The 72,089-nt window shown below is 46.0% G+C and overlaps 1 protein-coding gene and 2 pseudogenes across 10 annotated transcripts; 1 reads left to right on the top strand and 2 right to left on the bottom strand.

Moving 5' to 3' along the window:
• Nucleotides 1-1,321: 1,321 nt before the first annotated feature.
• LOC123399541 lies at nucleotides 1,322-9,172 on the bottom strand (annotated as a pseudogene). Its single transcript, XR_006610391.1, has 5 exons — nucleotides 8,924-9,172; nucleotides 8,671-8,851; nucleotides 8,388-8,549; nucleotides 7,707-7,770; nucleotides 1,322-1,750 (listed from the first exon to the last, which is right to left on the bottom strand). The product of XR_006610391.1 is annotated as an uncharacterized LOC123399541 (transcript).
• An 8,514-nt stretch (nucleotides 9,173-17,686) lies between these two features.
• Nucleotides 17,687-25,725, bottom strand: LOC123399540 (annotated as a pseudogene). Its single transcript, XR_006610390.1, has 5 exons — nucleotides 25,477-25,725; nucleotides 25,224-25,404; nucleotides 24,941-25,102; nucleotides 24,260-24,323; nucleotides 17,687-18,285 (listed from the first exon to the last, which is right to left on the bottom strand). The product of XR_006610390.1 is annotated as an uncharacterized LOC123399540 (transcript).
• A 30,255-nt stretch (nucleotides 25,726-55,980) lies between these two features.
• Nucleotides 55,981-61,330, top strand: LOC123399538 (amidase 1-like). Of its 8 annotated transcripts, none has more exons than XM_045093938.1 (6): nucleotides 55,981-56,419; nucleotides 56,522-57,103; nucleotides 57,225-57,368; nucleotides 58,365-58,539; nucleotides 59,008-59,342; nucleotides 59,414-61,330. In XM_045093938.1, the coding sequence occupies exons 2-4, from the start codon at nucleotides 56,788-56,790 to the stop codon at nucleotides 58,388-58,390; spliced, it is 486 nt and encodes a 161-aa protein (XP_044949873.1). In that variant the 5' UTR covers nucleotides 55,981-56,419; nucleotides 56,522-56,787; the 3' UTR covers nucleotides 58,391-58,539; nucleotides 59,008-59,342; nucleotides 59,414-61,330. The 8 variants fall into 8 exon arrangements, with proteins under 8 accessions (XP_044949873.1, XP_044949877.1, XP_044949875.1 ...); XM_045093942.1 differs by having other exon boundaries at nucleotides 58,365-59,082; nucleotides 59,256-59,342; XM_045093940.1 differs by having other exon boundaries at nucleotides 58,365-59,082; nucleotides 59,208-59,342.
• The last annotated feature ends 10,759 nt before the right edge of the window (nucleotides 61,331-72,089 follow it).

Genomic DNA, 72,089 nt, shown 5'->3' with positions numbered 1-72,089 from the left:
CTAGCGCAAGTGCCTCGTATGAACGATGAGGTGATTGGTTTAAGGATGGAGGGTGCACCTGATGTCCAATGGGTGGAGGTGGATCAAACACTAGCTCGGGTGCCTCAAGTGAATGATGAGGTGATTGACTCGAAGATGTAGGGCAAACCTGATGCTCAACACCTAAGAGATGAGTCAAACACTAGCTCGGGGTGCCTCGTGTGAGTGATGAGGTCATTGGTTCAAAGATGGACCGCGTACCAAATGTCCAACCGATGGAGTTGAGCGAAACTCTAATTTTTTTAAGAATGATATTTAAATAAAAATCCTGGTCGTGCATACATGACGTGACCATGTGCATGGATGCAAGTTACGTCTCGGAATGAACGTTAACGGCATGTTTACACATGAAGGCAAACAGGAAGTGGATGAGTAACACATAAGAACTCACACTTGAAAGAGGGACAACAACTGAAAACAGTTGCTAATACCTCGTGGGCTAAGAAGCAGAGGGAGAAATCCGCCAAAAGATTTGCAGAATATCCTTTGAGTTTGCTTTCATGGTTTTTCATTCATAACTAACACAAATCCTTCTCTACTTCAGGGTTTGTCAGTGGATGATTGGGGCTTCTGCCCCATTTATATAAAAAAAAAAGATCAACCATACTATTTCTCTTTCTTCTTCGTAGGAGGTCACATATGTATTGATCTCAGATAGTGTAGCTTGGGGTGTTGCGATCCGTCGCATTTGTCAGTGGATGATTGGGGCTTCTGCCCCATTTATATAAAAAAAAAGATCAACCATACTATTTCTCTTTCTTCTTCGTAGGAGGTCACATATGTATTGATCTCAGATAGTGTAGCTTGGGGTGTTGCGATCCGTCGCATGTACTTGTGTCCAGGTAGTGTTAATGCACGGTCACACACAATCTTGGATTGTACTCCCTCCGTCTAAAAATACTTGTTATAGGAATGAATGTATCTAGATGTATTTTAGTTTCAGACACATTCATTTTTATTCATTTATGTGACAAGTAATTCCGAACGGATGGAGTACTCCATGCAAGCACACCTCGTACTTGCAAACATCAGACACCAGCTGGTAGATATATGTATAATAACCACTACAGAATTTCAGAAAGATTTATAGGAAAAGGGGGCAAATTTGTATCTAAGGTAAGTTTGATACTAGATTTATTAGTAAGAAAAGGAGAAACTATGTACTCCCTCCGTCCCAAAACAAATGACTCAATTTTATACTAGCTTTAATACAAAGTTAGTGCAAAGTTGAGTCGCTTATTTTGAGATGAGGGGAGTAGATATTCATCTAAGATAAGTTAGATACTACATATGGTGGCTTGTACAGACGAGAACTTGTAGCAAATATATATATTACAGACTGGGGCTCCCATATTCTACGCCCGAACAAAGGCTTGTTTGGATGAGGCGCTACTACACTGAATCCCTCAAACTGAACAAAATCCTTTGCAAATCTCTAGAAGTCTGATTCGATACATGCCCATCCAGGAAGTACCCAAGGGGATGCGGTCTCATTCTCATGCATGCGCAAGGACCTGAGCCTCATGACCAGTTCAATCCATCATCATAGGGAGAGATATAGCCAGGCAACCACATAATCCTGCATATCTCTTGAATCCCACCTCTGGTTTTCATCAGATTCACAAAATACACCAAGCCACGCCTTCCATAATTCTTCACGCCAGCAACATCGAACAGGAATGCACAGATGTAGAGGAGGAAAACCGGCATCCTATGTCATGAAACTATATTTGGTTAGTGATTGAATGAGCCATCTCGAAAAGAAATGCATGAGAAAGATAATTGTATTGTTTCATTTAACTGGCAAAGGTCAAAGCCAACTCCAGTCTATATCATATTGATACAACAGATACAAAATTTAGATGCTTACATGAAGTATGACTCAGGAATGCATGTTCTACACAGAGTTTAACCAAGACTTGCCATACTACTGAAATCTGATTACAAACATGTACTTCCTCCGTTCCTAAATATAAGTATTTTTAGAGGAGGTTCCACTACGAACTACATACGGAGCAAAATGAGTGAATTTATACTCTAAAGTATGTCTACATACATCCGTATTTAGTCCGTAGTGAAATCTCTACAAAGACTTATATTTAGGAACGGAGCGAGTATATATCTAGTAGATAAGCTAACAAATACTCCCTCTGTCCCAAAATAAGTGTCTTAAGCTTAGTACAATTTTATACTAGAGCTAGTATAAAGTTGAGACACTTATTTTGGGACGGAGGGAGCATTAAGTATAGGCACATACGATTGTACTTATCATATGTTCGTGTTAAAGCTCCAATATTAGGCAACAAAGCTAAAGATAAGTTTGGCAAAAATTCTAGCAGAGGCACATACGATTTAGACCAACCATGGTGAACGGCAACTCAGTGAATTAATTAGATGGCATGACACATTGAAAGGAAGCATTAGACAGTTTGTGGTTTGCACATTTGTACTCTTTGCATGCTGTGCAATGAGACGAATGCAGTTTAACAATGCTTCATGCCTTCTTGGACAAACAGAATTATGAACTGCATTCTCAAGGGGGAAGAGAATGTGTCGACTATAGATTTCCTGGCCTACTGGACGTGAAGCAAAGTTATCAGGGTTCATGTGGCTGTGAAAACATTGGCCATTTATGCTAGGCTATGTGTGTGACTTATATGCAGTCTGAATACCTTTGCCCCCCCCCCCCCCCCCCCCTCGACATTTGCAGTCCCTGAACGCATGGAGTGGGGAGATCCCAATAAATGTAATATCATGTGGGGAAGTAGGTCACTAGAAGAGGGAATGTCCAACTCGTGGCAGAGGTAGGGATACAACAGAGGGAGAACTAGCAGAGGCAAGGGTTCTAGAGGCAGAGGTGGATACTCAGAGACCTCAGGGGTCGGGCTTCTAGGGGCAGAGGTGACTACTCAGGACACTCAGGGGTCAGAGGGCTCACATGGCCGTTGCAGGAGACACTGGGACGTCAAAAGGCAAAGATGTAGATGATGATGCCTATGGAGACTTTGCTCAATGGGCCTCCACTGATGAAGGTAATCCAGAAGGAGCATCTCTTGCTACTAATGAGAGTGCTCCAGAGTGGGTTCTTGACTCTGGAGCAGCTAAGCATGTTGCTAGTAAATCCTGCGTGCTCGAGTTATACAATAAGCATCCTATTTCTCACATGGGCACAATACAAACGGCCGATGGCACAAAACAGCCTGTCATGGGGGTTGGTACAGTAAAGTGCACTCCGACCATCTCCCTGCACGTGTCGGCTTATCATGTCAATTTGGTCTCTTTCAGTGCTCTCATTGATCAATTAGACTGTTATGTGATCCTTGACAAGTTCGGTTGCTTGAGCCCAATGGTGAGTAAGGGGCTTAGGAGCATATCTCCTTTTACGATCATTCATTCTGATGTATGGACTAGCCCAATGGTGTCAATGAATGGAAAGAAGTATTTTGCTACCTTTATTGACTACTATTCTCGTATGACTTGGATTTACTTGTTGGGTCACAAGGATGAGGTGCTTTCAAAACTTCCATACTTTTGTCAAGAACCAGTTTCAGGTGTAGGTCAAGGTGCTCAGGACTGACAATGGCACAGAGTATGTGAACAACATTTTCGAGGCTTTCATAGCTGACCAAGGGATTCTTCATCAAACTGCATGTACGGACACCCATCCTGAGAATGGAGTGGCGGAAAGGAAGAATCACCATATTCTTGAGGTTGCTTAGTCGTTGATGTTTACCATGAATGTGCCTAAGTCGTGGGTAGAGTCGTTGAAGAACAACCAACAACATGTAGAGAAGCGGCTAGAGGAGGCGGTGCAGCTGTCGATGGAGTCGATGTAGAGCGGCTAGCAGCACCGGTGGGTGTCGCATAAGGTGTCGAAGTAGAGTGACAACCACCACCTCCATGCGGACGAGCACCAAGCACCGAGCGACGACGTATATGCAAGATAGGATCAATACAGGGAACACCATCGACACTCAGTGGACAACGAGGCAAAGGCACACCAAACATTGCACATGTCCTTCCCTCTCTCTTTTTTTGGAAAATGCCACGAAGGAACCAATCCGGCCAAGCCGAACAGCACGGCGACCAACCAGAAGCCCGATCAATAGGCTTGCGGTCCTGGCAGACGAACGAGCAGACTAGGTCGAGCAGAAGCCCCGATCCAGATGCTTGCGGTCCTGGCGACGAAACCTTCCTGGCAAATGGAACAGATCGAGCAGGACGGGAGCCTGGTGGCGACTTGGACGGGATCCAGCAGCTGGGGCGTTGACCTGGACGGCTGCATCCAACCAGGAGAGGACGAGCCGCTTGATGAGGAGGGGACGAGCACCAAGCACCGAGCGATGACGTATATGGGAGATAGGATCAATATAGGGAACACCGTCGACACTCAATGGACGAGGCAGAGGCACGCCACACATTGCACCTGTCCTTCCCTCTTTTTTTTTGGAAAATGCCACGAAGGAACCAATTTGGCCAAGCCGAACAGCACGGTGGCCCACCAGAAGCCCGATCGGTAGGCTTGAGGTCCTGGCAGACGGACGAGCCGGCTGGATCGAGCAGAAGCCTCGATCCAGATGCTTGCGGTCCTGGCGACGAAACCTTCCTAGTGAATGGACATCGAGCAGGACGGGAGCCTAGTGGCGTTAACCCGAACAGTTGCATCCAGCAGCTGGGGCGTTAACCCGAACAGTTGCATCCAGCCAGGAGAAGACGAGTCGCTCGATGAGGAGGGGCGGGCAACACAACATGCGGGCGGACTGGCGAGAGGAAGCAGTCGGCATGGGCGCTCGACAAGGAGCAACGGGCAGGTGACCTGCAGCCGGCGCGTGAGGGCCAGGCGAGTCACACCTGACAACGGCAGCGACTGATCAATCTTAGGAGGCCCAGCGATCCAGCAACGGTCAACACTGAAGGCCAGCAGCAGCAGCGATCTAAGTGAGCAGATCGGGAGTCTGGCGAGTAGATCAAAAGACCAGACATGAGGAAAACATCACTTGGGGGAGGCATCAACGACGCCTAGCTGGAGCACCGGACGGAGTGAAGCAACACAGACGGCAAGAGAAGAAACGGGCAGCGCGAGTTGATCGTAGCATGAGTTGCGCGTGCGAAAAAAACCTAGAGCTCTAATACCATGTTAGGAAATCAACTTGTATTACTAGGAGGCAAAAGCCACCATATATATGATGTACATGAAAATGCCAAAAGGTGAGAATACAAAAGGCCAAAGGCCAACATCAATATAAGTCTAACAGTGTAATCTCGACGACAACCCCAAGTGCAAGAGGAGCAGCAAGGCAGTGATGCAAGAGTGCAAGGGGAGTAGCAAGGCACTGAGGCAAGCTGATCTGACACGGTGGAGCTGCCCATTGCGTTGCGAAAGGCTAAACGTGAAGCGGCAAGGAAGGGTGAAGTAGCAAGGAAGGCCCTACCAAAGGATGATGCTTGTGATGACCTTGACATTGGCAATTTTGTGTGTTATAAGGCGTTTGTTGCCTCCCTGCAAATGGTGTCTATCCCTAAGGATTGGAAGGCTGCAAAGCATGATCCGAAGTGGCGTGAATCAATGATAGAGGTGTTAGAAGCACTGAAAAAGAACAAGAGGTGGGTGCTAACCACATTGCCGGCAGAAAAGAGAGCAGTGAGTTGTAAGTGGGTTTTTACATTGCCAACAGAAGAGAGAGCAGTGAATTGTAAGTGGACTTTTACCGTGAAGCAAAATCCAGAGGGGAAGGTGGAACGGTATAATGCTAGATCGGTCGCAAGAGGATATAGTCAAACTTATGGGATTGACTATGATGAGACGTTTGCTCCAGTTGCAAAGATGAACAAAATAAGGAAATTGGTCTCGTATGGTGCAAACTTTGGGTGGAAATTGCACCAGTTAGATGTCAAGAATGCCTTCTTACATGGTGACTTGAAAGAAGAGGTATACATGGAGATACCACCAGGTTTTAACACAGAACGGACTACAAGGAAGGTATGCAGGTTGAAGAAATCCTTGTATGGACTGAAGCAATCGCCGAGGGTCTGGTTCGATAGGTTCAAACGAGCTATTCATAATATGGGGTATGGCCAATGTAATGGTGATCACACGGTGTTCTATAAACACACTGAGAAGAATATCACCATTCTTGTTGTGTATGTTGATGATATCATCATCACTGGAGATGATGAAGAGGAAATAAAGAGAGTGAAGGGGTGTCTGAGCAAGGAGTTTGAGGTAAAGGATTTGGGCAATCTAAAGTACTTCCTTGGCATAAAAGTGGCTCGGACAGAGAAGGGAATATCTTTGTGCCAACGGAAATACACCTTGGATCTCTTGAGTGACATGGGCATGATGGGATGTCGTGTGCCCCTACTCCGATTGAACAAAATCATCAAGTGACAGCACAATCAGGTGAGCTAGTGAATAAGGAAGATTATCAAAAACTGGTTGGGAGGTTATTCTAGTTGTGTCATACACTCATACCAGGCCTGACATTACATATGTCATGGGGGAGGTGAGCAAATACATGCATGAAGCAAGAAGTGGGCATCCTGATATTGTTCACAGAATCCTGAGATACTTGAAGAGGACTCCATGTAAAGGGTTCTGGTTTGCGAAGAGTGGACATCTTGAGATGGATGGATACAATGACTCTGATTGGGCCAATTGTCAAGATGATAGAAGATCAACTTCAGGCTATTGTGTGTTTGTGGGAGGAAATTTGGTGACATGGAGAAGCAAGAAACATATTGTTGTGTCTACATCAACAACATAAGCTGAGTATAGAGCATTAACTCAAGGGTTGTGTGAGATGCTCTGGGTGAAGCACCTACTGGGCGAGTTGAAACTTCTGAGGAAGGGACCCTTGAAGGTGGTGGTGTGACAATCAGTCATCTATAGCCATTGCTAATAACCCAGTTCAACATGATAGGACAAAGCATGTGGAAATTGATTGCTTCTTTATTAAGGAGAAACTTGATGCTGGGATCATCAGCCTTACTCATGTCAACTTTGGGCAATAGTTTACAGATTGCTTGATGAAGGGACTGGGAACAAAGAATTGTAACTTGGCGTGTGACAAGTTGGAAATGATAGATATCTACCACCGATCATGAGGGTGAGTGTTGAACCGGTATGGGCCAGGCCCATCCACACTTAAGCATGTGAGGCCCAACCCATGTCAGCTGACCTAGAAGAGGAGCATCCTGTCCAACCCCGATCTAGTGAACCGCTATACGCGAGACACAGAGAGGTGAGCTCCTGCCCCCGTTTCTACATTGATATATATTGTTCTAGTCCCCTTACACATATTATTTTCTAGGGCTATAATATTTCCCTAAAATTCGCATTTCCAACACAAGGTTCTTGTGGACACCAAAAAGGATTAGCTACCGCTGTATGGTGGACCTATAGGTCCTGAAACATAACTCTTATGATGCTGTACTGTTGGTATATCAGCTTGACAAGCTATCTAAGCTCTAAAATGTTAATAAAAAAAAGATAAATAGAAAACTGAATTATGTGATGTATAAATTGGAGGGTAAGTTGACATTCTAGAGCTTGTAATTCAATGTTAGAAGAATGATATTTGTTGTTCCAAAAATGCAAATGATGATTCGGCACAAAACTGCCGTACCTGGCTACTACATGATTTAATAGTTAGACAATACATACTAACCTAACAACATCCAGGAGGACATAGTTTTTCTTGATGTCCTTCCAAACCATGATAAGTATGGTACCTACAATGAGAAGGCGATCCAATGAATGTCCAATAATATGGCTAAGTGGAACTACTGCAAATAGGAATAAAATAGAACCATTAAAATGATTTGTGATTAGCAAAGTGACCTGAAGTTGTAAAGTATATATGAATGCGTAAGAAAAACTTATAATTAATACTACATAAGCTATTCTAATGTTGCTTAAAAAGCCCCCTGGTGATTTGAAAAATGAACACATAAAGTTGTTACTGATCAGTCACTTCTGAAATATACATTACCTGTTCAGTTCATAGCAATTTCAGACCACTTCATACAGGGAGGAGTCTTGCGGGGCATTTGGCAATGGTGCAAGTGACTCAGATAATTAAAGTGTATGCATTATAAATTTGTTAATTCAATCCCGAAATGACTGCAGTTTTGAATGAAGCTGATATCCTTTTTTTAAGTTACAGGACAGTAATGAGTCAAAGATAATACGATAGTAGTAGTTCTAACTTGGAAACACACAATAGCTCAACAGAGAACAGCTTGTACCCAAATCTCGTCGGCTAACTCTGCTTTTTTGTGTACCACATGATCACAATGGTTGCTGGCAAACTAGTATAACTGAAAACCAATTTTAACAATAAAATTACCGAATTTCAGCCGCGTAATCAAGCTGTTGGACTTGTCGTTTCTATGTAACTCTGAGGACACAACACTGAGCTTGTAGAAGATGAATGCAAGGAAGGCATCAACAAATATGGAAGGCGCCGTCTTCCACAGTTGGTAACAGCCAACACATCCAAGAAATGCACCTGCAAATAAACATAATCACATTAATGTGATGGGTTCGACAGACAACAGTGAAAACAGTGAACACGATTATTATTTTTGACAATAACATGCACCAGAGCAATTCAATCAACTCAAACGCACCAAAGAGCATGCCAATCTGGTAGTCTTCCAGGTCGTAGGGGCTGCGGAGCGAAAAGATCTCGCCTAGATTGCGCAGATGTGGGCGGAACGAGCGGCCGATCTCCGTCTTCAACGCATCCCATGCCTCGTCCCTCTTCTTCTTACTGACGCGCAGATCCGGAGAAGGGCCGGGGGAGCAACGCTGCAGAGGCAGAGGTTTAGAGTCGACGCACCCTATACAAACATTAGAGTTGGGGAACGGAGCTGAAGTTACCACTGGCCACGGGCATGAAGTACCGACGCGGTGGGGGTGGGAGTTGGGCGAGAAGGAAACCCTAAGGCTCAGACCCCTGGCCCCAGTTCCCGCAGCAAGAACGCCGCTGCGGCCAGCTCCGCTCCGAGCCGCCGTTGTTCTCTGAGCCGTCAGGTAGGCGCCGGCGCCACCGCAGCCGCAGCCGCCGCCGCCGCACCGAACAGCCAAACCCAACATAAGCCAAACCTAATTGATTTCGTAGCCGATCGATATCCTGAATAAGGCCCTTGGTTCCAAAATAAGTCACCAATTTATAAATTGAAAAATTGCAAAAAGTGACTTATTTTACCAAACAGATCCAACTTATAAGTCATAAGTGCTTCACCCAAATTTATAAGTCATTCACTTTTGCATGAAAAGGTGACTTATAAGTCAGACGACAACCAAACAGACGTGACTTATAAATCACTGGTTTTAAGTCATTCACTTTTCACCTGACTTATCTTCCCTAATAATAAAGCGCGGAGCGCTTCTGTCGTTCGTCGCGATGTTTTTTACAAAAAAGTCCCTGTCGTTTCAGGTAATTAACCCGCAGTCCCCAAATCAGTCAGAAACGGTACGTACCAGAGAAAGAAAAAAACAATAACCCAACGACACCTCCGTCACCATGATCCCATCTCGATCCCATCCCATCGCCACCTCCTTCCACGTCCCGCGCGGGCCTTCTCGCCGGTGAGGCGAGGCTGTGGGGGCGGTGCGCGGGCATGAGGAGAGGCGAGGCTGTGGGGGTGGTGCGCGGGCACGAGGAGGCGCAGGAGGACGCCTGTCGGCGACGCTCCGTCGAGGACATGGCGAGGGCGTGGGGTGTCGCGCGGGCACGAGGAGGCACATGAGGACGCCTGTCGGCGACGCTCCGTCGAGGACATGGCGAGGGCGTGGGGTGTCGCGCGGGCACGAGGAGGCACATGAGGACGCGGGACGACGACTCTCCAACGAGGACTTGGCACGGCGGCTGCCAGCGACCGCATCTTCCCCAGATCTTCAGGAGGGCCATGGAGCCGCCGCCCCTCAATCTCGCCGGATCTGCCCGCATCCACGCCAAATCCGCCGAAAATGGATCCACCCCGGTCAGATCCTCCCGGATCCGACCGGGCCCTGCCGTCGTCGCCACCGGCGGGCCGTCCCGCTCGACCTGAAGCAGCGCCGCCGCTTGTCCTTGCCCGCCTCTGCACGAGGACGACACTCGTCCCGCTCGCTCGCAGCACTCCCGTGGGCCGCCGCCCCAGCCGGCCGCGCTTGGCCCCAAGACTTCCTTCAAGGCTTGTGTTGCCTCCGTTGTGTGTGGGTGGGTTTTGAGTTTTGACTTCCGGAGGAGGCGCTGGGATGCTTACTGCTGTGTGTGCGATTTGGTTTGGTCTGCGCAGGAAGGGAAGAGCAGCGCCAACGGCTCCGCGTGGCCGGTGGCCAACCCCGTCCTCACCTGCGCCTCCGCAACCAAGGTCGGCTACCCCAGCAACTTCATCGCCGACCCCCTTACTCTACCTGCAGGTACGCTCCGTCAACTCCGGAATTGCGCTCTTCTGCTCTGTACATGTACGGGCATGCCCCAAATTCGCGGCGTCAGGGTTGCATGTCCTTGAGCTGCCGAACACGCGAAATTCAGGTTGACTGGGTGGATTTTGGTGGCAGTTGCCGTGTTTCTGAATTCAGCTCCTCTGCAAGTGAGTGGCGCTTAGCAAGGGCTTGCGGTTCGGATGCTTACGACAGGATTTGGGAGTGCCATGTCTAGCTGGGTAGCTGGATATGGTGTTCTGACGGTGTATTATTAGTATGTGAAAGACATTGCCTGAACTGTTCTGGTCGGGGATGCAAAGTTAACAAACTAAGCTTGCTGCGTACCGAACTGCCACTGTATCATGAACAATTTACCTGGGGAGGACTGTAACCTTGTTTATACCCAAACATGTTTTCATGACATAATTGAGCACTTCAGCCATTGATCTATAATTTGATTGTAAAACAAATAAACTACCACTGGGACATGCTTGCATGGAGTTCTTTTTAGTGCGGTTCTGAAATGTATGTTTAAGGAAATGTAGCTTTTGAAATGCTGCTGATACTTTTGATGATTTCAAACTTCCATGTACCAAAGTGCCAAACAAAAGCATATTGTTAATCTACTTGTACACTGCATGTTGCGAAATTTGAAGTGTCAGGGCTGCAAGCTGCTCAACAAGCGAAATTCAGGTTGACTAGGTAGATTTTGGTGGCAGTTGCCGTGTTTCTGGATTCAGCTCCTCTGCAAGTGAGTGGGGCGTAGCAAGGGCTTGTGATTTGACTCTCGGATGCTTAGGACAGGATTAGGGAGTGTGATGTTGTAACGACCAAGATGCGGTCCTTTCCGATCTGGGGGTCGAGGCCCCGAATTGGAAAGAAGCGCATCTAAGCGTTTCGCAAGCAAGTAACATAGCACAAATAATAATAAAAATAGACAATTCGGGATTCAACTGTCTTCTTATTAAAACTCATAGTACAACACAGATACAAACAAGGTAGTTCCGGTACGGACTACAAAACATGGAAAATGCTATGCTACCCTGCTGCAGGCCCACGATCACGACCACGGCTCAGTCCTCTGGATAGTTCACGTAAAGGCGGTCTGTCTCCTCGTCGTACTGCCACGCCAGCTGGGTGCCGTCGGGATCATCTGTCTTTGGGGTACCTGTACCTGCTGGGAGTTTCGGAGGAATCCGTGAGCCACGGGGACTCAGCAATCTAAGACCTTGGTGCCAGAACTAGTCATGTTATTGGGTAAGGTAGGGGTGAAGTGTATCAGGCTGCAGCGACCTATGCTTGATCAGTGGCTAACTTACGCAAAGTAAAAGTAAAGGTGGTCTATACTAACGGTCGGATTTACTTGATCACGAAGTGATCCTGAACACCTACCTACGGCATTCATAACCCCACCGTGTTCCCGATCGAAGAGAGATCTTCGAAGGGACAATCACGGTTACGCACACAGTTGGCAGTTTTATACCTTTATGTTTAAGTTCTCTAATACCGGATGTTAACAAAAATATTCCAAGTTGCCACATAACCGCGGGCACGGCTTTCCAAAAGATTAAACCCTGCAGGGGTGCTCCAACTAGTCCATCACAAACGAACACAGGCCGCAAAGGCATCCTTTATCACGAATCTCGTGATCTCGTCGGATTCCTTAGAGGAAAACCTCAACTCTGGGGGAAACCAAAGCTTCACTTGGATTCCTATATGCAAGATATACCGCTAAGGTAAGACAAGGCTAGCAGGACCTCCCGACGTGTCGACGACCCTGATAAGAGCCGCGTATCTCAGTCTCAGGACACGACGGATGAGCGACGCGTACAGTGGCCTGATAGAAATCTCTCAAGTTGCCCTGAGTTGGCCCCGCTCAGTGCTCTAATTTGGACCAACACTCATGAGGAGCACTGGCCCGGGTTGTTGATTATAAACCTCGGGGTAGCTATTCCCTATGCAGTTTATTATTAAGTGATTAGCAAATTAACACCAAAGTTGGGTCCTGCCGGACAAGCCTTAGCACTACGCGATTTATCAAGGGGGTCCCCATAACAACCCCGAACGTGTTAGGAGCGATCATTATGGAATCAAACACCGGTAACCGGTAACTAAGGCGGCAATAACGGAACAAAACACCCGGCAAAAGGCTAGGCCTCCCGTCATTTACCAAGTATATAGGTGCATTAATTAAATAACAGAATCTAAAATAATGATATCAAGCTCATGTTATCACATGAGTCAAAACACCTGCAACTAGCAATGCTAACATTAGCAGCTAAGCAAGCCTACTTGGACATACAAGTTTGTTAGGAAAGAGTACGGTGTTTGGGCTCATGGCATATGAAGAGGCAATTTAATTTCAGTGGTAGGCAGCGAACAATATGACATGGAAACGAAACTAGCATAACAAGTCTAGAGATGGAATCAAGGTCATATCATCTTGCATGTGATATCCTCAGCTTGGAATGGTTCTGGTTCGTCCTGCACGTACTCTCCTGACTCCACGTATTCGTTCTCCGATCCCGGTGCTACCCAACATAAGAACAACATCCAATAAACAGCAGCACCACAAGATGCAACAATCACATGATGCATGAGATGACAAATGAGCATGCACCACTATTTCTATCACTAGGACAAGCAAAATAAACTACTGCAAGTTTCTGGACAGAACTGAACACTAAACCATTTTGACATGCATGAGAATGACATGAACAGATGCGGCTCGTAAAAACGGTGCAAAAACCATATAAAGAACATTGCAAACGGAGCTACGGATCAACGGGAAACAACGGAACAAGATATGAAGCTCTACGTGGAAGAATCAACACCACACACACAATTGGCACAAATCTGGTATTCCCAGGTTGCCAAGACATGTAACAACCCAACATGAATGAAATGGAGCAAGGTAGAACACCACAACATCAATTAAGCACATACTTTGATCAAAATGACAAAACTTCATAATCTGCCATAATCTGCATCTTAGCTCTTTGGGAGCTGCATGCAACATAGCTACAGGTCTTCAAACATGACAAATAATATATGTGGCTGTTGCCAAGCAAGAACACTACAAGCACCATCAAGAATCACAGCAAAAGGAATTAAACTCTAGAAGATACAAGGCCACAAACTTTCCCAAAACCATCAGATCTCAGGGACTTAGTGAAAATTCCTGCACCTGAGTTTCTGTCTCTGTTCTGAAGCTTTTTGACAGCAATCAAAACACAACCTACTGGACTCCAAATGCTTTGAAATTTTACAGGGAGATTCACAAACATACCAGGTTCAAAATCCTAGCACTGAACTAAGGCTAGTTTTCAACAGAATGACCAGCACATCCTCATCTATAGGGGAAGAAAATGTTTCCAGAATCCCAGACTTTAGTGAAATTTCAGAGTTCACTAATCTGGAATTTTTCCAGCCACATGCCCACTTTGTCTAGGCATAGTTTGCACACACACAACACCAAGAGGTCATTGACACCACTATGGTGTAGAGCAAAAACCCCTACTATTAACACACAAAAACTCATGCCCTTGGGCTCCACCTATACCATGGAATCAAGGACCAAACTTTCAACAAAACTGTATATGCAACTCCATAAAGCATTCTTCTAAGATAACAACTACATAGACAAAGTGACATGGGGGTTTGAACCCCATGTTTGTGTCATGCACGTCAACAACACCAACACATATACCACACTATCACTAGCATCAAGCACAACAAAATATAACTCCTATGCTAACAAGAGAGTATGCACACCCTCACATATGGGCATGTGATGGTACACACTCTCACATGCACCACAAGGAACACCCTTGGAGTCATGTCACCCTCAAGGTGCAACCCCCATAAGAATCTACCCATGCTTAACTAGCAAACTCCACCTACACATGCTTATCATAGCTAGCAACCTAGTGCATCACATACACACCAAATACATGTGGTGAGGGGGAGGCATCCACACCCATAATCTCACGCCACTAAATCTATACAAGAAAATAAAACTACAAGCACAACATAGCCCACACTAAAGCTCATAAGATGTGGTTACACATGCTGCCCTAGTGCAAACTCTCACACCTTAAAGCACACCACTTACAAGTAACCAAAACAAATTACACAATCTCCTACCAAGTGCATCTTCACACCACAAAAGTGCAATCATCATAGGTTTCACAAGGCTAGCAAAACACCATCTATCACTTTACTAGTGTACAAAACACACACACAAAGCAATCCGCACCTAGCTACACTAGCAGGAAAAAGAACTAAAAGGCCACTTTGTCTAAGAGCTAGAAAAACAGAAATTGAAAATAAAAGAAAAGACAACAAAAATGCAACAGGTGCTCCTGGGAATCGAACCCAGAGCATCTGGTGACCAGCAACAACACCAAGCCACCACACTACTGCCACTTTGTCGACAGGGTAGAGGAAGTAACAGGGTAACCTGTTCCTATGGTCACTGTGCAGTTAATTCAACAAAACAAAAGAGTGCCGAGGGGGGATCGAACCGACGCCCTCCCATCAGGAACAACAACGCGCTACCACTACACTACGAATCGGCGTCTGAACTACTATGCGCTGCAAAAGAGAAGAAAACAACCCCCTGCTCATCTGCTACCGGCGACTGACCGGAACAGGGGAGGTGTCTCGCCGGCGCTGTGCCGCAAACCAACCTGCGGGTCCTAGATGGAAGGTTGCTGGGGCAACCAGGGTTCCATTTCTAGCGTTACTACGGCCCGAGGAGCCCTACTACGACGGATCCACGGCGAGCGGCGGCTCCGGCGACAGAGGCGAAGCACGCGATGAACCTACGGCTATGGAGCACGAACCAACACAGGAAGGAGGGAGGAGGAGCACTGGCTTACGTTCGGGGCAAAGAAGAAGCGACCGAAGAGGAAGTAGTGGAAGAAGCGCTCGGAGTGGAGGAGCTCGTCGGGGAAGTCCTCCGTGGGTGTTGCTTTCCGTGGACTCCCGCAACCGTTACCCTCCGTGGGTTAAAGTCTCCACTAACATGGACATATGATAGCGCCATATAACGAAACCATGCCAAAAATCGTCGTGTCAACCTCCTGGCGTGTGTGGCGCTGTGGCAGATGTGGAAGATGGATCCATCCACATGCCTCGACTTGCTGCTCGCCTACGCCTTCTACAAGCTCGGCGTCCTCGCGGCCGACGTCCGAAAACGGGGCTTCTGCAACGACCTCATCACCCGGGTCCAGCTCGGTTAGTCGCCGCTTCCGTTGATCGTCCCTTCACATCCCATGTGAAAACATGCATGGCTTCAATTCCTCTTCATTCTGAGCTGAACTGAACTGAATTTTTTTCATGATGAACGCACACAGCCATCGGCCTCACAGTGGCCTTCAAGGATATCCACAAAAGCATTGCCCCCCCCCTTGATTACATCAGGTAGTTACTATTAATCCGTGCCTTCCACTGAACCTGGTTACGATTACAGTTCAAATATACATATGCTGATGTTTTAATCAGGGAGCTGATGTATGCATGTGCATGTCTCGTGCAGGACCTCTGTTTACTGCCTTTACACCATGTCGGTACTTTCGGACTTGAGCGGCATGAAGAAGCTCCTGAGCCCTTTCTTAAATTTCCTCTTGGCACTATCCAAGACCAAACCCGGGAGACGCGAGGTGATGCGCATACTGCCGTTTGATGACTCCAGCTGCATACACACGCTCACACTACATGGAGGTGGGCCGACGATGAAGGACGTACCGGATGCCCAACGGATGGAGGTGAAGCAAACACTAGATCGGCTGCTTCTTCTCATTGACGAGGAGATCAAGCGAGAGATGAAGGGCGTATGGGTTGCCCGATGGGTGATGCTCCAAATACTAGTTCGAATGCCTGGTGTGAATGATAAGATGATCGGGCTGTCTCGTGTGAATGATGAGGTGACTGTGTCAAAGATGGAGGACGTCACCGATGACCAGACAGTGGAGGTGGACCAAACACTACCTCAAGAGCCTCGTGTAAATGATGAAGGCGATTGGAAAGACGGATGGCACAGCTGATGTCCAACAGGTGGAGATGGGCCAAAAACTAGCGCAAGTGCCTCGTATGAACGATGAGGTGATTGGTTTAAGGATGGAGGGTGCACCTGATGTCCAATGGGTGGAGGTGGATCAAACACTAGCTCGGGTGCCTCAAGTGAATGATGAGGTGATTGACTCGAAGATGTAGGGCAAACCTGATGCTCAACACCTAAGAGGTGAGTCAAACACTAGCTCGGGGTGCCTCGTGTGAGTGATGAGGTCATTGGTTCAAAGATGGACCGCGTACCAAATGTCCAACCGATGGAGTTGAGCGAAACTCTAATTTTTTTAAGAATGATATTTAAATAAAAATCCTGGTCGTGCATACATGACGTGACCATGTGCATGGATGCAAGTTACGTCTCGGAATGAACGTTAACGGCATGTTTACACATGAAGGCAAACAGGAAGTGGATGAGTAACGCATAAGAACTCACACTTGAAAGAGGGACAACAACTGAAAACAGTTGCTAATACCTCGTGGGCTAAGAAGCAGAGGGAGAAATCCGCCAAAAGATTTGCAGAATATCCTTTGAGTTTGCTTTCATGGTTTTTCATTCATAACTAACACAAATCCTTCTCTACTTCAGGGTTTGTCAGTGGATGATTGGGGCTTCTGCCCCATTTATATATAAAAAAAAAGATCAACCATACTATTTCTCTTTCTTCTTCGTAGGAGGTCACATATGTATTGATCTCAGATAGTGTAGCTTGGGGTGTTGCGATCCGTCGCATTTGTCAGTGGATGATTGGGGCTTCTGCCCCATTTATATAAAAAAAAAGATCAACCATACTATTTCTCTTTCTTCTTCGTAGGAGGTCACATATGTATTGATCTCAGATAGTGTAGCTTGGGGTGTTGCGATCCGTCGCATGTACTTGTGTCCAGGTAGTGTTAATGCACGGTCACACACAATCTTGGATTGTACTCCCTCCGTCTAAAAATACTTGTTATAGAAATGAATGTATCTAGATGTATTTTAGTTTCAGACACATTCATTTTTATTCATTTATGTGACAAGTAATTCCGAACGGATGGAGTACTCCATGCAAGCACACCTCGTACTTGCAAACATCAGACACCAGCTGGTAGATATATGTATAATAACCACTACAGAATTTCAGAAAGATTTATAGGAAAAGGGGGCAAATTTGTATCTAAGGTAAGTTTGATACTAGATTTATTAGTAAGAAAAGGAGAAACTATGTACTCCCTCCGTCCCAAAACAAATGACTCAATTTTATACTAGCTTTAATACAAAGTTAGTGCAAAGTTGAGTCGCTTATTTTGAGATGAGGGGAGTAGATATTCATCTAAGATAAGTTAGATACTACATATGGTGGCTTGTACAGACGAGAACTTGTAGCAAATATATATATTACAGACTGGGGCTCCCATATTCTACGCCCGAACAAAGGCTTGTTTGGATGAGGCGCTACTACACTGAATCCCTCAAACTGAACAAAATCCTTTGCAAATCTCTAGAAGTCTGATTCGATACATGCCCATCCAGGAAGTACCCAAGGGGATGCGGTCTCATTCTCATGCATGCGCAAGGACCTGAGCCTCATGACCAGTTCAATCCATCATCATAGGGAGAGATATAGCCAGGCAACCACATAATCCTGCATATCTCTTGAATCCCACCTCTGGTTTTCATCAGATTCACAAAATACACCAAGCCACGCCTTCCATAATTCTTCACGCCAGCAACATCGAACAGGAATGCACAGATGTAGAGGAGGAAAACCGGCATCCTATGTCATGAAACTATATTTGGTTAGTGATTGAATGAGCCATCTCGAAAAGAAATGCATGAGAAAGATAATTGTATTGTTTCATTTAACTGGCAAAGGTCAAAGCCAACTCCAGTCTATATCATATTGATACAACAGATACAAAATTTAGATGCTTACATGAAGTATGACTCAGGAATGCATGTTCTACACAGAGTTTAACCAAGACTTGCCATACTACTGAAATCTGATTACAAACATGTACTTCCTCCGTTCCTAAATATAAGTATTTTTAGAGGAGGTTCCACTACGAACTACATACGGAGCAAAATGAGTGAATTTATACTCTAAAGTATGTCTACATACATCCGTATTTAGTCCGTAGTGAAATCTCTACAAAGACTTATATTTAGGAACGGAGCGAGTATATATCTAGTAGATAAGCTAACAAATACTCCCTCTGTCCCAAAATAAGTGTCTTAAGCTTAGTACAATTTTATACTAGAGCTAGTATAAAGTTGAGACACTTATTTTGGGACGGAGGGAGCATTAAGTATAGGCACATACGATTGTACTTATCATATGTTCGTGTTAAAGCTCCAATATTAGGCAACAAAGCTAAAGATAAGTTTGGCAAAAATTCTAGCAGAGGCACATACGATTTAGACCAACCATGGTGAACGGCAACTCAGTGAATTAATTAGATGGCATGACACATTGAAAGGAAGCATTAGACAGTTTGTGGTTTGCACATTTGTACTCTTTGCATGCTGTGCAATGAGACGAATGCAGTTTAACAATGCTTCATGCCTTCTTGGACAAACAGAATTATGAACTGCATTCTCAAGGGGGAAGAGAATGTGTCGACTATAGATTTCCTGGCCTACTGGACGTGAAGCAAAGTTATCAGGGTTCATGTGGCTGTGAAAACATTGGCCATTTATGCTAGGCTATGTGTGTGACTTATATGCAGTCTGAATACCTTTGCCCCCCCCCCCTCGACATTTGCAGTCCCTGAACGCATGGAGTGGGGAGATCCCAATAAATGTAATATCATGTGGGGAAGTAGGTCACTAGAAGAGGGAATGTCCAACTCGTGGCAGAGGTAGGGATACAACAGAGGGAGAACTAGCAGAGGCAAGGGTTCTAGAGGCAGAGGTGGATACTCAGAGACCTCAGGGGTCGGGCTTCTAGGGGCAGAGGTGACTACTCAGGACACTCAGGGGTCAGAGGGCTCACATGGCCGTTGCAGGAGACACTGGGACGTCAAAAGGCAAAGATGTAGATGATGATGCCTATGGAGACTTTGCTCAATGGGCCTCCACTGATGAAGGTAATCCAGAAGGAGCATCTCTTGCTACTAATGAGAGTGCTCCAGAGTGGGTTCTTGACTCTGGAGCAGCTAAGCATGTTGCTAGTAAATCCTGCGTGCTCGAGTTATACAATAAGCATCCTATTTCTCACATGGGCACAATACAAACGGCCGATGGCACAAAACAGCCTGTCATGGGGGTTGGTACAGTAAAGTGCACTCCGACCATCTCCCTGCACGTGTCGGCTTATCATGTCAATTTGGTCTCTTTCAGTGCTCTCATTGATCAATTAGACTGTTATGTGATCCTTGACAAGTTCGGTTGCTTGAGCCCAATGGTGAGTAAGGGGCTTAGGAGCATATCTCCTTTTACGATCATTCATTCTGATGTATGGACTAGCCCAATGGTGTCAATGAATGGAAAGAAGTATTTTGCTACCTTTATTGACTACTATTCTCGTATGACTTGGATTTACTTGTTGGGTCACAAGGATGAGGTGCTTTCAAAACTTCCATACTTTTGTCAAGAACCAGTTTCAGGTGTAGGTCAAGGTGCTCAGGACTGACAATGGCACAGAGTATGTGAACAACATTTTCGAGGCTTTCATAGCTGACCAAGGGATTCTTCATCAAACTGCATGTACGGACACCCATCCTGAGAATGGAGTGGCGGAAAGGAAGAATCACCATATTCTTGAGGTTGCTTAGTCGTTGATGTTTACCATGAATGTGCCTAAGTCGTGGGTAGAGTCGTTGAAGAACAACCAACAACATGTAGAGAAGCGGCTAGAGGAGGCGGTGCAGCTGTCGATGGAGTCGATGTAGAGCGGCTAGCAGCACCGGTGGGTGTCGCATAAGGTGTCGAAGTAGAGTGACAACCACCACCTCCATGCGGACGAGCACCAAGCACCGAGCGACGACGTATATGCAAGATAGGATCAATACAGGGAACACCATCGACACTCAGTGGACAACGAGGCAAAGGCACACCAAACATTGCACATGTCCTTCCCTCTCTCTTTTTTTGGAAAATGCCACGAAGGAACCAATCCGGCCAAGCCGAACAGCACGGCGACCAACCAGAAGCCCGATCAATAGGCTTGCGGTCCTGGCAGACGAACGAGCAGACTAGGTCGAGCAGAAGCCCCGATCCAGATGCTTGCGGTCCTGGCGACGAAACCTTCCTGGCAAATGGAACAGATCGAGCAGGACGGGAGCCTGGTGGCGACTTGGACGGGATCCAGCAGCTGGGGCGTTGACCTGGACGGCTGCATCCAACCAGGAGAGGACGAGCCGCTTGATGAGGAGGGGACGAGCACCAAGCACCGAGCGATGACGTATATGGGAGATAGGATCAATATAGGGAACACCGTCGACACTCAATGGACGAGGCAGAGGCACGCCACACATTGCACCTGTCCTTCCCTCTTTTTTTTTGGAAAATGCCACGAAGGAACCAATTTGGCCAAGCCGAACAGCACGGTGGCCCACCAGAAGCCCGATCGGTAGGCTTGAGGTCCTGGCAGACGGACGAGCCGGCTGGATCGAGCAGAAGCCTCGATCCAGATGCTTGCGGTCCTGGCGACGAAACCTTCCTAGTGAATGGACATCGAGCAGGACGGGAGCCTAGTGGCGACTTGGACAGGATCCAGCAGCTGGGGCGTTAACCCGAACAGTTGCATCCAGCCAGGAGAAGACGAGTCGCTCGATGAGGAGGGGCGGGCAACACAACATGCGGGCGGACTGGCGAGAGGAAGCAGTCGGCATGGGCGCTCGACAAGGAGCAACGGGCAGGTGACCTGCAGCCGGCGCGTGAGGGCCAGGCGAGTCACACCTGACAACGGCAGCGACTGATCAATCTTAGGAGGCCCAGCGATCCAGCAACGGTCAACACTGAAGGCCAGCAGCAGCAGCGATCTAAGTGAGCAGATCGGGAGTCTGGCGAGTAGATCAAAAGACCAGACATGAGGAAAACATCACTTGGGGGAGGCATCAACGACGCCTAGCTGGAGCACCGGACGGAGTGAAGCAACACAGACGGCAAGAGAAGAAACGGGCAGCGCGAGTTGATCGTAGCATGAGTTGCGCGTGCGAAAAAAACCTAGAGCTCTAATACCATGTTAGGAAATCAACTTGTATTACTAGGAGGCAAAAGCCACCATATATATGATGTACATGAAAATGCCAAAAGGTGAGAATACAAAAGGCCAAAGGCCAACATCAATATAAGTCTAACAGTGTAATCTCGACGACAACCCCAAGTGCAAGGGGAGTAGCAAGGCAGTGATGCAAGAGTGCAAGGGGAGCAGCAAGGCAGTGATGCAAGAGTGCAAGGGGAGTAGCAAGGCACTGAGGCAAGCTGATCTGACACGGTGGAGCTGCCCATTGCGTTGCGAAAGGCTAAACGTGAAGCGGCAAGGAAGGGTGAAGTAGCAAGGAAGGCCCTACCAAAGGATGATGCTTGTGATGACCTTGACATTGGCAATTTTGTGTGTTATAAGGCGTTTGTTGCCTCCCTGCAAATGGTGTCTATCCCTAAGGATTGGAAGGCTGCAAAGCATGATCCGAAGTGGCGTGAATCAATGATAGAGGTGTTAGAAGCACTGAAAAAGAACAAGAGGTGGGTGCTAACCACATTGCCGGCAGAAAAGAGAGCAGTGAGTTGTAAGTGGGTTTTTACATTGCCAACAGAAGAGAGAGCAGTGAATTGTAAGTGGACTTTTACCGTGAAGCAAAATCCAGAGGGGAAGGTGGAACGGTATAATGCTAGATCGGTCGCAAGAGGATATAGTCAAACTTATGGGATTGACTATGATGAGACGTTTGCTCCAGTTGCAAAGATGAACAAAATAAGGAAATTGGTCTCGTATGGTGCAAACTTTGGGTGGAAATTGCACCAGTTAGATGTCAAGAATGCCTTCTTACATGGTGACTTGAAAGAAGAGGTATACATGGAGATACCACCAGGTTTTAACACAGAACGGACTACAAGGAAGGTATGCAGGTTGAAGAAATCCTTGTATGGACTGAAGCAATCGCCGAGGGTCTGGTTCGATAGGTTCAAACGAGCTATTCATAATATGGGGTATGGCCAATGTAATGGTGATCACACGGTGTTCTATAAACACACTGAGAAGAATATCACCATTCTTGTTGTGTATGTTGATGATATCATCATCACTGGAGATGATGAAGAGGAAATAAAGAGAGTGAAGGGGTGTCTGAGCAAGGAGTTTGAGGTAAAGGATTTGGGCAATCTAAAGTACTTCCTTGGCATAAAAGTGGCTCGGACAGAGAAGGGAATATCTTTGTGCCAACGGAAATACACCTTGGATCTCTTGAGTGACATGGGCATGATGGGATGTCGTGTGCCCCTACTCCGATTGAACAAAATCATCAAGTGACAGCACAATCAGGTGAGCTAGTGAATAAGGAAGATTATCAAAAACTGGTTGGGAGGTTATTCTAGTTGTGTCATACACTCATACCAGGCCTGACATTACATATGTCATGGGGGAGGTGAGCAAATACATGCATGAAGCAAGAAGTGGGCATCCTGATATTGTTCACAGAATCCTGAGATACTTGAAGAGGACTCCATGTAAAGGGTTCTGGTTTGCGAAGAGTGGACATCTTGAGATGGATGGATACAATGACTCTGATTGGGCCAATTGTCAAGATGATAGAAGATCAACTTCAGGCTATTGTGTGTTTGTGGGAGGAAATTTGGTGACATGGAGAAGCAAGAAACATATTGTTGTGTCTACATCAACAACATAAGCTGAGTATAGAGCATTAACTCAAGGGTTGTGTGAGATGCTCTGGGTGAAGCACCTACTGGGCGAGTTGAAACTTCTGAGGAAGGGACCCTTGAAGGTGGTGGTGTGACAATCAGTCATCTATAGCCATTGCTAATAACCCAGTTCAACATGATAGGACAAAGCATGTGGAAATTGATTGCTTCTTTATTAAGGAGAAACTTGATGCTGGGATCATCAGCCTTACTCATGTCAACTTTGGGCAATAGTTTACAGATTGCTTGATGAAGGGACTGGGAACAAAGAATTGTAACTTGGCGTGTGACAAGTTGGAAATGATAGATATCTACCACCGATCATGAGGGTGAGTGTTGAACCGGTATGGGCCAGGCCCATCCACACTTAAGCATGTGAGGCCCAACCCATGTCAGCTGACCTAGAAGAGGAGCATCCTGTCCAACCCCGATCTAGTGAACCGCTATACGCGAGACACAGAGAGGTGAGCTCCTGCCCCCGTTTCTACATTGATATATATTGTTCTAGTCCCCTTACACATATTATTTTCTAGGGCTATAATATTTCCCTAAAATTCGCATTTCCAACACAAGGTTCTTGTGGACACCAAAAAGGATTAGCTACCGCTGTATGGTGGACCTATAGGTCCTGAAACATAACTCTTATGATGCTGTACTGTTGGTATATCAGCTTGACAAGCTATCTAAGCTCTAAAATGTTAATAAAAAAAAGATAAATAGAAAACTGAATTATGTGATGTATAAATTGGAGGGTAAGTTGACATTCTAGAGCTTGTAATTCAATGTTAGAAGAATGATATTTGTTGTTCCAAAAATGCAAATGATGATTCGGCACAAAACTGCCGTACCTGGCTACTACATGATTTAATAGTTAGACAATACATACTAACCTAACAACATCCAGGAGGACATAGGTTTTCTTGATGTCCTTCCAAACCATGATAAGTATGGTACCTACAATGAGAAGGCGATCCAATGAATGTCCAATAATATGGCTAAGTGGAACTACTGCAAATAGGAATAAAATAGAACCATTAAAATGATTTGTGATTAGCAAAGTGACCTGAAGTTGTAAAGTATATATGAATGCGTAAGAAAAACTTATAATTAATACTACATAAGCTATTCTAATGTTGCTTAAAAAGCCCCCTGGTGATTTGAAAAATGAACACATAAAGTTGTTACTGATCAGTCACTTCTGAAATATACATTACCTGTTCAGTTCATAGCAATTTCAGACCACTTCATACAGGGAGGAGTCTTGCGGGGCATTTGGCAATGGTGCAAGTGACTCAGATAATTAAAGTGTATGCATTATAAATTTGTTAATTCAATCCCGAAATGACTGCAGTTTTGAATGAAGCTGATATCCTTTTTTTAAGTTACAGGACAGTAATGAGTCAAAGATAATACGATAGTAGTAGTTCTAACTTGGAAACACACAATAGCTCAACAGAGAACAGCTTGTACCCAAATCTCGTCGGCTAACTCTGCTTTTTTGTGTACCACATGATCACAATGGTTGCTGGCAAACTAGTATAACTGAAAACCAATTTTAACAATAAAATTACCGAATTTCAGCCGCGTAATCAAGCTGTTGGACTTGTCGTTTCTATGTAACTCTGAGGACACAACACTGAGCTTGTAGAAGATGAATGCAAGGAAGGCATCAACAAATATGGAAGGCGCCGTCTTCCACAGTTGGTAACAGCCAACACATCCAAGAAATGCACCTGCAAATAAACATAATCACATTAATGTGATGGGTTCGACAGACAACAGTGAAAACAGTGAACACGATTATTATTTTTGACAATAACATGCACCAGAGCAATTCAATCAACTCAAACGCACCAAAGAGCATGCCAATCTGGTAGTCTTCCAGGTCGTAGGGGCTGCGGAGCGAAAAGATCTCGCCTAGATTGCGCAGATGTGGGCGGAACGAGCGGCCGATCTCCGTCTTCAACGCATCCCATGCCTCGTCCCTCTTCTTCTTACTGACGCGCAGATCCGGAGAAGGGCCGGGGGAGCAACGCTGCAGAGGCAGAGGTTTAGAGTCGACGCACCCTATACAAACATTAGAGTTGGGGAACGGAGCTGAAGTTACCACTGGCCACGGGCATGAAGTACCGACGCGGTGGGGGTGGGAGTTGGGCGAGAAGGAAACCCTAAGGCTCAGACCCCTGGCCCCAGTTCCCGCAGCAAGAACGCCGCTGCGGCCAGCTCCGCTCCGAGCCGCCGTTGTTCTCTGAGCCGTCAGGTAGGCGCCGGCGCCACCGCAGCCGCAGCCGCCGCCGCCGCACCGAACAGCCAAACCCAACATAAGCCAAACCTAATTGATTTCGTAGCCGATCGATATCCTGAATAAGGCCCTTGGTTCCAAAATAAGTCACCAATTTATAAATTGAAAAATTGCAAAAAGTGACTTATTTTACCAAACAGATCCAACTTATAAGTCATAAGTGCTTCACCCAAATTTATAAGTCATTCACTTTTGCATGAAAAGGTGACTTATAAGTCAGACGACAACCAAACAGACGTGACTTATAAATCACTGGTTTTAAGTCATTCACTTTTCACCTGACTTATCTTCCCTAATAATAAAGCGCGGAGCGCTTCTGTCGTTCGTCGCGATGTTTTTTACAAAAAAGTCCCTGTCGTTTCAGGTAATTAACCCGCAGTCCCCAAATCAGTCAGAAACGGTACGTACCAGAGAAAGAAAAAAACAATAACCCAACGACACCTCCGTCACCATGATCCCATCTCGATCCCATCCCATCGCCACCTCCTTCCACGTCCCGCGCGGGCCTTCTCGCCGGTGAGGCGAGGCTGTGGGGGCGGTGCGCGGGCATGAGGAGAGGCGAGGCTGTGGGGGTGGTGCGCGGGCACGAGGAGGCGCAGGAGGACGCCTGTCGGCGACGCTCCGTCGAGGACATGGCGAGGGCGTGGGGTGTCGCGCGGGCACGAGGAGGCACATGAGGACGCCTGTCGGCGACGCTCCGTCGAGGACATGGCGAGGGCGTGGGGTGTCGCGCGGGCACGAGGAGGCACATGAGGACGCGGGACGACGACTCTCCAACGAGGACTTGGCACGGCGGCTGCCAGCGACCGCATCTTCCCCAGATCTCCAGGAGGGCCATGGAGCCGCCGCCCCTCAATCTCGCCGGATCTGCCCGCATCCACGCCAAATCCGCCGAAAATGGATCCACCCCGGTCAGATCCTCCCGGATCCGACCGGGCCCTGCCGTCGTCGCCACCGGCGGGCCGTCCCGCTCGACCTGAAGCAGCGCCGCCGCTTGTCCTTGCCCGCCTCTGCACGAGGACGACACTCGTCCCGCTCGCTCGCAGCACTCCCGTGGGCCGCCGCCCCAGCCGGCCGCGCTTGGCCCCAAGACTTCCTTCAAGGCTTGTGTTGCCTCCGTTGTGTGTGGGTGGGTTTTGAGTTTTGACTTCCGGAGGAGGCGCTGGGATGCTTACTGCTGTGTGTGCGATTTGGTTTGGTCTGCGCAGGAAGGGAAGAGCAGCGCCAACGGCTCCGCGTGGCCGGTGGCCAACCCCGTCCTCACCTGCGCCTCCGCAACCAAGGTCGGCTACCCCAGCAACTTCATCGCCGACCCCCTTACTCTACCTGCAGGTACGCTCCGTCAACTCCGGAATTGCGCTCTTCTGCTCTGTACATGTACGGGCATGCCCCAAATTCGCGGCGTCAGGGTTGCATGTCCTTGAGCTGCCGAACACGCGAAATTCAGGTTGACTGGGTGGATTTTGGTGGCAGTTGCCGTGTTTCTGAATTCAGCTCCTCTGCAAGTGAGTGGCGCTTAGCAAGGGCTTGCGGTTCGGATGCTTACGACAGGATTTGGGAGTGCCATGTCTAGCTGGGTAGCTGGATATGGTGTTCTGACGGTGTATTATTAGTATGTGAAAGACATTGCCTGAACTGTTCTGGTCGGGGATGCAAAGTTAACAAACTAAGCTTGCTGCGTACCGAACTGCCACTGTATCATGAACAATTTACCTGGGGAGGACTGTAACCTTGTTTATACCCAAACATGTTTTCATGACATAATTGAGCACTTCAGCCATTGATCTATAATTTGATTGTAAAACAAATAAACTACCACTGGGACATGCTTGCATGGAGTTCTTTTTAGTGCGGTTCTGAAATGTATGTTTAAGGAAATGTAGCTTTTGAAATGCTGCTGATACTTTTGATGATTTCAAACTTCCATGTACCAAAGTGCCAAACAAAAGCATGTTGTTAATCTACTTGTACACTGCATGTTGCGAAATTTGAAGTGTCAGGGCTGCAAGCTGCTCAACAAGCGAAATTCAGGTTGACTAGGTAGATTTTGGTGGCAGTTGCCGTGTTTCTGGATTCAGCTCCTCTGCAAGTGAGTGGGGCGTAGCAAGGGCTTGTGATTTGACTCTCGGATGCTTAGGACAGGATTAGGGAGTGTGATGTTGTAACGACCAAGATGCGGTCCTTTCCGATCTGGGGGTCGAGGCCCCGAATTGGAAAGAAGCGCATCTAAGCGTTTCGCAAGCAAGTAACATAGCACAAATAATAATAAAAATAGACAATTCGGGATTCAACTGTCTTCTTATTAAAACTCATAGTACAACACAGATACAAACAAGGTAGTTCCGGTACGGACTACAAAACATGGAAAATGCTATGCTACCCTGCTGCAGGCCCACGATCACGACCACGGCTCAGTCCTCTGGATAGTTCACGTAAAGGCGGTCTGTCTCCTCGTCATACTGCCACGCCAGCTGGGTGCCGTCGGGATCATCTGTCTTTGGGGTACCTGTACCTGCTGGGAGTTTCGGAGGAATCCGTGAGCCACGGGGACTCAGCAATCTAAGACCTTGGTGCCAGAACTAGTCATGTTATTGGGTAAGGTAGGGGTGAAGTGTATCAGGCTGCAGCGACCTATGCTTGATCAGTGGCTAACTTACGCAAAGTAAAAGTAAAGGTGGTCTATACTAACGGTCGGATTTACTTGATCACGAAGTGATCCTGAACACCTACCTACGGCATTCATAACCCCACCGTGTTCCCGATCGAAGAGAGATCTTCGAAGGGACAATCACGGTTACGCACACAGTTGGCAGTTTTATACCTTTATGTTTAAGTTCTCTAATACCGGATGTTAACAAAAATATTCCAAGTTGCCACATAACCGCGGGCACGGCTTTCCAAAAGATTAAACCCTGCATGGGTGCTCCAACTAGTCCATCACAAACGAACACAGGCCGCAAAGGCATCCTCTATCACGAATCTCGTGATCTCGTCGGATTCCTTAGAGGAAAACCTCAACTCTGGGGGAAACCAAAGCTTCACTTGGATTCCTATATGCAAGATATACCGCTAAGGTAAGACAAGGCTAGCAGGACCTCCCGACGTGTCGACGACCCTGATAAGAGCCGCGTATCTCAGTCTCAGGACACGACGGATGAGCGACGCGTACAGTGGCCTGATAGAAATCTCTCAAGTTGCCCTGAGTTGGCCCCGCTCAGTGCTCTAATTTGGACCAACACTCATGAGGAGCACTGGCCCGGGTTGTTGATTATAAACCTCGGGGTAGCTATTCCCTATGCAGTTTATTATTAAGTGATTAGCAAATTAACACCAAAGTTGGGTCCTGCCGGACAAGCCTTAGCACTACGCGATTTATCAAGGGGGTCCCCATAACAACCCCGAACGTGTTAGGAGCGATCATTATGGAATCAAACACCGGTAACCGGTAACTAAGGCGGCAATAACGGAACAAAACACCCGGCAAAAGGCTAGGCCTCCCGTCATTTACCAAGTATATAGGTGCATTAATTAAATAACAGAATCTAAAATAATGATATCAAGCTCATGTTATCACATGAGTCAAAACACCTGCAACTAGCAATGCTAACATTAGCAGCTGAGCAAGCCTACTTGGACATACAAGTTTGTTAGGAAAGAGTACGGTGTTTGGGCTCATGGCATATGAAGAGGCAATTTAATTTCAGTGGTAGGCAGCGAACAATATGACATGGAAACGAAACTAGCATAACAAGTCTAGAGATGGAATCAAGGTCATATCATCTTGCATGTGATATCCTCAGCTTGGAATGGTTCTGGTTCGTCCTGCACGTACTCTCCTGACTCCACGTATTCGTTCTCCGATCCCGGTGCTACCCAACATAAGAACAACAGCCAATAAACAGCAGCACCACAAGATGCAACAATCACATGATGCATGAGATGACAAATGAGCATGCACCACTATTTCTATCACTAGGACAAGCAAAATAAACTACTGCAAGTTTCTGGACAGAACTGAACACTAAACCATTTTGACATGCATGAGAATGACATGAACAGATGCGGCTCGTAAAAACGGTGCAAAAACCATATAAAGAACATTGCAAACGGAGCTACGGATCAACGGGAAACAACGGAACAAGATATGAAGCTCTACGTGGAAGAATCAACACCACACACACAATTGGCACAAATCTGGTATTCCCAGGTTGCCAAGACATGTAACAACCCAACATGAATGAAATGGAGCAAGGTAGAACACCACAACATCAATTAAGCACATACTTTGATCAAAATGACAAAACTTCATAATCTGCCATAATCTGCATCTTAGCTCTTTGGGAGCTGCATGCAACATAGCTACAGGTCTTCAAACATGACAAATAAAATATGTGGCTGTTGCCAACCAAGAACACTACAAGCACCAGCAAGATGTTGGGGAACGTCGCAAGGGAAACAAAAATTTTCCTACGCGCACGAAGACCTATCATGGTGATGTCCATCTACGAGAGGGGATGAGTGATCTACGTACCCTTGTAGATCGTACAGCAGAAGCGTTAGTGAACGCGGTTGATGTAGTGGAACGTCCTCACGTCCCTCGATCCGCCCCGCGAACAATCCCGCGATCAGTCCCACGATCTAGTACCGAACGGACGGCACCTCCGCGTTCAGCACACGTACAACTCGACGATGATCTCGGCCTTCTTGATCCAGCAAGAGAGACGGAGAGGTAGAAGAGTTCTCCGGCAGCGTGACGGCGCTCCGGAGGTTGGTGATGATCTTGTCTCAGCAGGGCTCCGCCCGAGCTCCGCAGAAACGCGATCTAGAGGAAAAACTATGGAGGTATGTGGTCGGGCAGCCGTGAGAAAGTCGTCTCAAATCAGCCCTAAAACCTCCGTATATATAGGTGGGAGGGAGGGGAGGAGGCAGCCTCAAAACCTAAAGGTTTGGCCGAAATTGGAGGTGGAGGAGTCCTACTCCAATCCTACTTGGAGTAGGATTCCACCTTCCCACTTGGAAACTCTTTCCACCTTGTGTTTTTTTCCTTCTCAAACCTTATGGGCCTTAGTGGGAACTTATTCCAGACCACTAGGGGCTGGTTTATCTCTTCCCATAGCCCATGAGACCCCTTGGGGCGTGACACCCCTCCCGATGGTCCCCGGCACCCCTCCCGGCACTCCCGGTACACTACCGATGAGCCCGAAACTTTTCCGGTAATGCACGAAAACCTTCCGGTAACCAAATGAGGTCATCCTATATATCAATCTTCGTTTCCGGACCATTCCGGAAACCCTCGTGACGTCCGTGATCTCATCCGGGACTCCGAACAACATTCGGTAACCAACCATATAACTCAAATACGCATAAAACAACGTTGAACCTTAAGTGTGCAGACCCTGCGGGTTCGAGAACTATGTAGACATGACCCGAGAGACTCCTCGGTCAATATCCAATAGCGGGACCTGGATGCCCATATTGGATCCTACATATTCTACGAAGATCTTATCGTTTGAACCTCAGTGCCAAGGATTCATATAATCCCGTATGTCATTCCCTTTGTCCTTCGGTATGTTACTTGCCCGAGATTCGATCGTTAGTATCCGCATACCTATTTCAATCTCGTTTACCGGCAAGTCTCTTTACTCGTTCCGTAATACAAGATCCCGCAACTTACATTAAGTTACATTGCTTGCAAGGCTTGTGTGTGATGTTGTATTACCGAGTGGGCCCCGAGATACCTCTCCGTCACACGGAGTGACAAATCCCAGTCTCGATCCATACTAACTCAACGAACACCTTCGGAGATACCTGTAGAGCATCTTTATAGTCACCCAGTTACGTTGCGACGTTTGATACACACAAAGCATTCCTCCGGTGTCCGTGAGTTATATGATCTCATGGTCATAGGAACAAATACTTGACACGCAGAAAACAGTAGCAACAAAATGACACGATCAACATGCTACGTCTATTAGTTTGGGTCTAGTCCATCACATGATTCTCCTAATGATGTGATCCTGTTATCAAGTGACAACACTTGCCTATGGCCAGGAAACCTTGACCATCTTTGATCAACGAGCTAGTCAACTAGAGGCTTACTAGGGACAGTGTTTTGTCTATGTATCCACACAAGTATTGTGTTTCCAATCAATACAATTATAGCATGGATAATAAACGATTATCATGAACTAAGAAATATAATAATAACTAATTTATTATTGCCTCTAGGGCATATTTCCAACAGTCTCCCACTTGCACTAGAGTCAATAATCTAGTTCACATCACCATGTGATTCCAACGAATACAACACCCATATAGTTATGGGGTCTAATCACGTCTTGCTCGTGAGAGAGGTTTTAGTCAACGGTTCTGAAACTTTCAGATCCGTGTGTTCTTTACAAATCTTTATGTCATCTTATAGATGCTGCTACTATGTGCTATTCGGAAATACTCCAAACATCTACTCTACTATACGAATCCGTTTCACTACTCATAGTTATTCGGATTAGTGTCAAAGCTTGCATCAACGTAACCCTTTACGACAAACTCTTTAACCACCTCCATAATCGAGAAAAATTCCTTAGTCTATTTAGTTACTAAGGATAACTTTGACCGCTGATCAGTGATTCAATCCTGGATCACTCTGTGTACCTCTTTAACTGACTTGCCGCAAGGCACACATCAGGTGCGGTACTCAGCATGGCATACTTTAGAGTCTACGGCTAATGCATAGAAGACGACCTTCATCTATTCTCTTTATTCTGCCGGGGTCGAGTTTTGAGTCTTACTCAAATTCACACCTCACAACGCAACCAAGAACTCCTTCTTTGCTGATCTATTTTGAACTCTTTCAAAAACTTGTCAAGGCATGCATCTTGTTGAAACTTCCATTAAGCGCTTTCGATCTATCTCCATAGATCTTTGATGCTCAACGTTCAAGTAGCTCAATCCAGGTATTCCTTTGAAAACTCCTTTCAAACAACCTTGTATGTTTTACAGAAATTCTACATTACTTCTGATCCACAATATGTCAACCACATATACTTATCAGAAATTCTATAGTGCTCCCACTCACTTCTTTGGAAATACAAGTTTCTCATAAACCTTGTACAAACCCAAAATCTTTGATCATCTCATCAAAGTATATATATTCCAACTCCGAGATGCTTGCACCAGTCCATTGAAGGATCGCTGGAGCTTGCATACTTGCTAGTATCTTTAGGGTCGACAAAACCTCCTGGTTGTATCACATACAATGTTTGCTCAAGGAAACCGTCGAGGAAACAATGTTTTGACATCCTACGTGCAATATTTCATAAATAATGCATCAACAACTAACATAATTCTAACAGACCTTTAGCATCGCTACGAGTGAGAAAGTCTCATCATAGTCAACTGTTTGATCTTGTCGAAAACATCTTTGCGACAAGTCGAGCTTTTCTCAATAGTGACTTATCACCATCATCGTCTGTTTTCCTTTAAAGATCCATCTTTACTCAATAGTCCTATGACCATCAAGTAATTCTTCCAAAGTCTACACTTTGTTTTCATCCATGGATCCTCTCTCGGATTTCATGGCTTCCAGCCATTTGTCGGAATCTGGGCCCACCATCGCTTTCTCCATAACTCGTAGGTTCACTGTTGCTCAACAACATGACCTCCAAGACAGGGTTACCGTACTACTCTGCAGCAGTACGCGACCTTGTCGACCTACGAGGTTTTGTAGTAACTTGATTCGAAGCTCAATGATCACCATCATCAGCTTCCACTTCAATTGGTGTAGGCGCCACAGGAACAACTTCCTGCGCCCTGCTACACACTGGTTGAAGTGATGGTTCAGTAACCTCATCAAGTTCTACTACCCTCCCACTCAATTCTTTCGAGAGAAACCTTTCCTCGAGAAAGGATCCATTTCTAGACACAAACACTTTGCTTTCGGATCTGAGATAGGAGATGTACCCAACTGTTTTGGATACCCTATGAAGAAGCATTTATCCGCTTTGGGTTCGAGCTTATCAGACTGAAACTTTTTCACATAAGTGTCGAAGCCCCAATCTTTCAAGAAACGACAGTTTAGATTTCTCTAAACCTCATTCTATACCGTGTCATCTCAACGGAAATACGCGGTGCCCTATTTAAAGTGAGTGCGGTTGTCTCTAATGCATAACCCATAAACGATAGTGGTAATTCGATAAGAGACATCATAGTATGCACCATACCAAATAGTGTGTGGCTATGACGTTCAGACACATCATCATACTATGATGTTCTAGGTGGCATGAACTGCGAAACTATTTCCACATTGTCTTAACTGCGTACCAAAACTCGTAACTCAGATATTCATTTCTATGATCATATCGCAGACAGTTTATCCTCTCGTTACGACGAACTTCACTCCGAAATAGAATTGAACTTTTCAATATTTCAGACTTGTGATTCATTAAGTAAATACTCTTGTATCTACTCAAATCGTCATTGAAGTAAGAACATAATGATATCCACTGCGTGCCTCAGCACCCATTGGACTGCATACATCAAAATGTATCTCTTCCAACAAGTTACTATATTGTTTCATCTTAATGAAAACAAGGCCTTGCTCATGTGGTATGATTTGCATGTCACTAGTGATTCGAAATCAGGTGAGTACAAAGATCCATTAGCATGGAGCCTCTTCATGCAATTTATACTGACATGACTCAAGCGGCAGTGCCACAAGTAAGTGGTACCATCATCATTAACTCGTATCTTTTGGCACCAATATCATGAACATGTGTAACACTACGATCGAGATTCAATAAACCATTGAAGGTGAATATTCAAGAAAATAGAGTAACTATTATTCTCTATAAATGAATAATCGTATTGCAATAAACACGATCCAATCATGTTCATGCTTAACGCAAGCACCAAATAACAATTATTTAGGTTTAACACCAATCCCGATGGTAGAGGGAGCGTGCGACGTTTGATCATATCAACCTTGAAAACACTTCCAACACGTATCGTCACCTCGCCTTTAGCTAGTCTCCGTTTATGCCGTAGCTTTCATTTCGTGTTACTAATCACTTAGCAACCGAACCGGTATCCAATACCCTCATGCTACTAGGAGTACTAGTAAAGTACACATCAACATCATGTATATCTAATATACTTCTCTTGACTTTTGCCAGCCTTCTTATCTACCAAGTATCTAGAGTTGCTCCGCCTCAGTGACTGTTCCCCTCGTTACAGAAGCACTTAGTCTCGGGTTTGGGTTTAATCTTGGGTCTCTTCATTAGTGCAGCAACTGTTTTGCCGTTTCACGAAGTATCCCTTCTAGCCCTCGCCTTTCTTGAAACTTAGTGGTTTTTCAAACCATCAACTATTGATGCTCCTTCTTGATTTCTACTTTCGCAGTGTCAAACGTCGCGAATCTCTCAAAGATCATTGTATCTATCCTTGATATGTTATAGTTCATCACGAAGCTCTCAAAGCTTGGTGGCAGTGACTTTTGGAGAACCATCACTATCTCATCTGGAAGATTAGCTCCCACTTGATTCAAGTGATTGTCGTACTCAGACAATCTGAGCACACGCTCAACGATTGAGCTTTTCTCCTTTACTTTGTGGTCAAAGAATTTTGTTGGAGGTCTCGTACCTCTTAACAAGGGCACAAGCATGAAATCACAATTTCATCTCTTTAGAACATCACTTATGTTCCGTGACGTTTAAAACGTTTTCGGTGCCTTGCTTCTAAGCCATTAAGTACTTTGCACTGAACTATCGTGTAGTCATCAGAAACGTGTATGTCGGATGTTCACAGCATCAACAGACGACGCTCGAGGTGCAGCACACCGAGTGGTGCATTAAGGACATAGGCCTTCTGCGCAGCAACGAGGACAATCCTCGGTTTTACAGACTCAGTCTGCAAAGTTTGCTACTATCAATTTTCAACTAAATTTTCTCTAGGAACATAAAAAAACAGTAGAGCTATAGCGCAAGCTACATCGTAATTCGCAAAGACCATTAGACTATGTTCATGACAATTAGTTCAATTAATCATATTACTTAAGAACTCCCACTCAAAAAGTACATCTCTCTAGTCATTTGAGTGGTACATGATCCAAATCCACTATCTCAAGTCCGATCATCACGTGAGTCGAGAATAGTTTCAGTGGTAAGCATCCCTATGCTAATCATATCAACTATACGATTCATGCTCGACCTTTCGGTCTCATGTGTTCCGAGGCCATGTCTGCACATGCTAGGCTCGTCAAGCTTAACCCGAGTGTTCTGCGTGTGCAACTGTTTTGCACCCGTTGTATGTGAACGTTGAGTCTATCACACCCGATCATCACGTGGTGTCTCGAAACGAAGAACTGTCGCAACGGTGCACAGTCGGGGAGAACACAATTTCGTCTTGAAATTTTAGTGAGAGATCACCTCATAATGCTACCGTCGTTCTAAGCAAAATAAGGTGCATAAAAGGATTAACATCACATGCAATTCATAAGTGACATGATATGGCCATCATCACGTGCTTCTTGATCTCCATCACCAAAGCACCGACACGATCTTCTTGTCACCGGCGCCACACCATGATCATCCATCAACGTGTTGCCATCGGGGTTGTCGTGCTACTTATGCTATTACTACTAAAGCTACATCCTAGCAAAATAGTAAACGCATCTGCAAGCACAAACGTTAGTATAAAGACAACCCTATGGCTCCTGCCGGTTGCCGTACCATCGACGTGCAAGTCGATATTTCTATTACAACATGATCATCTCATACATCCAATATATCACATCACATCGTTGGCCATATCACATCACGATCATACCCTGCAAAAACAAGTTAGACGTCCTCTAATTTTGTTGTTGCATGTTTTACGTGGTGACCGAGGGTATCTAGTAGGATCGCATCTTACTTACGCAAACACCACAACGGAGATATATGAGTTGCTATTTAACCTCATCCAAGGACCTCCTCGGTCAAATCCGATTCAACTAAAGTTGGAGAAACAGTCACTTGCCAGTCATCTTTGAGCAAAGGGGGTTACTCGTAACGATGAAACCAGTCTCTCGTAAGCGTACGAGTAATGTCGGTCCAAGCCGCTTCAATCCAACAATACCGCGGAATCAAGAAAAGACTAAGGAGGGCAGCAAAACGCACATCACCGCCCACAAAAACTTTTGTGTTCTACTCGAGAAGACATCTACGCATGAACCTAGCTCATGATGCCACTGTTGGGGAACGTCGCAAGGGAAACAAAAATTTTCCTACGCGCACGAAGACCTATCATGGTGATGTCCATCTACGAGAGGGGATGAGTGATCTACGTACCCTTGTAGATCGTACAGCAGAAGCGTTAGTGAACGCGGTTGATGTAGTGGAACGTCCTCACGTCCCTCGATCCGCCCCGCGAACAATCCCGCGATCAGTCCCACGATCTAGTACCGAACGGACGGCACCTCCGCGTTCAGCACACGTACAACTCGACGATGATCTCGGCCTTCTTGATCCAGCAAGAGAGACGGAGAGGTAGAAGAGTTCTCCGGCAGCGTGACGGCGCTCCGGAGGTTGGTGATGATCTTGTCTCAGCAGGGCTCCGCCCGAGCTCCGCAGAAACGCGATCTAGAGGAAAAACTATGGAGGTATGTGGTCGGGCAGCCGTGAGAAAGTCGTCTCAAATCAGCCCTAAAACCTCCGTATATATAGGTGGGAGGGAGGGGAGGAGGCAGCCTCAAAACCTAAAGGTTTGGCCGAAATTGGAGGTGGAGGAGTCCTACTCCAATCCTACTTGGAGTAGGATTCCACCTTCCCACTTGGAAACTCTTTCCACCTTGTGTTTTTTTCCTTCTCAAACCTTATGGGCCTTAGTGGGAACTTATTCCAGACCACTAGGGGCTGGTTTATCTCTTCCCATAGCCCATGAGACCCCTTGGGGCGTGACACCCCTCCCGATGGTCCCCGGCACCCCTCCCGGCACTCCCGGTACACTACCGATGAGCCCGAAACTTTTCCGGTAATGCACGAAAACCTTCCGGTAACCAAATGAGGTCATCCTATATATCAATCTTCGTTTCCGGACCATTCCGGAAACCCTCGTGACGTCCGTGATCTCATCCGGGACTCCGAACAACATTCGGTAACCAACCATATAACTCAAATACGCATAAAACAACGTTGAACCTTAAGTGTGCAGACCCTGCGGGTTCGAGAACTATGTAGACATGACCCGAGAGACTCCTCGGTCAATATCCAATAGCGGGACCTGGATGCCCATATTGGATCCTACATATTCTACGAAGATCTTATCGTTTGAACCTCAGTGCCAAGGATTCATATAATCCCGTATGTCATTCCCTTTGTCCTTCGGTATGTTACTTGCCCGAGATTCGATCGTTAGTATCCGCATACCTATTTCAATCTCGTTTACCGGCAAGTCTCTTTACTCGTTCCGTAATACAAGATCCCGCAACTTACATTAAGTTACATTGCTTGCAAGGCTTGTGTGTGATGTTGTATTACCGAGTGGGCCCCGAGATACCTCTCCGTCACACGGAGTGACAAATCCCAGTCTCGATCCATACTAACTCAACGAACACCTTCGGAGATACCTGTAGAGCATCTTTATAGTCACCCAGTTACGTTGCGACGTTTGATACACACAAAGCATTCCTCCGGTGTCCGTGAGTTATATGATCTCATGGTCATAGGAACAAATACTTGACACGCAGAAAACAGTAGCAACAAAATGACACGATCAACATGCTACGTCTATTAGTTTGGGTCTAGTCCATCACATGATTCTCCTAATGATGTGATCCTGTTATCAAGTGACAACACTTGCCTATGGCCAGGAAACCTTGACCATCTTTGATCAACGAGCTAGTCAACTAGAGGCTTACTAGGGACAGTGTTTTGTCTATGTATCCACACAAGTATTGTGTTTCCAATCAATACAATTATAGCATGGATAATAAACGATTATCATGAACTAAGAAATATAATAATAACTAATTTATTATTGCCTCTAGGGCATATTTCCAACACAAGAATCACAGCAAAAGGAATTAAACTCTAGAAGATACAAGGCCACAAACTTTCCCAAAACCATCAGATCTCAGGGACTTAGTGAAAATTCCTGCACCTGAGTTTCTGTCTCTGTTCTGAAGCTTTTTGACAGCAATCAAAACACAACCTACTAGACTCCAAATGCTTTGAAATTTTACACGGAGATTCAAAAACATACCAGGTTCAAAATCCTAGCACTGAACTAAGGATAGTTTTCAACAGAATGACCAGCACATCCTCATCTATAGGGGAAGAAAATGTTTCCAGAATCCCAGACTTAGTGAAATTTCAGAGTTCACTAATCTGGAATTTTTCCAGCCACATGCCCACTTTGTCTAGGCATAGTTTGCACACACACAACACCAAGAGGTCATTGACACCGCTATGGTGTAGAGCAAAAACCCCTACTATTAACACACAAAACCCATGCCCTTGGGCTCCACCTATACCATGGAATCAAGGACCAAACTTTCAACAAAACTGTATATGCAACTCCATAAAGCATTCTTCTAAGATAACAACTACATAGGTTGAGTTCATGTGCACAATGACAAAGTGACATGGGGGTTTGAACCCCATGTTTGTGTCATGCACATCAACAACACCAACACATATACCACACTATCACTAGCATCAAGCACAACAAAATATAACTCCTATGCTAACAAGAGAGTATGCACACCCTCACATATGGGCATGTGATGGTACACACTCTCACATGCACCACAAGGGACACCCTTGGAGTCATGTCACCCTCAAGGTGCAACCCCCATAAGAATCTACCCATGCTTAACTAGCAAACTCCACCTACACATGCTTATCATAGCTAGCAACCTAGTGCATCACATACACACCAAATACATGTGGTGAGGGGGGGGGGCATCCACACCCATAATCACACCCCACTAAATCTATACAAGAAAATAAAACTACAAGCACAACATAGCCCACACTAAAGCTCATAAGATGTGGCTACACATGCTGCCCTAGTGCAAACTCTCACACCTTAAAGCACACCACTTACAAGTAACCAAAACAAATTACACAATCTCCTACCAAGTGCATCTTCACACCACAAAAGTGCAATCATCATAGGTTTCACAAGGCTAGCAAAACACCATCTATCACTTTACTAGTGTACAAAACACACACACAAAGCAATCTGCACCTACCTACACTAGCAGGAAAAAGAACTAAAAGGCCACTTTGTCTAAGAGCTAGAAAAACAGAAATAGAAAGTAAAAGAAAAGACAACAAAAATGCAACAGGGGCTCCTGGGAATCGAACCCAGAGCCTCTGGTGACCAGCAACAACACCAAGCCACCACACTAGTGCCACTTTGTCGACAGGGTAGAGGAAGTAACAGGGTAACCTGTTCCTGTGGTCACTGTGCAGTTAATTCAACAAAACAAAAGAGTGCCGAGGGGGGATCGAACCCATGCCCTCCCATCAGGCACAACAACGCGCTACCACTACACTACGAATCGGCGTCTGAACTACTATGCGTTGCAAAAGAGAAGAAAACAACCCCCTGCTCATCTGCTACCGGCGACTGACCGGAACAGGGGAGGTGTCTCGCCGGCGCTGTGCCGCAAACCAACCTGCGGGTCCTAGATGGAAGGTTGCTGGGGCAACCAGGGTTCCATTTCTAGCGTTACTACGGCCCAAGGAGCCCTACTACGACGGATCCACGGCGAGCGGCGGCTCCGGCGACAGAGGCGAAGCACGCGACGAACCTACGGCTATGGAGCACGAACCAACACAGGAAGGAGGGAGGAGGAGCACTGGCTTACGTTCGGGGCAAAGAAGAAGCGACCGAAGAGGAAGTAGTGAAAGAAGCGCTCGGAGTGGAGGAGCTCGTCGGGGAAGTCCTCCGCCGGGAAGAAGAGGTAGCAGGGGGGGTGATGAAGACGATCCAGCGGTGGGAATGGACTCCTGGAGACGCCCTCGAGCTGTGGGAACCTTCGGCGAGGAAGAAGATGCCCCACGACGACGGCGATGTCGAGCTTCATGGATCGGCCATGGCGGAGCCGGTCGCTTCTTACCTTGCAGCGACGAGAGAGAGAGGAGGGAGAAGGGATCTGGGTGGAGCGGCGGCGGAAGGGGAAACCCTAGCCGAGGCACGGACGCCAAGGGGCTTTATAGGGCAAGAGGGGAAGCGAGGGACGTGCGGTGGCCATGTGCGCTTGCTCTCTCCGGTGAAACAGAGGGGAAAGGAAGAGAGAGGCTGACCGCAGGGCCCCACTGCCTCGCTGGAAAGCGGGAGAACGACGACGTCGCGCGACGGGCTGCAAAGGAGGGAGGAGAAGTGGGCCGCTAGGTGGGAGGAAGCCCACTTAGCGCGCCAGATAGTGAAATAGACCCCTTGTCCATTTCCTTTTAAGATTTAAACAGAGAAAGGAAAAAACATAGGACAAAATAACATAGCTAAAATAAAAAGGAAAAATGCCCTGGACCCGAAAATGCACCAGCTATTTAAAAAAAATACTTCCAGCATTTATGGGGCTACTTTCATAAATCCAAAACATCATATAATTAATCTGTTTTGTGATATGTATTTAACCCCCAAGTCCAAGAATAAAATTCCAACTCATCACATCAACATCTCCACAAAAACCTCTAAACACAAGACATTTTCGAATTGCTGCTGGGAAGAAGGAATTTTGAACATGAGATAAAAGGAGAGGAAAAGGTTTTGAAAATGCAATGATCTTTGAAAACCCAAGCCACCACTTCTACACACCACACACCAACATCACAAGATCACATCCAACATCATGACCACAAATACCACATGTAATCAAATGGCCACTTTGCACAACAAGATCACATGGGCATGCAATGATATGCTATGCATGCATGCATGAGAAGGAGAATAGCAAGGACACACAAGAAATCATGGTACCAACTTAACATCACAATCTCTGACAAGGTGGTCCCACATGAAGTAGGTCCAAAAAGGGTAGGTTCTACACTTGGGGCATTACAAACTCTCCCACACTACAAAGAAGATCTCGCCCTTGAGATCTAAGTCTGAAAGAAATCGGGAAATTCGGAACGGAGCTGATCCTCGCGTTCCCACGTAGCCTCTTTATCGGAATGGTGTGACCACTTCACTTTGAGAAACTTGACAGTCTTGTTACGGGTCTTGCGCTCAGTCGCCTCGAGAACCGCAACTGGATGCTCACGATAAGAAAGGTCAGGCTGAAGATCGATATCTTGAAGATGCACAGTGCGCTCGGGGTCCCTCTGAAGCTGAGAAACATGGAACACATCATGGACATTTGCAAAGGTTGACAGAAGCTCGAGCTGGTACGCGAGGTCGCCCCTCTTGCCAACCACTATGAACGGACCAACGAAACAAGGCGCAAGCTTGCCTTTGATGCCAAAGCGCTGCATACCCTTCATAGGCGACACCTTGAGATAGACAAAATCATCAAGCTCATACGACATGTCATGGTGCTTGCTATCGTAATAGCTCTTCTGACGGGACTGAGCTGCTCTGAGGTTGTCGCGAATGATCCGACACATCTCCTCAGCTTCTTCTATCATATCATTGCTAAGGATCTGACGCTCGCCTGTCTGGGACCAGTTGAGCGGAGTACGGCACTTCCTGCCATAGAGAATTTCAAACGGAGCCTTGCGAGAACTAGCTTGATAACTGTTGTTATACGAGAACTCCGCGAAAGGCAGACAATCCTCCCACTTCATACCAAAAGAGATAACACAGGCTCTCAGCATGTCCTCAAGAACTTGATTCACTCTCTCCACTTGACCACTAGTCTGAGGATGGAACGCTGTGCTGAAGCGGATCTTCGTGCCCATAGCAGACTGAAAGGAGTCCCAGAACTTGGAAGTGAAGATACTTCCGCGATCTGATGAGATCATCATAGGTACACCGTGCAACGAGACAATCCTCGAGGTGTACAACTCTGCCAGCTGAGCTGCTGAAATGGACTCCTTGACTGGAAGGAAATGCGCTACTTTACTCAATTTGTCGATGACGACGAAGATAGCGTCATTGCCCTTCTTGGACTTCGGAAACCCTGTGACGAAGTCCATCTCAATGTGATCGAACTTCCACTCGGGAATCGGCAAAGGCTGCAAGAGGCCCGCTGGTCTTTGATGTTCTGCTTTCACCCTTCGACATACATCACACTCATTTACGAATTGTGCAATTTCACGCTTCATACGGGTCCACCAGAAAGTCTGCTTCAAGTCGTGGTACATCTTGGAACTTCCAGGATGAATAGAAAGCAGAGAATTGTGAGCTTCTTCCATGATGACCTTCCTGAGATCACCTTTCGGGACGACAAGGCGGTCCTCGAAAAACAAAGTGTCCCTGGCATCAACAGTGAAACACTTATACTTGGGAAGACTCTTTCCCACACCAATCTTGACCTTCTTCACCATAGCATCAAGTAGTTGAGCTGCTCTGACCTGATCTTCCAAGGTAGGAGAGATCTGAAGGTTCGCAAGAAAACCCTGAGGAACCAGCTGAAGATTGAGCTTCCTGAAAGATTCAGAAAGACCCGGCTGAAGAGGTTGCAGAATCAGAGTGTTGCATTATGCCTTCCTGCTCAATGCATCTGCCACAACATTTGCCTTGCCTGGCGTGTACTCAACACTCGGATTAAAATCCTGGAGCATTTCCACCCAACGTGTTTGCTGAAGATTCAAGTTAGGCTGAGTGAAGATATACTTGAGGCTCTTGTGATCGGTGAAAACTTCAACCTTACGTTCCAACAAGAGATGCCTCCAAGTCATCAAGGCGTGCACAACAGCTGCTAGCTCGAGATCGTGCACAGGATAGTTCTTCTCCGCAGGCTTCAGCTGCCTGGAGGTATAAGCAACCACCTTCCTATCTTGCATCAAGACTGCACCGAAACCCTGGAGAGAAGCATCGCAAAAGACCTGGTACGGCTTGGAATCATCCGGAGGGGCCAATACCGGAATGGAGATGAGCTTCTCTTTGAGTGTATCGAAAGCCAGTTGACACTCTAGAGACCACACATACTTGACACCCTTCTGAAGAAGACTAGAGAGCGGCTTGGCGATTTTGGAGAAGTTCTCAACGAATCTTCTGCAATATCCGGCAAGACCGAGAAAGCTTCGAAGCTACTTCACATTCTGCGGAGGTTCCCATTCAACAATGGCTTGAACCTTGGACGGGTCAACCTTAATGCCCTCGGCATAGATAATATGCCCAAGATAAACCACTTCTTTCAGCCAGAACTCGCACTTGGAAAACTTGGCATACAGCTTGTATTCTCTCAGTTTATCAAGCACCAACCTGAGATGTTTCTCATGTTCTTCCTCATCCTCAGAGAAGAGCAGAATGTCGACGAGATAGAGCAAGACAAACTCATTCTTGAATGGCGAGAAAATATAGTTCATCAAACGGCAAAAAGTCGGAGGAGCATTAGCCAGACCAAAAGACATGACCGTATACTCATACGAGCCAAAACTGGTCCTGAATGCCGTCTTCGGTATGTCTTCCTCGCGAATGCGAATCTGATGATAGCCCATTCTGAGATCAAGCTTGGAGAATACTTTAGCACCTTTCAGCTGTTCGAACAACTCATTAATGTTCGGAAGTGGATATTTGTTCTTGATTGTCTTCTTGTTCAATGGACGGTAATCGACACACAGCCGGTCCGAACCATCCTTCTTCTTAACAAACAGAACACCACATCCCCACGGAGACGAGCTTGGTCTGATCAAACCCAAACGCTCCTGCTCATCGAGTTGCCTCTTGAGTTCCTTCAACTCTTCTGGACCCAGCTTGTACGGCCGTTTGCACACTGGCTCTGTGCCTGGCTCAAGCTCAATGACGAACTCCACTTCGCGGTGCGGAGGCATGCCTGGCAGCTCTTCAAGAAACACGTCTTGATATTCGCAAACTACTGGAACTTGCTCAATGGGATTGATCTCATCCTTTTCATTCAAGGAGAACAAGCGGATTGTGTCATCGCGCGCCGCGAATATAATCACATCCTCCGAAGAGTGGGTAAGTTTCACTTCTTTAGCTTCACAATCAATTGATGCCTTGTTCATGGCCAACCAATCCATACCAAGGATCAAATCAATATCGGAATTGCCCAAGACAATAGGAGACGCCAGAAACGAATAACTGCCCATGTTGACAGAAGCATCACGAACCACTTTGTTGGCGCTCATAAGAGTACCGGGTGACACCACACGCAATGCCTTCTTCAAATACTCACAATCAAAATCATGCTCGGCAAAGAATGTTCTAGACATGAACGAATGAGAAGCACCAGAATCAAACAAGACTTTAGCAGGAAAATCATTGACTAGGAGATTACTCATGATCACATCCGATGAATTTTCTGCCTCAGCTGCATTCACCATGTTGACACGAGCTGATCTGGGGTTGAACTTCACAAGAGCGTTGCTAGGAGGTTTGCCTGGAGGAGGAGGCGGCAGACGGAGCTGAGAAGTGCATTTGTTGGCATAGTGACCCTTCTGCCCACATTTGTGACAAGTGACATCTGCTGGCTGCCGGAACTGAATCTGAGGAGGCCCTTGCTTCTGATGCTAGTATCTCTGCTGGAAGCCAGGGTTGGGTGGGTGGGAAGAACCACGTCCACCTAAGTGCTTCGGCTACTGAGAGTGCCGAGGAGGAGGAGGAGAAACCCAAAACCTCTGTTGCTTCTGAACCACCTGAGTCGAGGAAGAGCTAGAATCTCTGAAACGTTTCTTGGAGTTCTCCACCCTGAGCAAGGCTGCCTCTGCTCTGAGAGCTAAGTTGTAGAATTTGTCAAACTCCTCAGGATCGTGCAAAGCAAGTGCTAACTGCAAATCCTCCTTTAAGCCACCCCTAAACTGATAGATCTTGCTCTTCTGATCCGGAACATCCTGCAGCGCGTAACGGGCCAGCTCGTGGAACTCGACATTGTACTTGTACACAGAATTGCTGCCCTGCTTCAAACGCCTGAACTTCTCACGCATCTCCTCAACAAAGCTGGAAGGAATGTAGTGGGACCTGAAGTCACGACAAAACTCGTCCCAAGACATCACCCTGCCACCTCTGGAGTTCTTAAGCTGCTGCCACCAAATAGAAGCCTGCCCCTTCAACTGGAACGTTGCAAACTTGACATAGTCCTCCGGACGCACATTGCTACACTCAAAATGCTTGTTCATATCACGGATCCAATCTTCCGCATCAAACGGCTGGTCGCAAGAAGTGAACGTCTTAGGCTGGTTTGACAGGAACTGACTCAGACTGGCGAAGTGATTGCCACTCTGCTGGAAATTGCCCTGCTGATGATTGGCTCTCTCCTGGATCAACTGCAACAGCATCTGAGTGTTCGCATTAGTAGCTGCCATCATCGCCTGCCAGGCCTCTGCAGGAGGCGGCGGCGGCGGCGGAGGAGGAGGAGGTGGAGGCGGCATATCCTCACGCGCTAGGGTCTGACGAGTTGGTGGAGCCATCCTGAAGACGGACATCATATTAGTCCACAGAATAATTGAAGATATTGTTGAATCAAAAGACAGAATATCTGAATAGAATTTCGCATTGCACTCGAACAACATAGCAAGAGTGCATCCTCAAGTAACAGACAACAAAATTCCGATAAGGGCCACTGCAAACAAGCGTGAGCTAGAACTGCTCGGAACAAACATAAGACCGAGATTTCCCCAAACCTCAATCAAGCGTCTGTAGGAAGATAGTCCTATAAGATACTACCAGATATCCCACCTATGAATTCCCGAAATACCTGGTCATGCAATCAGGCACACGGATACAAGGAGTATTTCACACAACTCCTAAACTATCCCGTCACCTGTATCACATCCTTCAACACACGACCAGCATCTCGGACCTTCATCTACAACAGATCCTCGTGATCACAACGATACAAAGTGTGGTAGTACCCCCGAACAATCTACACCAGTACTGGGGACATCGGGGTTATCTCACCACTACCCGTATTGAAGCAATAACCAACACCCTCCGTTCTTAGATACTCAGAAATCTGAAGGATGGCGATGTGCGCGATAATCCCTGGAGCTCAACTCCCCTGATACTTAGAGGAGATAGGAGGCACCAGGACATGATTCCGTCACATCGAAATCATATAGATTTCACAAATACCCGCGTGATCCTAAAAAAAATTTTGAGCGAGAAAAGGAGTAGAGTTAAAGATTTCCTAAGACGGGAACCTCACCAGAGCAAAGAAGAGGAGAAAAAGAAACCTACTCTCCGATATAACTACGACTCAAAACATTTTCTAGACTCGACTCGGACAAATACGATCACACAAAGGCTCCTATGGTCGTAAGGCTCTGATTACCAACTTGTAACGACCAAGATGCGGTCCTTTCCGATCTGGGGGTCGAGGCCCCGAATTGGAAAGAAGCGCATCTAAGCGTTTCGCAAGCAAGTAACATAGCAAAAATAATAATAAAAATAGACAATTCGGGATTCAACTGTCTTCTTATTAAAACTCATAGTACAACACAGATACAAACAAGGTAGTTTCGGTACGGACTACAAAACATGGAAAATGCTATGCTACCCTGCTGCAGGCCCACGATCACGACCACGGCTCAGTCCTCTGGATAGTTCACGTAAAGGCGGTATGTCTCCTCGTCGTACTGCCACGCCAGCTGGGTGCCCTCGGAATCATCTGTCTCTGGGGTACCTGTACCTGCTGGGAGTTTCGGAGGAATCCGTGAGCCACGGGGACTCAGCAATCTAAGACCTTGGTGCCAGAACTAGTCATGTTATTGGGTAAGGTAGGGGTGAAGTGTATCAGGCTGCAGCGACCTATGCTTGATCAGTGGCTAACTTACGCAAAGTAGAAGTAAAGGTGGTCTATACTAACGCTCGGATTTACTTGATCACGAAGTGATCCTGAACACCTACCTACGGCATTCATAACCCCACCGTGTTCCCGATCGAAGAGAGATCTTCGAAGGGACAATCACGGTTACGCACACAGTTGGCAGTTTTATACCTTTATGTTTAAGTTCTCTAATACCGGATGTTAACAAAAATATTCCAAGTTGCCACATAACCGCGGGCACGGCTTTCCAAAAGATTAAACCCTGCAGGGGTGCTCCAACTAGTCCATCACAAACGAACACAGGCCGCAAAGGCATCCTCTATCACGAATCTCGCGATCTCGTCGGATTCCTTAGAGGAAAACCTCAACTCTGGGGGAAACCAAAGCTTCACTGGGATTCCTATACGCAAGATATACCGCTAAGGTAAGACAAGGCTAGCAGGACCTCCCGACGTGTCGACGACCCTGATAAGAGCCGCGTATCTCAGTCTCAGGACACGACGGATGAGCGACGCGTACAGTGGCCTGATAGAAATCTCTCAAGTTGCCCTGAGTTGGCCCCGCACAGTGCTCTAATTTGGACCAACACTCATGAGGAGCACTGGCCCGGGTTGTTGATTAGAAACCTCGGGGTAGCTATTCCCTATGCAGTTTATTATTAAGTGATTAGCAAATTAACACCAAAGTTGGGTCCTGCCGGACAAGCCTTAGCACTACGCGATTTATCAAGGGGGTCCCCATAACAACCCCGAACGTGTTAGGAGCGATCATTATGGAATCAAACACCGGTAACCGGTAACTAAGGCGGCAATAACGGAACAAAGCACCCGGCAAAAGGCTAGGCCTCCTGTCATTTACCAAGTATATAGGTGCATTAATTAAATAACAAAATCTAAAATAATGATATCAAGCTCATGTTATCACATGAGTCAAAACACCTGCAACTAGCAATGCTAACATTAGCAGCTGAGCAAGCCTACTTGGCCATACAAGTTTGCTAGGAAGGAGTACGGTGTTTGGGCTCATGGCATACGAAGAGGCAATTTAATTTCAGTGGTAGGCAGCGAACAATATGACATGGAAACGAAACTAGCATAACAAGTCTAGAGATGGAATCAAGGTCATATCATCTTGCCTGTGATATCCTCAGCTTGGAATGGTTCTGGTTCGTCCTGCACGTACTCTCCTGACTCCACGTATTCGTTCTCCGATCCTGGTGCTACCCAACATAAGAATAACATCCAATGAACACCAGCACCACAAGATGCAACAATCACATGATGCATGAGATGAAAAATGAGCATGCACCACTATTTCTATCACTAGGACAAGCAAAATAAACTACTGCAAGTTTCTGGACAGAACTGAACACTAAACCATTTTGACATGCATTAGAATGACATGAACAGATGCGGCTCGTAAAAACGGTGCAAAACCATATAAAGAACATTGCAAACGGAGCTACGGATCAACGGGAAACAACGTAACAAGATATGAAGCTCTACGTGGAAGAATCAACACCACACACACACAATTGGCACAAATCTGGTATTCCCAGGTTGCCAAGACATGTAACAACCCAACATGAATGAAATGGAGCAAGGTAGAACACCACAACATCAATTAAGCACATACTTTGATCAAAATGACAAAACTTCATAATCTGCCATAATCTGCATCTTAGCTCTTTGGGAGCTGCATGCAACATAGCTACAGGTCTTCAAACATGACAAATAAAATATGTGGCTGTTGCCAACCAAGAACACTACAAGCACCAGCAAGAATCACAGCAAAAGGAATTAAACTCTAGAAGATACAAGGCCACAAACTTTCCCAAAACCATCAGATCTCAGGGACTTAGTGAAAATTCCTGCACCTGAGTTTCTGTCTCTGTTCTGAAGCTTTTTGACAGCAATCAAAACACAACCTACTAGACTCCAAATGCTTTGAAATTTTACAGGGAGATTCAAAAACATACCAGGTTCAAAATCCTAGCACTGAACTAAGGATAGTTTTCAACAGAATGACCAGCACATCCTCATCTATAGGGGAAGAAAATGTTTCCAGAATCCCAGACTTAGTGAAATTTCAGAGTTCACTAATCTGGAATTTTTCCAGCCACATGCCCACTTTGTCTAGGCATAGTTTGCACACACACAACACCAAGAGGTCATTGACACCGCTATGGTGTAGAGCAAAAACCCCTACTATTAACACACAAAAACCCATGCCCTTGGGCTCCACCTATACCATGGAATCAAGGACCAAACTTTCAACAAAACTGTATATGCAACTCCATAAAGCATTCTTCTAAGATAACAACTACATAGGTTGAGTTCATGTGCACAATGACAAAGTGACATGGGGGTTTGAACCCCATGTTTGTGTCATGCACATCAACAACACCAACACATATACCACACTATCACTAGCATCAAGCACAACAAAATATAACTCCTATGCTAACAAGAGAGTATGCACACCCTCACATATGGGCATGTGATGGTACACACTCTCACATGCACCACAAGGGACACCCTTGGAGTCATGTCACCCTCAAGGTGCAACCCCCATAAGAATCTACCCATGCTTAACTAGCAAACTCCACCTACACATGCTTATCATAGCTAGCAACCTAGTGCATCACATACACACCAAATACATGTGGTGAGGGGGGGGGCATCCACACCCATAATCACACCCCACTAAATCTATACAAGAAAATAAAACTACAAGCACAACATAGCCCACACTAAAGCTCATAAGATGTGGCTACACATGCTGCCCTAGTGCAAACTCTCACACCTTAAAGCACACCACTTACAAGTAACCAAAACAAATTACACAATCTCCTACCAAGTGCATCTTCACACCAAAAAAGTGCAATCATCATAGGTTTCACAAGGCTAGCAAAACACCATCTATCACTTTACTAGTGTACAAAACACACACACAAAGCAATCTGCACCTACCTACACTAGCAGGAAAAAGAACTAAAAGGCCACTTTGTCTAAGAGCTAGAAAAACAGAAATAGAAAGTAAAAGAAAAGACAACAAAAATGCAACAGGGGCTCCTGGGAATCGAACCCAGAGCCTCTGGTGACCAGCAACAACACCAAGCCACCACACTACTGCCACTTTGTCGACAGGGTAGAGGAAGTAACAGGGTAACCTGTTCCTGTGGTCACTGTGCAGTTAATTCAACAAAACAAAAGAGTGCCGAGGGGGGATCGAACCCATGCCCTCCCATCAGGCACAACAACGCGCTACCACTACACTACGAATCGGCGTATGAACTACTATGCGCTGCAAAAGAGAAGAAAACAACCCCCTGCTCATCTGCTACCGGCGACTGACGAATCGGCGTGTGAACTACTATGCGCTGCACATGAAGTAGGTCCAAAAAGGGTAGGTTCTACACTTGGGGCATTACAGATGTCTAGCTGAGTAGCTGGATATTGTGTTCTGACGGTGCATTGTTAGTATGTGAAAGACATTGTATGAAGAATCTTTGTTGATCACTCCAAAGGTTCCATCAATTATATTTATGTATAGATATATACTATACTTGCATCCTCAACCACATGGACATGGTTTACTAATGGAAGTGTGACTCTGTGATGACATGTTCTCTCTATTATTTTATTTTTATTTTTCCTGATTAGCAAAATCCTTACAGCGGTAGTCTTGGGATGTTTTTGTCCCTATAATAACTACAATGTTGATTCTAGATTGTTTTTGCAAAGAGTGCAGTTGAGCATGGCTTAGGTGCTGATCTTGTTTGTCATTTATGCGTGCTAAATTAGTAATTGAACCTATTAAGTTTTGAAGGATGCTGAAAACATGTGGACACGCATATCTGCTATCTTATGCTATTGTTGGTATTTTGAGGCCGCACAGTGTGGTTCATGTTTATCATGCATTGCTCTATGTGAACTTCTCATGCATATAGAATGTTCAATGATATAATCAAGTTTTTTGCTTGTGATATATCATGTTTCTCACTTTCTAAAATGAATCTTGGTGGTCTCAGAAAATTATCACACGAATATCATCAATAATAGATCCAATCTTCACATGATAATATTTGTTGCTATGTTATATCGGCTTGTAGGCATTATGTTGTAGCATATATAATTCTATATTGAAGTGTGTATGAAACATGAAATTATTTCATTGTCTAAATAAAAGCTATTGGCCATAATGTGATTGATATATTATTATACACATTTATTTCAATTAATGCCGTATAATGACACAACAATCAAATTATATATTTTTTCTTGCCCGGTGCAACGCACGGTATTTGTACTAGTTGAAACCAAACAGGGCCTAAGCACGGGGGCATGCGCTTGGTTCGTCACGAACTTTAAGTCCTGATCCGGCTTTGCATCTATCGTTCGAGCTTGAGCGTGATGGCGCCGCCGACCTTGCTTCCTAGGGCGAGCGCGTTGCGGCCTCTTGCCCCAGCCTCTTCTTCTCCCGCCCGTGCGCACGTCGTCCGAACGCCCCGCACGCCGCCACGCACAGCGCGTCCCATGTCGCTGGTGAGCTCCGTCGATCGATCAGTCGACCGATCGCCCTGTACCGTTCATATGCCTGCACCTGCACGTCTCGCTGCTATGAGTAACGTGTGCCGTACGTCGATCGCAACTCTGCACTCAGCGCAGCGGCGTCGACGAGGCCGCCGCCACCACTGGTGGCGCCGACGCGAAACCTTACCGGTGGCCGTGGGGAGACGAGGACCCTCCCAAGTACGTGGAGGAGGACATCGTGGAAACCCACCTCAGGTTCGTGCGCGAGTCCAGGGAGGCGGTGGCTGCGCTCAAGGCCGCGGCCGCCGACGCGTGCCGTGCGCTCATAGACAACTTCGGCCATATCCGCTCTCTCAAGACCGTCTACGACGTCGAGGACTACCACGTCGGCATGCCTTTCGGTATGTTTACCTTACCGGTTTTTATACAGTATAAAAGCAGCTTGGTTCAAACACTATTCATAGTTCAGCTAAAGCCGGAAATGCATTTCGGATAAAAAGTTTAAAATGAAAAAAAAATTGTTTGTGTACTTAGGGGGTGTTCGGAGTCCCTCCGCTCCACACTCAGCTCCCGGAGCTGACGGAGCTACAGGCTAAAATATTGGAGTTGAGAAATAGATGCTCCGTGGATCCGTGGAGCTGGTGAACAGCCGAACAGGCCTTTAGTCACATCTAAATGCTACCTGCAAATTTTGAGGGGAAAAGGTTAAACATTTTGACTTGTGCAAAAAAAACCAAATTGAACATCAACGGTTATCCCAAAATGTCACCCTAAATTTGTTTTTTGGCCGACGAAACATCGCTGCCCTTTATCACACAAAAATTGTCATGCATGTTTGCTTCACTAATACAATCATCTACAAACAATTTCAGATTTTTTTTAAAACATTTAATATGTTTTTCTGTATTACTGTTCATTCGGGAGCACATGCTCCCGGGAGCCAAAACACCATTCCCAAATAAAGAGGCTAAATAAAATCTGGTGACTGTATAGCTCGGACCCATCCGCGGACATTGACCGGTCACGTCTTAAATAATTCATTCCACAACCGAATATTTTATATTAAAATCCTCAAATCTATACAAAAACATGCAACATATAAAATATACGTACTACATATAATCTATCCATTCTTCGTCGGAAATGTCGATGATCTCCGTGCCCTCCGGTGAATAAATGGCCGCATGCCGCTACTTCGCCCCCTCCTACGCCTTTTCGGTGGATTCAACGCGGCACCTCTCTTATAACCTATCCATGACCTAGAGGGGTGGGCGTTCGGTAGAAACCGCAGCGGAGAGCTACTTTCTACCGAACAGCAGCATGGCCACCTCCTCGGTGGATGCTGCAACGCAGCGAGGCCGCTGGCACTATGACGACCACTCAGATGGCGCCGACCTCGCTTTAACGAAACGTGGGTAGGGTTGCGACAGCGTTGGACTTTGCGACCATAATGACGACGAAACTGCGCGGTCAAGGGAGGTGAGAAAGCATGCGGTGTGGGAGCGCTTGAGGTGGAGATGCGAGGCGAGGAGAGAGACGGATGGGAGAGGAAGATCAGACGACCCCAATGCACCTCAAGGGATTCACTACACTTTGGACAGAATTGAAGAATCCAAACATGGACCAACCAACTAATATTGTCTCTAAAACGATTGATCCAACTTCAAATAGGGAAAAAATAACTTGGGTTGGATCTAGAGACATTGCTACCGACCTGCACCGGTGAACGACGCTAGTGGATGGAGGATGGTGGGGAGAAAGGGAAAAGGTGGACCAATTGTAGGGGACTAGAAGAAGTCAACCTGGTGGCTGCGTGATGACGGCCTGAACAAATCCGGTGACAACGAGCTAGACGTGGAGGAGGTTGCGGTTGTCCATGAGAAAATCAGGATGGAGTTTGGTGATCAAGGTCGACGTCATCATCGACAATCAAATGATGCGGGAGATATCGGAGCAAGATAAACACACCAGCCAGTCAGGTGAAAATGCATGTAGACTTTGTGCAAGGTGGTGGGAGTAAGCGGCCATGACGGGATTAAGGGGAGGGGTGGGATGACAGATCTGGGTTGTGGGTAGGTGGCGGAAGCCGGCACAGGTGGGTGGTGGCACCGGGGAAGCCCTACGTGATGGAGGTGAGAAAGAATGAGAAGGGGGCGAAGGTGGTGCTGGAGCAGGTGGCGGCGGTGAGGAACATATGGGGCATAGGGGCCAAAGAATGAGAGTCGAGCGAGGCAAAAAGAGAAAACCAGAGGGTGACAACGCAAGGGTGGGAATGTCGATGGAGGAGAGGGGGTGTTCTTACTCTGATCTCTAGAATCGTTAGTCCTTACCAATATCACTAGTACATAATTTTAGTTGATACATATACAAAATGGCTTCTTGCATGCATATCATGTTTTTCTGCTCTAATCTAATTCAATTGTTGGTCATTACTGTCTCATCCCAACAATTAGCAATTTATTTCTTCCTTGTTCAGGTGTGATCATTGCCTGCATCGGTTGCTATCAACTGTGGAAGCTAGATCCCTCAACATTCCTAGATGTTGTACTAGGCTACGCATTCTACAGGTTTAGTGTCTTGGGTTCACACATCCGGAGACAGGGATTCTCGAATGACCTGTTTGGACGCCTCAAGTTTGGTCAGTTGTTGCACTACACAGTTGGAAATTGAAACTTGTATGTCTAATATAAACCATTGAAAATGACACACTCTTCTTTCTATGCAGTTATTGTTGTAATCATGGCCGTGAAAGATTTCAGGAAAAATCTTGCTCCCATTGATGCTATCAGGTATGAGTACTGGCTTCATTTTATATTGCAACTTTTTCTGCAAGGATATTTCTATACTACATCGAGTACCTAATTATTTTCTTGTTGAGATTACAAGAAGCAATGATTTAGAAGTTTAATTGCATTGCAATCAACAAAGTAATATATTCTATATACATGATGCCCTACAGTAGTTGCAGTCAAACTCTCGCCTAATTTCGGTACTGATGCATACACCATTATTAAGATTGGCCAAATAATTAGAGAACACTATATTCTGTACAAAACATTACCCACATGTTTCTACAACAGTCAATTTGCGCCTTGAACACGCGTATCCTTGCTTATAAGAGATTAAAGCATTTAATTTGGTCCAGTGACTACTCATAATATATATTTTTTAAATTATGTCCATAGGTCTGAACACTATGTCGTATGCACACATTTCTTTTTTCAAAATGTCTATAGGTCTGCAGTTCCATGTTAACTTTTGATGGCATGAGTTTCCAGCATACAAAAGGAATATTTGCATCCTGCAAATTTATATGGAAACATCTGAAGAACCATTATACTTTAGTGACACAATCATATATATGTTGCAAGTGCAGAAATTCGCATCCTACACTTTGAGTATTGCACTCCACTTTAACGATGCAACAGTGTAGGTATATTTGCACTAGCGCATTGTTGAGCTGGTCTTACTTGTATGTCACATAATTATAGGTTCGAGTTAAGGATTTTCTTTTGGGAAATAAATGTATCTTTATTATAGAAAATACATTAACAATATTCGTACATGTCAAATCCTAGTAGGAGTAATATTATCCTAGTGAAAAAGGGTTTAAAAGGATAATCATGTTCTTTACAAAAAACAAAAAAGTGGAAGAGTGCACACCAAATGTTCCTCAATAAAAATAAGTGTTTAGAGGGTAGAGATGTGGTTCCATTCGGTTGTCCCATTCGGCAGAACAGAAACAACAATGTACCTGAATCTTTACTATTAAAGCAGGATGTGCCGTCGTGATGGTTCAACCTCCGCGATGGTTCGACGATCGATCCCACCTCTGGATCCACGTAAAGAAAAACGGTCCCAGCGATCGATCCAAAAAAACCTTCGTTCGACCTCCCACCCGTCCAGGCCCAGCACCCCCACGACGCCTCCGCTCGCCCACCCCCACGACGCATACCCTTTCACTTCCTATCACGAGCGGCCTCCCTCTGCTCTACCGACGGTTTGCTCTTCTCCATCTGCAGCCGGATACCCGCTCACCGCACCACACCCATGTTTCCTCGCTCCTGTGGTTCCTCCCTGAACCCCCGCCGCCGCCGCCGCCGCCTCATCTCCCTCTCGTTGCACCGCTCGCCTCGTGTCTCTCTCCTGGCGGCTGTGGTGTAGCGAGGCGCGATGGCTGCTCTGGGGCGTGTGTGGCTCGGTGAGCTGAGGGTGCGCGGGGTCGGTGGCCGGAGTGTGTGCGGCGGTCGGAGGTCAAGGACGAGTGGGGGTGGCGGCCGGCTGCAGGGGTTCGCGTGTGGTAGGCATGAGCTGTCGGCTGGCAGAGTGCGCGGAGGCGGTAGTACCTTTTCTCTGAATTTTGCCTCAAACAGCAGCAGTAGCAGGGTCACGAACATGATCAACAATGCTATCTGAATTTTCCCCTTCTGAATCTCCCTAGGAGGCGCTCGCGCTGCAGGAACTAGGCATGACCGGGCCCGTCGCCATCGCAAAGAGGCGCTCCCGCTCGCTCGCTATCGCCGGCAACGAACGCCGACTGCCGATCTCCGACTCCTCCGTCAAAGTCGTCTTCACCGGCCGTCATCGACTTGGTCTTCGTCGGCCTCGCCCTCGATTCGTTAAAGCGCTTGTCCGACCTCGTCGGTGAGGCCGCGCGGATCTTGAAGCCGGAGGGCCATCTCGTCGTGCTCACCTCCAGCATCGTTGATGCCTACAACCTCCGCTCGCCAACCACTGCGCCCCCGGCCGGTGATGGACGAGATGGCCTACAGCATCAACGGCGAGAACGCGCACTACGGCACCACCGCCAACCCCTGCGCCCCCGGCCACGTCCCCGGCGGCTCCTCCAGCGGCTCCGTTGTCGCCGTCGCCGCCAGCCTCGCCGACTTCGCCCTCGGCACCAACACCGGCGGCAGCGTCAGGGTGCCCGCCGCATACTGCGGCATCTTCGGCCTCCGCCCCTCCCACAGAGTGGTCTCCGCCGAGAACGTCGTCCCCATGGCGCAGATGTTCGACACTGTCGGTAATTCCATTCTAGCCGTGCTACTGTCATTCATTCGGATGTTCAGCACACAACATTATTCGTCTACTCAAGTGTTTATTCAGTTCTATGAAACCATGTCATTGTGTCTCTGCTTACACAGGATGGTTTGCCAGAGATGTAGCTACATTGTACCGTGTGAGCGACGTGTTGCTGCCGCCGGTCTCAACCAACACTGCCGATGCCGAGCTGCGACAACCGAGCCGTGTCATGATTCAACGCACTACGACCTGTTGCCTAGCTACCGGTAACTGAGTAAGATGGAAGGCATTTTCTTTCTCTGTCCATTCTTTTGTTTGTTCTTCTCATGGTGCTGGGCCGTGTAATGTCCAAAGAAAAGGAAGTCCCTCTTTGGGGTACATTGTGGCGGTAAAGAATTGGGACAAGTTAGTTAGGTAATAAAGAGTTTTTGAGTCCCAACAGTCTTTGCAAATGTACAGTTCATCCTCGGTGTTAGATAAGCGGACTTGTCTGTTCTCAAGTATAATCTTACACATACATCAATGTGGATATCCTGAAAGTTGCTTCAACTGTTCGAATACAATGGCATGTGCTGTTTGAAATGAGGATGGTTATGAACTCACTCCCGACTCTTTTGCCGCACCTGTTAGCACTATTTTGGTTGTATATATGGAATGAAGGTTACTGATCTTGCCCAACTTAGGTTGTGTTTGGTTGAGCTGCAGATTATGTTGTTGCTGGGCTGCAGATTCATTTGTACACCACAATTAATAATGTCGACATACAGCTCATTCATCTAGCTATGTATCTACTTATAATAATGTAGATTTTTCCTGATGACTTGAGATGAACCAACTTTGGTAGATTCTACTGCAGTATATATCTTATATTTGGGTTATGTATTTATCAAGTTCCAGTAAGTAATCCATGCTTGCACTGAACAACACATGTGTATTGTATCATTTATTTGTTTTCCCTCTCAAACAAAAATGTGTATTGTATGATTGGTGATGTTTCCTGTACAGTATAATATCCAGATATTCCCTTGATAAATATGGTTGTGCAAGTTATCACCATTACTTTATAGGGGACTGGTTATTCAGGCCTTCTTTTTTCTTGTTTTCTGGTACAGTAGTGACGTTACAGTAGAAAAAATAATAATCTATGATGAACCTTTGATTGCACTGAATTTTTTATATATCTTTGTGAAATCCCCCTCCTGAATTTTATATATCTTTGTGGGGCAAAATCCCCTGATTGGTAACAGCAGAGATTTTTACAGATGTAGCCGAGCGGCTAAACACATGAAGGGATTTGCGCAGAGTTGGGAGAGGGAACGGGGCTAGCAAGGAGTTTCTTCTCATTCAGTGAAAGTTATCTCTTTTCTTTCCGTTTTTCTAACTTTGATGCTTTCTACTCCCTCCGATCCATAATAACTGTCGCAATCTCGAACTAAGGTTAGTTCAAAACTGCACAAAATGGATTTAGTTTCGCCTACATACGTAGTTCATATTTGTGAAATATCCAAAATGCCTTATATTTGTGAAATATTCCAATTCATATGTAGTCCATATTGAAATATCCAAAACACCTTATATTTGTGAACAAAGGGAATATACAGTTAGATGGGTCTCATCTGCCTTTTTTGAGTGGCAGTGCACAAAATGGATTTAGTTTCGCCTACATAATTGCTTATTATTGTGATGAAAATAGCACTACTATGTGTGTAATCTTCCTAAGGGTAGTGCTTGTGCCACCACTATGCTGGCAACGGAACTCCTTTAAATTGTGGAAGTGCAGATAAGAAATGTGGAACCAAACACCCACTATAATTAATTTCTGATGCAAAAGTTAAATTGTTGACAATTCGATGTATGTACTGGTGTACTGATGTTTCTGTATTCACCATGCTATGATATAAACAGGTCTTGCCAACGTAGAAGAAAAGGGGTACTTGACGCGAAGGCGAGCACAGTCATATGGATGGATGATGATGCAAGGTGGAGCCAACCCTTTGATCCCTCACAAATCTCACTGAAATATTGATCATTTCACACTAAGTCGATGGACGTAGACTGAAAGGCTACGAATAATTATCTGAAGCCTGAAGCTCGTTCATCATCAGGCATGAGCAATCCAAGAGGCTGTTGTGATACCATCCGTGCCTCCGCAGATTCTCTTGTCATATCCTCCGTGGACCAGACACCGGATCATGCAAAGCCTGCAGGGCATCTTCATTGTTGAGATGGAAAGGGCTCAGGTCCGTGTGTTGTTGCCATCTTTGCTCGTGCTGCAGAATCTCTTCAGAAACGTTAACCTTTTCTTTCCCAGGTTCATCAACTGCCAAGTTATTTGAGACTTGTTAGCTAATTAAAACGCACGGAGATGTATCAGACAGTGGAATCTCCAAGGACCGGGACAAAACAGAAAGAATGCGAAGGAGCTATTGGTCGTCGAGGACATCGGTCCAGTGTCCGGGACCGGGAGCTCTAGCCAGGGACAGCATGATTCAATTGCCACTGGGGAGAGGACGAGTGAGGCTGCCTTGGCGTGGTGGCCTACCGGTTCTGGCAACCCGCGGAGACATGTTCCAAGTACCAAAATGGTCGCCCGTGGAGGAATATTGAGCACGGAGCACCCAGCGGTGTGCGTGTCAGAACTCGGAAGGAGGAAATGTGGCAGCCTGCCGGCCTGCCATCATGAACCTCGAGGACTTGGACGGACGGAGCTCGGAGCCTCGAGCGAGCAGTTCAGATTTCAGGTAGATAGATAGATAGATTCTGCGTCTGGAGATCTGAAATCTCTCTTGGCGCATTCGGGTATAAAGGAGAAGCTCGGATCAATCAGGCTCAGGTTCCTCGTTGGCTTGCAGGCTTGGCTTCTTTCCCATCAGTTCAATACTTCCAATTGTTCCAGGGTAACTATATTGGAGACAAACATAATCCAGTGAGGTATGTACTTTGTTTCAATAATATATCTCAGATGTTGAAAGAAGATTAAATAAAAGAGGTAAGATGAATTGAAGAAAATAGGAGAGGCCTCCACCTGTACTAATCAGTTTGAATTGGCTTTTGAGAATCTCTAAAAGTGGAAACCATGTTGTTGATATATCTGTGATTGATAGTTTATGCGGTGCTGCACAATGGTAAATATATATGTTCTTGCCAAGAACAGAATCTTCAGTAGTCTGACTTCAATAAAATAGTATGGCAATAATTTAGCATCTTTTCACTGATTTTCAATATATGCCAATATATGAGCATCTTTTTTTCACAAGTTTTAAAAGGAATAATTCAAAATCTGCAGATGATCACTATAGTGTCAAATCCAATTTCTTTTGCCATCTTATGGGTGAAAATGCATTGTAAAAAGTGAATCATATTAGCGTTTCCCTAACCTTGAAACTGATGCTTGTTATAATGTGCAAACTTCCAAATTGGGACAATTTAGATCATGATATGATTTGGAGAGTTGATGCATGATTGCACATGGCTAACAAAATGGAAAAAAAATCAATCGTCACCAATATAGAGGTATTTCACATGTGCAGGTTTGGTTCATGATTGCAGGTGCATGTAGGATTCAATTTGTGCATGAAAAGTCTATATATGCATATCCAATAATGATTACTTCATTTTCAAATTCAAATGCGCACCTGTTGTGCGCATGACAAGTGCATGAATAAAATAGTATCATGTTGCGTGCACATTGTGCTTTTTTTGAATAATGTGTCATATTTCAATATTTGTGTTTGAATATTGATGTGTGTAGAACTACTTCCTGCAGTGAGTGAGCTAGACTGCATCACGTCTTCTCATAGCCTACCACCGCCAGTCAAGTATCAAGCTGGTTCTCGATCGTTATCGAGCTTGACGAGTACTTCCTCTCTCGCTGCTTCGCCGATCCAGGCCCCATTTACGTGGGAGCTACTTTTTTGATAGATTGGAAAAGGAGATGCTTTGATAGGAGAAAAGGAACCCAAAGATCGAACGTGCATATCACAAGAAACTTTCAGTGAAATGTTATTATGTACATTTCCGGTGTTAGATATTGAGAACCTGAAGAATATACACACACACTTATATATTCCGTGTGATGGTAGTTTGTTGTCATAGTTTTCTGTTAACCAGCAATGTTGGCTCTTAGTGTCATGTTGAAACTTGGAGGTGATCGGGTCGTATGCTTTTTGGGTTGTATACTATATAATAGAAGATTTTGAAAAGAGGGCCTACACACCATGGCAAGAAAAAGGTGAAGGAAAGAAATGGCAATGAAAAAAATATCGTTTTATCTTCTTACAAGGAAAGAGTGGTTGAAGAGACACGACAATTGCCTATGCAGGAAGAAGCATGAGGGAATAAACGTATAGAGAATGAATTTGTTATTATAGATATCAAAATCACATGATGTCATGTTTGAAAGACACTTTTAAATTAAAACAATTATTTAATAACAATGTGTTTCGTTGCTCCGTGGCAACGCACGGGCAGTAAACTAGTTTGATTTAATAAATTAATAAAGGATGCAAGGTGCTACATTGCCAATATATTTTGATATATGCACCAAAATGAAGCAATTTAAACACATTTGATACTATGCATGCTGCTACCATTGAAATATATGTTTATTTATGCACCAAAATAAAGTAGAATCAACACTTTAAGATATACTCCTTAGTGCTACAATGCCAGTATATGTCGATTTATGCACCGCGGTCTGCGGAGTGTTATTTAACATCGTGTAAAAAAAATTGAGTTGTCTTGTGCCTAAAAAAATAGAGTGAATACTTGCCAAATGCAGTGCTTTCCATTTGATAGGTAGAGTATGTATTCGGGCTTCATGGAGCTCTCACTAGTGGAAAACGGGCCTTTGGCCGGGACCCTTTAGTCCCGGCCTGCCTCTGGACCGGGACTAAAGGCCCGGCCACGTCGCCCCAAATCGCAATGACTCCCTCGAGGCTTTAGTCCCGGCCCGTAAGGAGCCTTTAGTCCCGGTTTGTGTCCCAAACCGGGACTATAGGGCTACGCGGTGTGCAGCCCGCATGTGCGCCACCTTTAGTCCCGGTTTGTGTCTCAAACCGGGACTAAAGTCCTCTGCCTATATATAGCACATGCCCCCTCTCCCCTCTTCCTTGCATTTTTCTTGGATGGAAGAGTGTGGGTGTGTGCTAGCTCTCCATTTTTATGCACTAGAGGTGTTTGTTGAAATGTGTGTTAGAGCGATGCCGCTTCAGTTCACCGAACACAACTACGATATGAGATGCCTGAGCCACGCTTAAACCTCTTCCTCTTTATTTCTACTTATTCTAAAAGGTTAGAAACTATATTTCCTCGTTTAGACCGTGCGGTACTAATTTTTAGGATCGTGATTGTATTTGATATACTGTCGTATAACGCAAATGAGCCATCCATGGATGTACGGTGATCGACGCACAGCCGCTTACAGAGAAGGCGTGCATTCTTTTCGAGATGCAGCCGATGCGAACAAGCATGGTGGTGGCTATATGTTTTGTCCATGTGTTGAATGTCGGAATGAGAAGGATTACACTTCCTCAAGAGTCATTCAGAGCCACCTGCTTCGGTCCGGTTTTATGTCGGGCTATAATGTTTGGACCAAGCACGGAGAAAGAGGGGTTATGATGGAAGACGACGATGAAGAAGAAGAGAACGATGATGACAACTACCGATCTATGTTCCCTGAGTATGCTGATACCGCAATGGAAGACAATGAAGAAGAAGACCAGGATGAAGAACGGGAACCAGATGAGCCCGCTGATGATCTTGGCCGGGTCATTTCTGATGCACGGCGAGGTTGCGACACAGAAAAGGAGAGGTTGCAGTTCGAGCAGATGTTACAGGACCACAACAAATTGTTGTACCCAACTTGTGAAGATGGCCAGAAGAAGCTGGGTAGCACACTGGAATTGCTGAAGTGGAAGGCAGAGACCGGTGTGACTGACTCGTCATTCGAAAAGTTGCTGGTACTCATGAAGAAGATGCTTCCAAGAAAGAACGAATTGCCCGCCAACACGTATGAAGCAAAGAAGCTTGTCTGCCCTCTAGGATTAGACGTGCAGAAGATACATGCATGCCCTAATGACTGCATCCTCTACCGCGGTGAGAAGTACGAGAATATGGATAAATGCCCGGTATGCACTGCATTGCGGTATAAGATCAGAAAAGATGACCCTGGTGATATTGAGGGCGAGCCACCCAGGAAGAGGGTTCCTACCAAGGTGATGTGGTATGCTCCTATAATACCACGGTTGAAACGTCTGTTCAGAAATAAAGATCATGCGAAGTTGTTGCGATGGCACATGGAAGATCGTATGAAAGACGATAAGTTGAGGCACACTGCTGATGGTCGGCAGTGGAGAAAAATCGAGAGAGAGTTCCCGAGATTTGCAGCCGACGCAAGGAACTTATGGTTAGGTCTGAGTACAGATGGCATGAATCCTTTTGGGGAGCAGAGTTGCAGTCAGAGCACCTGACCCATTACTCTATGTATCTACAACTTTCCTCCTTGGTTGTGCATGAAGCGGAAGTTCATTATGATGCCAGTGCTTATCCAAGGTCCAAAGCAACCTGGCAACGATATTGATGTGTACCTAAGGCCATTAGTTGATGAACTTTTACAGCTGTGGGCCGAACCAGGTGTACGTGTGTGGGACGAGCACAAACAAGAGGAATTTAACCTTCGAGCGTTGCTTTTCGTAACCATCAATGATTGGCCTGCTCTTAGTAACATTTCAGGACAGTCAAACAAGGGATACAATGCATGCACGCACTGTTTGGATCAGACAGAAAGTATATATCTGGACAAATGTAGGAAGAATGTGTACCCGTACAATCGTCGTTTTCTTCCGCCCAAGCATCCCTTAAAGAAAAAAGGCAAGCATTTCAATGGCAAGGCAGAACCCCGGGGGAAGCCTGTCATCCGTACTGGTGCTGAAGTATTTGATATGGTCAAAGATTTAAAAGTAATCTTTGGAAAGGGTCCTGGCAGCCAACCTGTTCCTAACGGCCCTGATAAGCGCGTACCCATGTGGAAGAAGAAATCTATATTTTGGGAGCTACCCTACTGGGAAGTCCATGAGGTCCGCTCGGCAATCGACGTGATGCACCTGACGAAGAATCTCTGCGAGAATATTCTAGGCTTCCTGGGCTTGTATGGGAAGTCAAAAGATACACCGGAAGCACGGGAGGACCAGGAACATCATAAAGGAAGAGATGGCATGCATCCAGGGCAGTTTCAAGGGCGTGCCAGCTACGCTCTTACTAAGGAAGAGAAGGAAATCTTCTTTGAAGTCCTTTTCAGTATCAAGGTCCCGACTGGCTTCTCGTCGAATATAAAGGGAATCATAAATATGAAAGACAAAAAATTCCAAAACCTAAAGTCTCATGACTGCCACGTGCTTATGACGCAATTGCTTCCGGTTGCATTGAGGGGAATTCTACTGGAAAATGTTCGCGTGGCAATTGTGAAGGTATGTGCATTCCTCAATGCAATTTCTCATAAGGTAATCGATCGAGAAAGTCTATCAGGGTTACAGATTGATGTGGTCCAATGTCTGGTCAGCTTTGAGTTGTTGTTCCCGCCATCCTTCTTCAATATAATGACACACCTCCTAGTTCACCTAGTCGAAGAGATTAGAATTCTCGGTCCTGTGTTTCTACACAATATGTTCCCCTTCGAGAGGTTCATGGGAGTCTTAAAGAAATATGTTCGTAACCGTGCTAGGCCAGAAGGAAGCATCTCCAAGGGCTATGGAACAGATGAGGTCATTGAGTTTTGTGTGGACTTTCTTCCTGACCTTAAGCCGATTGGTATTCCTGAATCTCGGTATGAGGGTAGGCTGACAGGAAAAGACACACTAGGAAGGAAAGCAAAAGTATGTATGGACGGGCATTCTTTCTCTCAAGCACACTACACAGTTCTACACAATTCCACCGTGGTGGCTCCGTATATCGTGAGACACAAGAATATTCTACGCTCCGAAAACCCGGGGAAGGCTGACTCTTGGATTAAAGGGGATCACGAGAAGACCTTCGGCAGTTGGTTGCAGACACATCTCATGAATGACGACACCGTTGGGGATCAGTTGTACTGTTTGGCTAGGCCACCATCTTCGACTATATGTACTTTCCAAGCAGGGGCGGAGCTGGAGCTCGAGTCACCCTGATGCACACTTTACTATGGCAAAAAAATTCACGAACAATCCACCATATAAAAGTATTTATTTGTGACTTCTAAAATAGAATGTTGCATTATAATAGACAACGTATAAATATGTAAAAACTTGTAACAAAAATAAAAAAATATGTCTACTATATTGATCAAACTAAGGGGAAAATACTTGTAAAAGAAGACTTGCATTTTCAAATCCCAGAATACATCATCAAACACGAACCTGCAAGATGAAAAGTAGAATTAATTTTCAGGTGGAACATAGTAAAATGACAAAAAAGTATAGTACTCAAGTAGCTAAAGTTTTCACATTACCTTCTATTCTTCTAGTATATTCGATTCTTCAAACCCGTGAAATACTTAACCACCTGATCATTGGTGACTTTCTTCATATCTTCTTTCTCCACATAACAAATAACATCATCACTCAAACTGTCATCATTGAGGCGATTGCGTAAAAAGGTTTTCACTAGTTTCATGGCTGAAAAGCACCTCTCAACTGTAGCTGTAGCAACAGGCAACACAATTACTAGTTTAAGCAACCGATAAAACAGTGGATACATAATATGCCTCCTTGTCTCCACCATTTTTTTAGAAAGCTCAATGATTGTTGCTAAGTTTGAAAAGCTATCATCTGTGCGTACATCAGCAATATAGAGGCGTAGGTCCTTATCAAGATCCCTCAGTTCTCCAGAATCAAAATCTTGAGGATATAGGTTGCCCAAATTAAGAAAACTCTCTAAATTGAAATCACGAAATGATTCCCTTGGACTCAAAGCCACTGACCAAACAAGCAAATTGGAGGATGTCTCACTAAACCGACCATCAAGCTCTTGGACTAGCCAATCAGAAACATCATTGAAGCAATCAACTTGATAGTGATGTTTGTTGGTAATTCCTGTTGCGTGTCTTCTCTTTTTTGGATTAACATAGGCTCCTTCCATGTCCAGCTCTTCAATGTCGTGTTTCTCACAAAAAGCATGAACTTCAACTAGTAGAGAGTCCCATCCATCTTCTCTAAGTTCATTCAACACAATTCTGGTTGACTTCACACTTTTCATGGCATTTACTATGTCTTGATCCTTCCGCTGCAATGCTAATGACAATGTGTTTGTAGTTGTAAGAATTGTCAACATGAGATGCAAATAAAAGACAAAGTCAAAAGACTGAAAGTACACTAGAAGACCATTTGCTTGGTCTCTGTTTGTTCTGTCAGTGTCTTCTTCTCCCACGAATTCTAGAACTTTAATAACTCAAACAAACAAGTCAACCAAACTTTAAGTGTTTTACCATGAGAACCCCAACGGGTGTCTCCAGGTCTTTGAAGACATTGCTCTTGATTTAGACATGTACCCGTTGTGAGCTGTCTGCACCCCAAAGCTTTGCTCATTTCTTCTAGATTGATATCTCTAATCATGTCTCTCCGCTTGGAAAATCCACCCACCACATTCAACAAGACAACAATCATACTAAAGAAATTACTAACTTCCTTATGTTTCCTTACCACAGCCACAACAACTAACTGAAGCTGGTGAGCAAAGCAATGGACATAATAAGCTGTGCTATTTTCTCTCATTATCAGTGATTTGAGCCCATTGAATTGACCTCGCATATTGCTAGCACCATCATATCCTTGTCCTCTAACTTGATTGTAGCTCAACTTATATTCTACAAATAGAGAATCAATTGCACTCTTGAGGTAAGAAGAAGATGTTTCTTTCACATGAACAAGACCAAAACTTTCTTTAGAATCTCCAGAACTATCAACATACGTCAATGCCACTGCCATCTGTTCTTTGCAAGAGACATCCCTAGATTCATCAACTAGCAAACAAAACACATTATTGCGGACTTCTTTAAGAATAGATTGCACTATCACATGTGCAAAACCTTCAACAATATCCTTTTGAACCTCCGGAGACCCCATCGTAGCATTTTTTGCAGCATCCTTTCCCATAGCCTTGCCTAAAACTGGATCATGTTCAGCTAAACTGTGACGACCAAGATGCGGTCCTTTCCGATCTGGGGGTCGAGGCCCCCGAATAGGAAAGAAGCGCATCAAAGTGTTTTGCAAGCAAGTAAACATAGCACATAACAATAAATATAGTAGACAATCTGGGATTCAACTATCTTCTAATTAAAGATACAGAGTACAACGCAGATACAACCAAAGTAGTTCCGGTACGGACTACAAAACAAGGGAAATGCTATGCTACCCGCTGCAGGCCCACGATCACGACCACGGCTCAGTCCTCTGGATAGTTCACGTAAAGGCGATCTGTCTCCTCGTCGTACTGCCACGCCAGCTGGGTGCCGTCGGGATCGTCTAACTCTGGGGTACCTGTACCTGCTGGAAGTTTCGGAGGAATCCGTGAGTCACGGGGACTCAGCAATCTAAGACCTTGGTGCCAGAACTAGTCATGTTATTGGGTAAGGAAGGGGTGAAGTGTTTCAGGTTGCTGCGTCCTAAGATTGAATAAGTGGCTAGCTTACGCAAAGGAGAAGTGACAGCGTTCTATACTAACGATCGTGATTACTTGATCAGAAAGTGATCCTGAACACCTACCTACGGCTTCATAACCCCACCGTGTTCCCGATCGAAGAGCGATCTTCGAAGGGACAGTCACGGTTACGCACACAGTTGGCATATTTTATTAGTTTATGTTTAAGTTTTCTAATACCGGATGTTAACAAAATATTCCAAGTTGCCACATAACCGCGGGCACGGCTTTCCGAAAGATTAAACCCTGCAGGGGTGCTCCAACTAGTCCATCACAAACGAACACAGGCCGCAAAGGCATCCTCTATCACGAATCTCGTGATCTCGTCGGATTCCTTAGAGGAAAACCTCAACTCCGGGGAAAACCAAAGCCTCACCGGGATTCCGTACGCAAGATATACCGCTAAGGCAAGACAAGACTAGCAGGACCTCCCGACGTGTCGACGACCCTGATAAGAGCCGCGTATCTCAGTCTCAGGACACGCCGGATGAGTCACACTACAGGTATACCAAACCTCAGGTTGCCCTGTGGTGGCCCATAGTCTGCCCAGTTTGGACCAACACTCATGAGGAGCACTGGCCCGGGTTGTTGATTAAGAAACCTCGGGGTAGCTATTCCCTATGCAGCTTTTTATTAAGTGATTAGCAAATAGTACCAATGTTGGGTCCTGCCGGACAAGCCTTAACACAACGCGATTTATCAAGGGGGTCCCCATAACAACCCCGAACGTGTTAGGAGCGATCATTATGGAATCAAACACCGGTAACCGGTAACTAAGGCGGCAATAACGGAACAAGACACCCGGCAAAAGGCTAGGCCTCCCGTCATTTACCAAATTTATAGATACATTAATTAAATAGCAGAAATTAATATAATGATATCAAGCTCATGGCAACTCATGAGTTATAAACACCTGCAACTAACAATGCTAACATTAGTAGCTGAGCAAGCCTACCTAGCCATGCAAGTTTGCTAGGAAAGAGTAAGGTGTTTAGGCTCATGGCATATGAAGAGGCAATATATTTTCAGTGGTAGGCAGCGAGCAATATGACGTGGAATCGAAACTAACATAACAAGTCTAGATATGGGATCAAGGTCATGTCATCTTGCCTGTGATATCCTCAGCTTGGAATGGTTCTGGATCGTCCTGCACGTACTCTCCTGACTCCACGTATTCGGTCTCCGCTCCCGGTGCTACCCAACACAAGAATAACATCCAATGAACAGCAGCACCACAAAATGCAACAATCACATGATGCATGAGATGAAAGTTGAGCATGCACCACTATTTCTAACACTAGCACAAGCAAGATAACTACAACAAGTTCCTGGACAGAACTTTGCACTAAACTATTTGGACATGCATGGTAATGAAATGAACAGATGCATCTTGTAAAAACGGTGCAAAACCATATAAAGAACTTTGCAAACGGAGCTACGGATCAACGGGAAACAACGAAACACGATATGAAGCCCTACGTGAAAGATTCATCACCACACACACAATTGGCACAAATCTGGTGTTCCCAGGTTGCCAAGACATATGTGAACCCAACATGAATGAAATGGAGCAAGGTAGAACACTCCTACAACAATTAAACGCAAACTTTGAACAAAATGTCAAAACTACGCAATCTGCCAGTTTCTGCATCTTAGCTGTTTGAGAGCAACATGCAACATAGCTACAGGTCTTCAAACATGACAAATAATATATGTGGCTGTTTCCAACCAAGAACACTACCATATCCAGCAAGAATCACAGCAAAAGGAATTAAACTCTAGAAGTTACAAGGCCACAAACTTTCCCAAAACCATCAGTTCTCAGGGACTTAGTGAAAATTCCTGCACCTGAGTTTTTGTTTCTGTTCTGAAGCTTTTTTACAGCAATCAAAACACAATCTACTGGACTCCAAATGACTTGAAAAATTGACAGGAAGCTTCACAAACATACCAGGTTCAAAACACTAGCACTGAACTAAGTCCAGTTCTCAACATAATGACCAGCACAACCTTATCTACAGGGGAAGAAAATGTTTTCAGCATTCCAGACTTAGTGAAATTTTCAGAGTTCAAAATTCTGGAATTCTCCAGCCACATGCCCACTTTGTCTAGGCATAGTTTGCACACACAAATTCCCAAGAGGTGTTTGACACCACTATGGTATTGAGCACAACCCCTACAACTAACACACCAAGATCCATGCCTTTGGGCTCCATCTATACCATGGAGACAAAGCCCAAACTTTCAACAACATGAAATGCAAGCCCATAAGGTATTCTTCTAAGATGACAACACATGGAGAGTTTCATGTGCACAATGACAAAGTGACATGGGGGTTTGAACCCCATGTTTGTGTCATGCACATCAACGACTCCAACACCACAATTCTTCTCAAGCACTAGCATCAAGCTCACACACAAGAAATCTTTATATAACAAGAGAGTATACACACCCCCCACATATGGGCATGTGATGGTGCCACTCTCACAAGCATCACTAGGATCTTCCTAGTATTCATGTCACCAACAATATGCAAACTACCACAACAATCCACACCCTCACATGCTAACATAAATAGCTATCTAGTGCTACTCCTCACCTCAAGACATGTGATGAGGGGGAGGCACCCTCACCCTACTATATCAAAGCAAGCTAACAAAACTACAATATCCCTTAGACCACACCAAGGTTCACAAGCTAGGGCTTTGCAAGAATAGCTAGGGCAACTAATCACCTCCAAACACTACACCCATATTTAACAAGGCATCTAGCATCATGCCCTAATCAAGGTTGGCTCCTCATCTCCAAGGTACAACCACTATAAGCATCACCGGCTAGCAAAACTATTTAACACCCCTAGCATGTAAAACATTCTCACAAGTAAATCTATACCACTATTCTAGCAGGAACAGGAGCAATCACCACTGCGTAGGAGTTTTTAAAATAAAAAAAACAACAGGGAACAAAACTGATAAGACACAAGTGTAGGAGTTAGGAAAACAGGAAATGAGTAGGCAGGAAAAAGAAAAGAATGCAAAAAAAATAAAAATAAAAAAAAGAAACAGGGCTGCTGGGATTCGAACCCAGTTCCCTGGTGTCCAGCACCACACACCCACGCCACGGCGCTACGGTGCTACTTGTTGACAGGGGAAGGGAGATATGCAAGGTAAGCTGCCTGCACTGCCATGACCCGAAATAATCAAGGAAAACAAACAAAAAGGCGCCGAGGGGGGGACTCGATCCCTAGACCTCTCAACAGGCGCATGCATGCGACCGAGAGACACTACCATCAGGCTACGAACCGGAGTCTGACTAACACTAGAAGGTAAAACAGAAGAACACGCCTCTCACGAGAAGCATCCCGCCGGCGGCCAGACCGGAGGACGCTGGCGGCGCCACTCCCGGCCACCACCGGCGGGGAGAACCAACGGCGGGGCCCGCGGGACTCTCGGGGGACTCATTTTCGCCCTGAGCACGGGTAAAGGGCTCCGCTTGGCTTGCCGGAGCTGCAACTGCCGGAACCCTGCCCGCCTGGGAGCACGCGGCAGAGAACCTGACGGGTCTCCCTGCCGGCGCTGCCGAACTGCGCTACCGACGACGAGAGGGCCCTCTGGGCACGGCGCTGCTGCCGAGAGGGGGGGAGGAAGCCCTCTCCTACTTCCGCTAGACTACCTGCGAGCTGAACCTACAGGAACCACTAGCGCTGCCGACCTGGAGTTCCAACGGACAGAGCCCTCTGTCAGAGAAGGGCGCACGCCCTGCCGACGCGGCGGATCCTCGCGCTGGGAGGAGGAGCTGCTGCTGCTACTGCTAACCCTACCACTCGCAGCAAGGCGGCACCACTTCACCTCTTACTCTGCACCCGCTATCTAGATGACACACAGCAGCAGAGAAGGAACGAAGCTACTACTGCAGAACATGACCGAACCGCGGAGGAGGAGGCAAGGGCGGAGAACCTCACCTTGGGGAGAAGAGGGGCGTCGAACGGGGAGGAGGAGCGCCGGAGAGGAAGAAGACGGCCAGACGAAGCCGAAGACCGAAGAAGAGGACGGACGTAGTTCGCCCGGTTCGTCCCGTTGACGAGGACGAGCTCGGCGGGGGGGGGGGGGGGCGCTCCTCGGGGTCCTAGCGCCGGGAATGGGTCGCGGGGACTCACCCCGAGCCCCCGGACATGGCGCCCAGACCGGAGACGATGGATCGGCGGGTTGACGGAGGAGGCGCTGCACCCTCTCTCTCTCTGCTTCTCTCAGAAACTTGCCAGGGAAGAACGAGGGCAGGAGGGAAACTGGCGGCGCTGGGGAGGAAAGGAGAGGGAACCC

The sequence above is a fragment of the Hordeum vulgare genome, chromosome 5H, assembly GCF_904849725.1.
Source record: "Hordeum vulgare subsp. vulgare chromosome 5H, MorexV3_pseudomolecules_assembly, whole genome shotgun sequence".
Classification (NCBI taxonomy): domain Eukaryota; kingdom Viridiplantae; phylum Streptophyta; class Magnoliopsida; order Poales; family Poaceae; genus Hordeum; species Hordeum vulgare.
This window is presented reverse-complemented; position numbering and strand designations above follow the sequence as displayed.

What these genes read in the sequence shown, in the direction of transcription:
- LOC123399538 (XM_045093938.1), top strand. Translation starts at nt 56,788, where the DNA reads ATGCCTACAACCTCCGCTCGCCAACCACTGCGCCCCCGGCCGGTGATG. An exon ending in GCAGATGTTCGACACTGTCG is followed by an intron (nt 57,104 to 57,224) that starts GTAATTCCATTC and finishes CTGCTTACACAG; the next exon opens with GATGGTTTGCCAGAGATGTA. An exon ending in GACCTGTTGCCTAGCTACCG is followed by an intron (nt 57,369 to 58,364) that starts GTAACTGAGTAA and finishes AGATTTTTACAG; the next exon opens with ATGTAGCCGAGCGGCTAAAC.